The sequence below is a fragment of the Polistes fuscatus genome, unplaced genomic scaffold (genome assembly GCF_010416935.1).
Source record: "Polistes fuscatus isolate 324 unplaced genomic scaffold, CU_Pfus_HIC Scaffold9, whole genome shotgun sequence".
NCBI lineage: Eukaryota > Metazoa > Arthropoda > Insecta > Hymenoptera > Vespidae > Polistes > Polistes fuscatus.
Window position 1 is genome coordinate 7396265 of NW_025113173.1, and position 72089 is coordinate 7468353.

Genomic DNA, 72089 nt, shown 5'->3' on the forward strand with positions numbered 1-72089 from the left:
TTATATTTTATTTATTATTTTATTTATTTATTATATTTATTATTTTATTATATTATATTTTTTATTTATATTTTATTTATATTTTATTTATTTTTTATTTTAGATATTTATTATTTTATTTATATTTTATTTATATTTTATTTATTTTTTATTATTAGATATTTATTTTTTATTTATTATTTTTCTATATAAATTTAGATGGAAAGATTAAAAAAATTCAGAATGATTATTTTTAACATTTATTTTCGTGCATAATGTTAATACTTAAATATACATATGTGAAAAGATATATCTATGTGTTTACGTTAAATTGATATTTCTTATCTTACTTTCTCGATTTCACTGATGAAAAAAAAATAACACAAGAAACAAGAAAAGATAGAAAGATTTACTAATGATAACGAATCAATCTTACCATTTTTCCATGTTAAAATAGATAACAAGGAAAACGTCGCAATTTGTCTATTCTATTGAGTTGGCAAATAAGTGATTGCGGATTTTTTGATTAGCAACTAAGCGAGTATGATTACTTTAATAAAAACCTACAGGTCTTCGGGGTCTTCTCTTTCTCTCTCTTTCTTTTTATCTATTTATCTATATCTCTCTCTATCTTTTTGTATAAATAAGTAATTACGTAAATATATATATATAAAAAAAAAGAAATTATTATAAAATAAATTAAAAACTTATAATTTTATACAATTTTATAAATTTATAATTTTTATAATTTTATATAATAAAGAAATTATTATAAAATATATTTAAAATTATGAAGAAGAGAAAAAAAAAAAATTGTTAAAATAAATATTTAAAATTATGAAGGAGAGAAAAAAAAAGAAATTATTAAAATAAATATTTAAAATTATGAAGAAGAGAAAAAAAGCAAATTTTAAAATAATATTTAAAATATGAAGAAGAGCAAAAGAAATATAAAATTAATTTAAAATTATGAAGAAGCGAAAAAAGAATGATTAATAATATTAAAATTATGAAGAAGAGAAAAAAAAGAAATTATTAAAATAAAAATTAAAAACTTATAATTTTATACAATTTTATAAATTTATAATTTTTATAATTTTATATAATAAAGAAATGAGTAAAATAAATTTAAAATTAAAAAAGAAGAAAAAAAGAAATGATTAAAATAAATTGAAAACTTATAAATTTATAAGGATGGATGACTGATTTATATATTCGAATACGTGTGTAAATGTGATACGTGTGTTGTAACATTCGGTATTGACCGAAGTGTGTGACGCATCACAGATTTTATCGTTAATTGTAAGTTCGATAATAATTGCACGACTTTGCATTTTGCATAAGCTTGCTCGATAATAAGCTACCATTTATATACTTCTCGTATATTTGTGTGCAGGCACGTGTATGCGTATATCTGTGTAAATTCATTTACGAAGAAATATTAAAAACAGTTACGATATCGATTTCGGTTTTCGAACAAGTCACGTATACAGGAAAATTGTCATAACTGTTATATGGATATTAAAAATGATTCTACGTCTTGCGTTGGTTATTATATTTTATATGTTACTTACTTATTTTTCTTTTTTTTTTTTTTTGATAAAAATTATAAATAATAAAATACAGTAAACATTCCAACACTTATTTCTTTTCTCTTCCTATAAATTTTATTTCCTTTTAAATTAGAATTAAACGAAATCTTTTACTTTCCAAATTTCTATTAAAATATCATTCGAATTATACAAAAATATTTATATACAATTAAGCATTCGTTATTATGCTTAATACGAGAATAAACGATTGAAATCGTGCGAAATTATGCTACGTGACACACCCACACACACATACACACATACATGCACAACAGCTGTTACGAGTATGGTAATTGTGTCTTACAGCAACAACACTGTTTCATGGAATTAAATATAAAAAAAGAGAGGAAAAAAGAATAAGAAAAAGAAAAGTTGTTTTAATAGTATTGTCGAACTTTTGCAAAGCTACGTTTAAATACAAACCACCATGTATCGTGTTCTCGTGTATAAACACAACTTTCTTTGAGTTTTCTTCCCCTCCCCCTTCCTATCCCCCTCTCTCTTTTTTTTTCTAGTTTTATCCTTCGAGTAAGTAATGTATGCTTTGTGAGTTGAGAGTTTGTCGAACCTAAAAGTAGAGCAAAGGGAATGCATGAAATAAAAAGACTTTCGTAGTAACACTCGTATAAGTTGGATGACATGGGGTGCAATGACTGAACTCGGAACTATACACACATATATATCTTTTTTTTTTTTTTTATACTTTTGCCAGTAGAAAATATCACACCATAACGTAATGGAAAACCAAACGTAATAAATTCAATATGACCGTACGTTTGACTTTAGAATAATATATGCGTTCTCAGAATTACATATTTATTATTATTTTATTCGATCACACTTGTTTCCTCTCTCCTCCCCTCCCATCCCCCTCCCTCTCCTTCCCGCCCCTATAAATATTTTTATATTATTTGTCTAAAGTATCTATGAGCAATTATCAAAGTGATTTGAATTACAACAATTTAGAAATATTTCTTTGAAATTCTACACTTTTGATTTTCGTATACATTTATATATATATATACACACATACTATAATACATAGACAAATGAGTTAAAAATATTTTAAATGATTGATAATTAATAATAGAAAACAAATCAATTAAAGAGACATATGACCGTACGTTGATTTTAGAATAATATATGCGTTCTCAGAATTACATATTTATTATTATTTATTCGATCACACTCTTGTTTCCTCTCTCCTCCCCTCCCCCTCCTCCCACCTTTATAAATATTTTTATTATTATTTGTATAAAGTATCTATGAGCAATTATCAAAGTGATTTGAATTACAACAATTTAGAAATATTTCTTTTGAAATTCTACACTTTTGTTTTTCGTATACATTTATCTATATTTACACACACATACTACAATACATAGACCAATGAGTTAAATAATATTTAAATAATTGATAATTAATAATAGAAAACAAATCAATTAAAAGAGACAGACCGTAAGTTTGACTTTAGAATAATATGCGTTCTCAGAATTACATATTATATATTTTATTCGATCACACTCTTGTTTCCTCTCTCCTCCCCTCCCCCTCCTTCCACCTTCATAAATATTTTTTATTATTCGTATAAAGTATATATGAGCAATATCAAAGTGATTTGAATTACAACAATTTAAAAATATTTCTTTTAAATTCTACACTTTTGTTTTTCGTATACATTTATATATATTTACACACACCTACTATAATACATAGACAAATGAGTTAAATAATATTTTAAATGATTGATAATTAATAATAGAAAACAAAATCAATTAAAAGAGACATATGACCGTACGTTTGACTTTAGAATAATATATGCATTCTCAGAATTACATATTTATTATTATTTTATTCGATCACACTCTTGTTTCCTCTTTCCTCCCCTCCCCCTCCTTCCCACCTTTATAAATATTTTTATTATTATTTGTATAAAGTATATATGAGCAATTATCAAAGTGATTTGAATTACAACAATTTAGAAATATTTCTTTTGAAATTCTACACTTTTGTTTTTCGTATACATTTATATATATTTACACACACATACTATAATACATAGACGAATGAGTTAAATAATATTTTAGATGATCGATTAATAATAAAAACAAATCAATTAAAAGGGATTTACAACGACTGCATTACTGATTGTGAGACAAATCCAACGATAAAGTTTTAATTCCTGTGTGTATTCTTACGATACAAAAGAATATATATATATATAAAGAAATAATAATAATAATAATAATTATTATTATTATTGTTATTGTCTCAATCTGTTTCTCTTATTCAAGGCGAAGATAATAAGCAGGGAGCTGTTCTGTTAGATTACTTCCAGTTGGACGATCGGTCATAAATCCCAGCTCAATACGAACGAACGAGTGTAAAGCGTGTGCGTGCATGTGTGTGTGTTGTATGTATGTATGTATGTATGTGGGAGGGGTGGGAATGGAGAGGAGGAGGAGGAAGGGGAATCGGTCACGATTGCAATTCTAATCGTCACGGAGAGTCTAAAGGTGGACTTTGAAAATAAAGGAAGGAGATAGTCAACATATTGAGAAGGATATAATATCTAGTAAGAAAGAAAGAGACAGAAATAGAAAGAAATAAAGAAAGAAAGAGAGAGAGAAAGAGAGAGAGATAAGGAAACTAGTAATTATTACCTGTCCTCCAACTGTCTTTCGGAAATCACCGGATACTAATAGCCGGTGAATTCTCATAAATCAACTCAACTAAAGTTTAACGATTCTTTACACTAACATAATTTCTAAATGCAAATCTATGACCTAATGCAATATCGCTTGCATTTAAGCGCGTTTCTAAATTTATTTGTGATACTTAAATTTACATTTATATATATATAAACGAGACCTTACTCAAAATTTAATCTTTATTATATATATATATATATATATATATATATATATATATTTATCTTTATTATATATTTATATATGCATGTAAATAATAAATTTAAGTAAATAATATAATTTATATATGCATATAAACAAGACCTTACTCAAAATTTAATCTTTATTATATATTTATATATATTTATATATGCATGTGCATATAAACGTGACCTTACACAATTTAATCTTCATTTCCCCTTGACCCACCCCTCCCTCCTTCCCCTAATTAATATCATTCTTCTAAATATATGTGTGATACTTAAATTTACGTTTATATATATATAAACGAGACCTTACTCAAAATTTAATCTTTATTATATATTTATATATATATATATATATTTATCTTTATTATATATTTATATATGCATGTGCATATAAACGAGACCTTACTCAAAATTTAATCTTTATTATATATTTATATATATTTATATATGCATGTGCATATAAACGTGACCTTACTCAATTTAATCTTCATTTCCCCTTGACCCACCCCTCCCTCCTTCCCCTAATTAATATCATTCTTCTAAATATATGTGTGATACTTAAATTTACATTTATATATATATATAAACGAGACCTTACTCAAAATTTAATCTTTATTATATATTTATATATATTTATATATATATATTTATCTTTATTATATATTTAGATATATTTATACATGCATGTGCATATAAACGTGACCTTACTCAATTTAATCTTCATTTCCCCTTGGACCCCTCCTCCCTCCTTCCTCAATTAATATCATTCGAAATGTAACGGGCAAAAAGAGAAAGAGAGAGAGATTTGTAATTTCTAATGATAATAATATTATTTTTGTTCTCTCTTATTTATACAATTTAATTGATTTTAAATTCGTCATATTTTACGTTAATCACAATTATTATCAAACGATTTAATGTCCTATCTCGTTTTAATTGTTATTCGAAAAAAAGAAAAAAAAGACATACGAATTAGCTATTATATTTTCTATTCTAACTGTATCTAAAATAAATTAGTGAAAAAAGAAAAAAAGAAAAACAATATCATTAGTCGTTCGAGTAATAATTATATTAACGATTAATAGTATTAATAATTGTATTAGCAAAACGACCGTATTTTATCTCTCCTTTTTATTTTTACTTTTATTCGAATATATATATCCTCTACTACTCTTACGTCAATCTGAAACTTTAAACCTAATAATATTTATAAGAAATAATATTTATACAAACGAAAAAAAAAGAAAAACTGTAAAAAAATATTAATTCTTATCTTCAACTATAAACGTAAATCGTCGTCATTCGTTTCTAATCGGTCATAGTTCGTTCGTACGATTATGACGATTAAAATGAAAATCCTCTCGGAAGTAAAAAAGGAAAAAAATAGAAAAAAAAGGAGAGAGAGAAAAGAATAGAAGAAGAATCTACTTTTATCGCGTACGGTATATGAAGCACGAGAGAATTAGAAAGAATGAGAGAGATAGATAGATAGATAGTGTGTTATATAGTGACAAGGTTAAAGGAGAGAGAAAGAGAGAAAATTAATCGTTGGCCGTTGACCTCGCGTGGGAAGGGGGAAGGTGGAGTGGGGTGGGGGTAGGGTGGAGGTGGGGGACTCATGGAAAGATGGTGGAGAGGTGCTGATTGCAATGGTGTTGGTGTTGAATTTTGTGCTGGTATTAGTTGAATTGGTGTTGAATTTGTGCTGGCATTGGTTGAATTGGTGTTGAATTCTGTGCTGGTATTGGTTGAATTGGTGTTGGTAGTACTGGCATTGGTATTTATTGGTGAATAGTAGTAGTGATGATGATGATGATGGTGATGATGATGGTGTGGTAGATAGGAAGAAGTGTAGGGTTATGGGGAAGGGTGGGAAGAGGAGAAATCGCAGGGGGTGGGAGAGGGGGAACGAGGCCACTCGGAGTGGTGGGAATCATACGATTGATCAATGCACCGTGCGCGTTGGAATCGCGCAAACTGCTGCTGCTGCTGCTGTTGCTGTTTTACTGCACTCTAATTCTTCCTTCGAATTACATTCGATTTACTATGATTTATCGATCATCAATATCTATACGACAGTTTGTATATCGTAATTATTCGAAATTCAAATTGATCTGTGTTTTATGTTAAATGAAAAATTTGATGGAAAGTTATAATGGAAAGTTGATTATTTGTTGTATTTGTATTTCTTTTTTTTTTTTTTTAAATGGAGAGATCGAATTCTGCAAAAATGGTTTAAAAAAATGGAACTGTAAGATCATTTATCCATTTAAAATAATATAAATTAATATAATAGTTTTTTTGGATCATAAATTTGTTGTCTTTGGGAAAAATCTATGAATAGGGTGTGGGTGTTATCGTAAAATATAAAATAAAATAAAATAAAATAAAATAAAATAGGTTGAACGTGTAGAGATCGTACGTCGGATATTGTTTGAAGAAGAACTCGCTTCGTGTGTCAAATAAAAAATTTAATCTAATCGTTCTCTCTCTCTCTCTTCTTTTTTTCTTCAACTAGCTAGGCGCGTGCTTTCGTGACTTCGATCGAAACGAAGAACACCGAATGCGGTTGTATGTATGTTCTGCAACGTAGTGCATTATTATTTAGTTTTTCCTCGTTTCATTGTAAGAAACTTTGTATCATCGCTTCCGACAAAATAACAAATGATTTAATCTATCTTTATACTTATCTAATAAGTATTTAATTATATACATATATGTGTACACACGTATGCGTTATGTTACATCTAATTGCATGCGAAATATTAATTATTAAATATTAAAAAGAAAAAAAGAAATATATGTACACGTGAAATTATTGTCATATGTGTAATACACAATGTGTGCATTCGTAATTGTATATTATGACCATAAAATATTATCCAAAATATAAAAATATATATTAAAAATATATATAAAAAATATAAAAATACATATATATAAATTAAAATATATATCCATTGATACAACTTTAATTAAACAAAAAAGGAATAACTCAATCCCTATAATAATAAATATAAAAATAATGTTACCTATTAAATAAATTTTCTTTATCGAATAAGCACACGTATATATATATAATTCGAGATTAAGTTAATATGGTATAATAGTGATGAACGGGTAGGGTAACGGTGCAGACAGTTGTGGGGGTCAGGTTAAAGTGCACCAATGATCTGGCTTAGGTTCAGCGAAGTTTTCGTAACACAACTGTTGCAAATTATATAAATAATGGTATTCATCATACGCATGTCCCTTTTTTTCCTTTGGTCTATGTGTGTGTGTGTGTGTGCGCGTGTGTTTGTTTGTATGATTGTATTATGCGTGCTCGCGCGTGCAGCACGTGCATGCGTGCATGTGTTCTTACTCTCTTTCATCCAGGAATAGGTAAAAACGTGAAAACGACGTAATTCAAGAAGTAAAAGGATATAATATCTTCATTGAAAGGCAACAAAAGAAGCCGCTTCTCTCGTTCTGAGTCACGTTACTTTCAAAACACAATGTAAGCGATATTAATAGAACAATAATTCTAATCTAATGACCATTTACAAATATTTATAGATATATGTATATGTGTGTGTGTTGGCGTTTAATTATAGCTATTAATTATATATCTTGAAATAACTAAATATATTAAATACGAAATTAATATTTTAAATTAATAATATTTTAAATACGAAAGTTCAACTATTATAACAATTAATTATATCCTGAAACAACTAAACTGATTTATTTTAAATACGAAAGTTCAACTAGATAATATATAATTTTCAAATGGGCGAATAGTTAAAGTATAAAATTGTGATTTGATCCGTAAGATCAAATAAATAGAACTAACTATAATACTGATCCGCGTTTTAAATATGAAAGGTAATATTACATACTTCAACTAGTTAATATATATATGATACCATGAAAGACCGAAATAGGAGAATGTCGAGATTCTTCTCTTGGTCATTTGATGTATGTTAGAAATATTGATATACATGAATAAAATATTCGATATTTTTATTAATTAAATGAAAGAAAAGAATCTAACAAAATATGAAGTAAGAAAGAATATAAATGTAGGTTAAGCTTTTCTGATTCGAAGGAAATAATATTATACTATTCAGGTGTGCGAACTTTTTTCTCATAGGTAGTCGAGCAATCGATATATCGATAAGGTATATACATATGTGTATAGTTATATACCTTCCATAGATAAATATATACATACGTGTTCTTTAACCACGACTGACGTGGCCACAAGTTTTTCCATGCGTCACGCAATTCGATCTATCTTCGTCCTATCTTTTCGTCCATTTATCTGCATATCTATATACCTACATACATAGAAGCTATATAAATCTAAAAATATATATATAAATTAATAAAAATATATATTAACACACACACACACACATAATAATAATAATAGTAATTCCAACAATATAAATTATATCTGAAATAATTAAGAAAAAAAAAGGAAATGAAATATAAAATGAATAATAAAAGAGAAATATAAATTAATATGTAAATTATATTAAATATAAAAGTTAAATAATATATATTATATATTATTTTATATATTTTATATTTATATTATATTTTATTATAAAAAAAAAAGAAAGAAGAAGAAAAAAATTAAATTTTATTTTTTTTATTTTTTTATTTTTTATATATATTATATATATTTTAATAACTAAAACAGAAGAAATTATATAATTAATAAAATATCTTATCTGTTTAATAATTAATAAAATATCTTATATGTTTATGTATATTAAAATAAATGTTGGAGTAAAGATACTAATTAAAAAGAAAAAAAAAAGAAAAATTACAAGAAAATAATACATAACAGTAATTTTCCTATTCTTTTCTTATGTGCTACCAGCATTTTATTCAACAATATATATATGTATATACCTAATGCGATTTTCCCGAGTATGTAAGTATCGATAATGATTGTTAATAATTACCGATATTTAACGACTAATCTTTCTCTATATTCTACTGGTATGTGTAATTTACTAAAATAAGAGATACTTGAACACCGGTAATTTCCCATCTTTGAATAGAAAAACAACCGTTGTCAAGATGCATCATTGTTTTATCAATCGATGACCATGACCAACAATTACTACGAGTATAAATAAATTTTAGATGCATATTTACCTGTGTTGCGTAAAGAAAAATCATACACACAATATATAAATATCTTATACGATCCAAAAAAAGAAAAAAGAAAAAAAGGAAAAAAAACCAAATGTAAAATTAACGTGGCATTCGAGGTGTTAATTTATGAGAAAAAAAAAAAGACAAAATAATTGTATTAAAAATAAGCAAGATACTTTGGTTTTTCATACCACATATACAATACACACGTTTACATAGATTTATATAAAAAAATATGTACTTGACGAAGAGACAAGGCGAGAATAATCTCGAGGATCGCGCATTATCCGCGTAATCTCTCGATCTTTCATTTTCAATGATCTAAGAATTATAAAAAAAAGAAAAAAAAGAAAAAAAAGATAAAAAGAAAGAAAGACAGAAAAAAAAAATACATCACTCGACCTACATATTTTCTTCAGGGACCGTGAACACCCATAAAACTCTTTTATTCTTTTTTCATTATTATATCCAAGCAATAGATTTGATTTCGTTCGATAATTAAAACTCGTTTGGCAAGTATGGAAAAATCTTTCTATAAACAATTTTTCTTATTGTCCACATATCGATCTAACTTATGTAAATATATATATACATATACACAAACGTATACACTAATGTATACACATATGTAATCAACCAGTTTGTGTTAAACAGAAAACCATCCATCCTCCTACTTTTATTATATGGAATGCATTATGGTTATATCGTTATCGTTATCGTTTAATGTGATTCTGACTTCATCGAAATGTCGTATGTTACTTTCAACAAAAAATATAATACGCAAGCTATTATTCTATTTATATTATTCATATACACATACCGAGTGAATCAAAAGTACATTATCAATATTTGTAATTAGTAAAATTGATAATAAATGTTATTGTTAACAACGTTTAATGAAAAAAGAAAAGAAAATAAAAAGAAACGCTTGGTCGTTGAAATAATTTACACGCGAATTAATATTAAATGATAATAATATATATTTTTTTTTATTTAATTATCAATAAACATTCGTATCGTATGACTTAAAAAATAATGAATACGATATAACGAGTAATGTCAAGCTTATACTATTTATAAAAATTAATGTTCAATTAAAAAATGATTTTTGTGTGTATGTGTGTATGTTTGTCTGTGTGTGTGTGTGTGTGTGTGTTATAAAATAAATAAGAAAATCAATTTGTATTATTCGTCAAAATTTGTTCATCGTCGTAATCACTACGAGTATTATACGAGTATAAAACGCATAAAAATATATTTTTTAACTCACCCTATATTTATATAGAATATTTACGAGGTGAAAGAGTAAAGTGAAAGGTATTAACGATTCCTTCACCCCCCCACCCCTCCCACCCCACCCCGTTCATTTAAAGGTATACACGATCTATGTATTTGCTTATTTCTTACGTTTTAAAAACCTAAGAGCAAAGTGCAAGTTGCGCGTGCTACGACTGCATAACCGAATTTTAATTTCTGATTTCTTTTTTTCCTTTCCTTTCTTTTATTTTCTTTTCTTTCTTTCCTTGAATTTTTCTATCTTTATTAAATTCAATTGAGTAATAAGAAATAGAGAAATGCGAGAGAGATAGGTTTTAATTAAAAAAGAAGAAAAAAAAAATAAGTTTCTATCAATTTATCAGATTCGAATGAAGAAAAATTGTTTTATTTCTTTTTTTTTTTCTTTATTTTTGATCGTAATAATAAATTGAATTACTTATTATTGAATTTGATATATCTTTTAGATAAAAAATAAAATGTAAAAGAAAAATAAAACAAAATACAAGAAAAAGATAATAAGAAGTTTAATAACGTTACGAAGAATAAAGAATTAAGATATTTGATTTAAGTATCCTTTATTTTTCCATGACGTAAAGAATATTTGCATTTTCCTGTTTCACAAGCGTCGTCGCTAAATGCAACCTTGAATTTGAATTTACCAAAGATACACGTTGCACAATTTATCTCTTTTCTTCTTCCTCTTTTTATATTAATTTCATTTTCAAATTAATTAATATATATATATATATACACATATATCAATTAATAAAAAAATCTAAAACCAAATGTGTTACTCACTGATTTCTTCTATCATTTTTTTTTGAGGGTTTTCTATTATTTTGATTTTATTTTCAAATTTGAGAAAATATTAAATATTAATATTTAAAATTATTTAATATTATATAATATTTAAAATATTAAATATTAATATGAATAGAAAATATTAAATCAACCAACCGCAACACAGATTTTTTCTCTCCAAGAGAATTCTTATTTCATTCAATTCAATTGTCAATTTCATTTTTATATCATTTTTTATTTTCTTTATTTCTTTTTCATGTTCTTTCAAGATCTATCATGTTTCAGGATTAATTAATATATATATACACATATATCGATTAATAAAAAAATCTGAAACCAAATGTGTTACTCGCTGATTTCTTCTCCTATCATTTTTTTTTGAGGGTTTTCTATTATTTTGATTTTATTTTCAAATGGACGTTTCAATCTTTGAGAAAATATTAAAAATTATTATTTAATAAAATATTTTTAATAAAAAATTAAAAACTTAAAAAAAATTAAAAAAAATTAAAAAATATTAAAAATTATTATTTAATAAAATATTTTTAATATTTAATATATTTAATATTTAATAAATATTAAAAATATTATTATAAATCAACTAACCGCAACACAGATTTTCTCTCTCCAAAAGAATTATTATTTCATTCAATTCAATTGTCAATTTCATTTTTATATTATTTTTTATTTTCGTTATTTCTTTTTCATGTTCTTTCAAGATCTATCATGTTTCAGGAGCATGAAGTAATACGATTCCGGAAATCATCGTTACCAGGGGAGAATTTGCCGGACAACAACGACGACGACGACGACGACGACGACAACGACGAGGAGGAGAAAATACGCGTAAAACGAGAAGTAGAATTTGTGAAGCATATTGTTTCCGGTTACTTGGGTTCTTACATCCGGATACCAAAAATCGTACGTTACGATACCAAAGATGTGGCCGAACTTCTTCAAATTATTCACCCATTTCGTCCAGGTAAATTTAATACGAAAACGGACAATGAATTAATGAATAAAACATATTTCATTCGGATTATGCAACCTTTTTCTTCTTTTTTTTCTTCTTCTTATTCTTTTTCTTCAAACTTACCATATGCTACTGCAAAAGTATAATATTTTTCTTTATTTTCTTCCTAATTTAATTATTATTCCCAACACAGTGTGTGTGTGTGTGTGTGTAACGTGTATGTTCGACAGATGTTTTTTTAAATACAACATATAAATAGTTAAATTAAACAAAACAAAAGAATAAAGAAATTATGAGGGGGGGAGATATGTATATGGTGGGTTGAAAAGTTTTGAGCCTACCACGAAGAAAAACTATACAAAATTTTCATCTCAAACACGAGTATGGAAAAATAAATATCTCAGTTTGGATTGAGATCGTTAAATCCTATTATTAAAACAACATTTCTGCAAATCCAATTGAACCCTCCTATTAATAATATTATTTTTCTTTTTATAGAAAAGATAGAGAGGGGAAACAAAAGAATTACTAAAAAAATACGATTAAATATAAATAGAGACGATTAAAACCATTCCAATTTTGATTGACTGTTAAATTCTATTATCAAATAGAAATCTACATATGTACACATTTTCCCTATTTTTATTTCTTTTTTTCTTTAATTTTTTTTTCAATTTACGTGTACCATATCCGTGTCATCCGATAAAGAGTAATATCTTCGTTTAACGAGCAATTTCGAACGCGGAAAGATTTGTTATCGAGAAAGAAAGATAAAGACAGATATATAGAAGATAAAAAGAGAGAAAGAGAGAAAGAGAGTTTAATTAAAAGGTGTACCTGTTAAAAGTCGAATTATTCGTATCGAACAGGAACTCGTTATCTTTCTCTCTCTCTCTCTCTCTCTCTCTCTTTCTCTTTCTTTTTTACTTTTAATAAAAGTTAAATAAAAAAAATCAAAATTAAAAAAATAATAAAAATAACAAAAAATAATCAAATTAAATTAAAGTTAAAATAATTAAATAATTAAAGTTAAATCATTAAAAATCGAACGTGAAAATGAATTACTATAAATTAAATATATTTGACTCCTTGTCAAAATATAATACGCGATTTAGAAAATTTGTCATAAATCGGATCTTGTAAAATGTCCGATTTAAATTAACAAAAGAGAGAGAGAGAGAGAGAGAGAGAGACTCAATTAGTTCCAACATTTCCGATCTAAACTCTCCACCATACGAGAGAACGAGTCCATAATATCTTTGATAAACTTTCTCGATTTCATAGCTTACTTTCTCTTCGTGTGGAAATTTGTGTTTCTTGTGTCCACCTTTCCTTCTTCTTCTTCTCCTTCCTCCTCTTCCATCTCTTCTTCTTAATTTTTGTTTTCCCCGTTTAGTCACGATCTGCAGAGGCAGCTGTCAAGAAGATATAAAACTTCGATCCTTTTTACTTCAAATCAACCATCATCATCTTACTCTTTCTCTATTTCTGTCTGCCCCTTTTAACTTATGTTTGGATCGTTAATGGGGAAAGCAAGCAGGCAGATGGTAGGTTGTTGGTTTTATTAAACGATAAATAATGTTACACAACAACCGGTCGAATTAATGGCTCTTATAATTTTATATTACTTTTCTTTTCCTTTCTTTTCTTTTTCTCAATTTCAATTATTTTCAATTGTATTCATTTTAAGTTTCTTTAATTAATTAATTAATTAATTAAATAATTAAATACCAATTGCTAATTTTACATTACATTGTCATTGACTTTACTTTATAATAATAATAATAATAAATATAATCGTATTATATTATCTGAAATTTATATATTATCAACATTTCATTCTAAAAGACCTGTTGTTCCTTTGAACAATTTGGTTATAAATAAATGTACATAAATTGTCGGTAAATTTAATGTTAAAATGCACTCATTCATTCCCTCTCTCTTTCTCTTTCTCTTTCTCTTTCTTGTTCTTGTAAGAAAGCTCTCGCAATATTCTTCTGTGTTACCTGTTCCTCCTTGCACGCGTGGAATGTTTTTGAACGAACAAAGAAACGACCAACTACGACTCCCACTCGTCTTTACGAGTGCTACGAAGACCATCTGCTTCCTTTGGTTTAATGTTCTTCGAGAAAGGAAGAACACTGCGGTTATTTCCTTTCGGACACCCTTTGATGTTTCTTCTACCGTATTATGCTTACAAAATACTTTCAATGTTCAATACGCGTGACTTGTAAATAAATCGTGAAAACTCGAAAAGAAAAAAAACAAAACCTTTCTTTTTTTACCCAATCTCCCCACCCCACCCCTTTCTTCTTTCTCAAATTTTCTATAAAAATATATATATATATCATATTTTATTTTTTTTTTATATATTATATTATATATATTTTTTATATATTATATTTTATATATTTATATATTATTATTAATTATTTATTATATTATTTTTATATATATATATCATTATTTTATTTTTCTTTTGCATTCAAACATCATCATTGTAAATTTCTTCGACATGATTTATTTAACAAAATTATTATCAATGTAAATGAACCCTTTGCACTCGAGCGGCGCCGATACGGCGCCCGGCCTATTTCAAGTGTCAACTCAACCAAAAAACTAATTACAGAGTGTAGTATTTATCAAAGTTTGTTTCGTTCGACATATAAATGAATAAACTGATGATATTTGATTATTTCTATACGCTTGTTTGTTTATAAATGTTTTTAAAGTAAAATGTCTGCTGGTTCGCGCAAGCGAGAAAGGCCTCGAGTGCAAAGAGGTTAATAATAATAATAATAATAACAAATATTTGTTCTTGCGAGATAATGATTAATTATTTCATTTGAAAGAACGTTGAAAGAAGGAAAAGACTGTAAGTATGTATTAATACTTAAGTATATGTATATATCTATCTATGATGAAAGAGTACTTGTTACATAGACGTTAATTTCCTTGTAAACAAGTTTAAGTTTGGTATACATATAGCAAGCAAGACTAAACGTAAGATGATACGAACAGAGACGAAAGTATTTCAATGAATAATGTCCTCTTATCGCGTTATGTTCTTCACTCGTTACTTGACTCTTTCCAAGAAGAGTTTCGATAGAATACGAGACACCTTCTTATCACGATAGACACCCTCTTATAAATTGTTAATGTCTAAGGTAACTGTAAAAAAAGATGACGAAGATATTATTTCTAAAGTGTTCATAAGAATCTATTTAAGCACCATTACTTTTCTTAAAATAAATTTGAAAGATAAGCAAGTATGTGTATATATATGTGTGTGTTTGTGTATGTGTGTGATGATAAAAAGAGTTAAAATTAATGTTTTTATATTGAATAGAATAATTATAATTGAAATTATTATTCATTTTTAAACGATATTTATGAGGTATTTCATCGCAGGTGGTTATGTGTATATATATGTGTGTGTTTGTGTATGTGTGTGATGATAAAAAGAGTTAAAATTAATGTTTTTATATTGAATAGGATAATTATAATTGAAATTGTTATTCATTTTTAAACGATATTTATTAGGAGGTATTTCATTACAGGTGGTTTCCATTTACAAAGATATTGCTAAACATTCTCGACAAATCTTTCTCTAACACGAAAAGAAATTTCTAAAAGAAATATAAAGAAAGAGAAAGAAGAGAAGAGGAGGGGGGATGGATATTTGTTTCTTTTTAATCTCGAAGAAAATTTGCCAATCTTCTTTCTTATATTTTGTTTCCACCTGATCCCTTGTGTTCCTCGTACGAGATTATACCCCCCTCCCTCCCTCCTCCCACCCCCGATGAAATGAACTTTGGCTCGAAGGAGATCGTAATCTTCCATCTGCTGTGCATTCTAATCGTAAGATAGAGAAAGAGAATACCATTTGGATCATTGCACACGTGGGTCATGACCCCGAAAAACATTCACCGAGATTTTTCGAACTCAAATCGATGTAGAACATGACAATAAAGGAAATAACTATTTCCAATTTTTGTCTACAGGATGTTTCGGAAAAATCGTTTTATCAAGGTAAAAAAAAGTAAAGAGAATAAAATTTTTTTTTTTTTTTTATTCATTACAGAACATACAATCAATTCTCGACGAGAATTATAAGTACTTTAGGCTGGCGTGATGTAATAACATGAAATATAAATAAATAAGATTTACACAATGGTGAGTGTAGATATAATACATTAGACTCAAATAATATTACTATGTTTTAAATCATTCAAATCTTGTTTTAAGGTCAGAAGGGTAGAACCTTTTTAGTCTTCGTACTAGTTCATTTGCTTCCAGTAAATTTTTGCTAAAGGGTTGGGATGTTTGGCTAAACGGGAGTTGTAGCGTTCACTGAAGCTAACAATTTCTTCTTTTATTGTAGATATTCTTAAATCTTGATGAATTCTTTCGTTTGTAACGTACCATGGGGCATTGCAGATGTTTCGTAGAGTTTTTGATTGGAACCTCTGTAAAATCTCTATATTGGAGTTACTCGCAGTTCCCCATAGTTGGATTCCGTAAGTCCATATGGGTTTTAGAATAGCTTTATAGATAGCGAGCTTTTTTTCCAAATCTAACTTAGACGATCTACCAAACAGCCAATAAATTTTTCTTACTCGTTCTTTGAGGTGTTTTACTTTGGTTTGTATATGTTGCTTCCATGTCAGCCTTTTGTCTAGGATAATACCTAAATATTTGATCGAGTAAGAGAATAAAATAAAACATCGATGTGTTGATTAATTATTATAATTGCAATTATTTTCTTTTGAATTTGAATATATAAGAATTTCCGTTTATCCGTGTTGTTAACCAAAAATTATGAATTTACGGATAATTTGCATTGAAAATTTTCGCGAGAAAATATAAATTTATATTTTATTTAGCACTCGATAAAACGATATTTAGAACGACCTGTATATAATATCAGTTTTGAATAAAAAAGGTATGAATAAAAAAAAAATGATTTTATTAGAATTTCTTTCCTTATTTGTAAACGGTGCAACCATTAAAAAGAATAAAAATAAAAAGATAATGGAGAAAAAAAAAGAACGAACGAAAGACATTTTATTATCCCCATTGATAAAATTTATCTTAAGTTTGCATTGAACGTGCAACGTGTGATATACATACATGCATGCAATAGAAACGAGTGTCACGTAACGGTGCATTTACGTGGGGGGACAAGACCTCAAAGAAAGAAAGAAAGAAAGATTGCAAATTCCTGTTCTTTTTTTATTTTTTCTTTTAACATATTGCCCAGAAGAAATAGCGGACAACGCCCACGAAAAGCTAATTGTGAATCGAAACTTTGAATATTTTCTTCGACGAGTATTCCTCGGTGAAAAGGAAAAAAAGAAACAAAAAAAATGCATGCGTGCGGTTTTCACACGCACGTTTTAAACCTTCGGAGACTTCAACTAAACTTCGATAGAATGAAACAAATGTTTACATTTTATTTATTACATATACTACATTATATATTATACAGACTCAACTATTGAGTTGGCAAATAAGTGAGTGGAAGGTAGCCGAATTTTGCCAACTATCTTCGGCAAAATCTTTCAGATATATATGTTTGTCTCTTTTTAATATCGTCTCTTCATTTCCGTTTCATTGATTGCGTTTCATTGAATTTCAAATCACACGATTCTAAAGAAGTTTTCATTTCAAAGGAAAAAAGAAAAACACAGAAAAATAAGGAAATCCAAGAACCACATCGATGGTTATCCACAAACCACGAAACTAAAATATTCCTTTCTAAATCAACATTGTTACTTATTGTTAGAAGCAACTAGAAGAGGAAACGATTCGGAGATTAAAAGATAATAATGTTACCGGAAATATGGTAGTTTCGTGCACGGTCATAGTCATCTTAAATAAAAAAAAAAGGAAAAAATATATATGAGAATAAAAAAAAAGAAAAATATTAAATCTTAATTATTATAGAATAAATATCTTTTTTTTAATTAAATATATATATATATATATATATATATAAATAAATATTTAAATTTTATATATAATATTAAATATTTAAATTAAATATTTATTCATTGTTCAATTATAAACATTTAATAAATGTATATATCCCGATAAATAAATTAAAATATTACAGCAAAATATATCATTGTTATATTATATAAAATATAACATAATATATGTTATAATAACAATAATAAAATCATCCCTTGTGGGGATCGAACCCACGACCTTTGGATTAGAAGTCCAACGCGCTATCCTCTGCGCCAAAGGGACTTATGACATCGAGAATAATAGTAATAATACATTATTAAAATATATATATATATATATGACTTAATATTATATAATAAATTATTATTAATAAAATATAAAATATTAACAATTTACAATGATAAATATTTATTCCAAAATTACATGATAGAATGGAGAAACAGGAAACGTCTCGCAAATTTCATAACCGGTCTCTTTATCTCTCTCTTTCTCTTATATGCACACGTAAAGGGTCAACGCTTCCGCGTTTGCTTTCTTGTGGGCACGAATGTCGTGTCGCAACGAGGAGGAGAAGAAAAAAATAAATAAAACTGTATCGTACTTTATCTTTACATGGAAAACGTTACGTCTTCGGTCTTGCTATTTTATTTAAAAAATTCTTTCTTTAATTGTATCCTATCCCTATCTCTCTCTCTCTCTCTCTCCCTCTTTCTCTTATTTTATAGATAATATAAAAAAGAAATTTCATTTTTCTTTTCTATTCTTTTTACCTGGAACCATACTTGGCGATTACGTACCTTCCATTCATGTTATTTTCTTAATACGGTTCATTTCTAACATAAGCGTATATACGTGTATGTACATGTATGTCAATAGTTTACCCGTTATATCGTTAACGAGCTTTGTTAACATGTTGTTCCTCTATCCTTCTCCATTCTAGCTTTCACGTTTAATCCGTTCAATTTTGTTTCGCATTTGTGCGGATAAAAAGTGACACGTTGAACTTCATAGTAACATTTATTAAAAAAAAAAAAAAGAAAAAAATCTATATTATTATTCCTTACGAATGTTTAATGTTTCGATTGTAACTTTTGGTTGATAGTGTATGGATATGTATATAACGAACGATAGTAATCATGATTAGTTATCTTGATGAACATTTTCCCAGAGACCCTAGAAATCAGCCGACCATATATCCTGCCCCCCACCTCTTCTCCTTTTTTTTCTTTCAACTGTTTTGTTCTTTCAAAACAACCCTCATGCGCGAATGCACCGAGCCGCGAAGGAGACGAAAATACGTTATATAAGTAAAAATAGGTGTATATATTATAGATAAATACATACATACATATATATATATAGAAACATTGATAACGTTTTTCTTTATAGGTTGAACGTTATTTTATTTTTTGAATAAATTCTGAATCAAATTTATATTCTCTATGATATTATTAGATTTTGCTTAATCTCAACAATATTGCATTTTTATTTTTTATATATTTATTTATTATTCAATTTTTCAATATTTCTTTTAATACATATATGTATATATATACAATATTTATTGCATTTTCTTAGTCATCCCTTTATCTTGAAATGTTGTGTTATAAATATCCTCGATATTTTATTTTTATCTAAAAAAATATTTATGACGTTCTAACACGTTTACTCTGATAAACAATATATAAGTTATATATTTATTATAATCTACCCGTATGAATATACGTAAAAGTTCTAAAAATTAATATTTTAAATATATATATTTTCCCAACGTTTAAAAGTTTCCTTTGAAAACTTCAATAAAATTAGATGTCGACGTATAGTCAACGATAGTTTTATTTCGAAATGTATCGACGTCATATGACGAGGTTGATGGTAAACGTATTGATGACGTTGTCGTCATTGTCGTCATCGATTCCAAAGACTACGAAATACTTGTTCTAAGTCGCCTTGAACTGATTGTGAAAACTCATACACGCGTTACACACCATACGATGAATGCATAAAAACCTAAGTTTCGTGAAACCTAAATCAATTTCAATCTATCTCTACATTACCGATTTTTCATGGTTTATCCACTCGTACCAAAGTTTTTAACATCTAATCTTTTTTCTACATCGTTTCCTACATGTTATTTCTGATTCTGATCAACATAAATTGCAACATGTATCATTAAACTTAAGAATCAATGCATGCATTAACACCAAGGTTTCATCAAATCTACATGAATTTAAATTTGCTTACACATTAGCAATTTGTTTTTTTTTTGTCTACATTATTTTTCCGCAACTTATTTCTGATTTAAATGAATGTACGTATGCAACGTGTATCATTGTAATAATGAAAATATCAATAAATACAATTAACAACATCAAGGTTTCGTGAAGCCAGCATCAATTTTAATTTTTCTGCTAATTATCAATTCTTCTCATCAGTTGGTTATTCAAGTGAAACACGTGATATTTCTTCTTCTGCATCGTTTTCTACAAGTTATTTTTGATTCTGATCAACATATATTGCAACATGTATCATGAAACATAGGAATCGATGTCATGCATTGCAATATGTTCGAATGTGTATATATATAGAGGGGTCTTGAAAGTCCAAGCTCTCTCTCTAGCAACAAGTGGCAACCCTCCGTTTCCGCTTTCCTTTTTACCGACTCCTCTTCTCTTGATATCCCTCTCTTTCTATCTCTATCCTTGTCTCTCTTCTATCACTTTCTCCAAAGTACTTTGAAACGGAAAGGAGAACGCTCGTATCCAACAAAAGTAAAATTTAATACTTCAAGTCGACTACTCAATTTCAAAGAGAATCCGTTTGATAAGGAAAAAGAAAAAGAAAAGAACTGTGCTGATTCAAGATTAGTATTGTCATAATGATAAGTTAGTCTTTATTTTATGAAAGAATATGATACGCGATTATTAATCGTTGATTCATTAAAAGTTCACATAAGATATTGAAACGTTGATTTAGAAATAAAATTTTATTATCTTTTACTTTAATAGAAAGATCTAGAATTATCGATAAAGTTATTTTACTCAAATGAAATTTATTAAAGTGTATGGATTTTCCGTTATATTGTCGATTAAGAAATTTTCTAAAAATTCACAATACAATGTCAGATATTGTTTTCTTTCTATCTATCAAGCCTTGTTTAGACTATGTTATTTAAAAAAGACAGACTTACGTTAACGATATACGCTACTTGTATAAACTAAATTCCACTGGAATATTTCGTAACGATTTATTTCAGTTCTTCGAATTCTTGGAAATCTGAAAATATGTAAGATTGATTAGTGGAGTATAAAGTTAATTAAATGCTTTCATGCATAGATAATTTGTGTGTTTGTGTGTATGTGTGTACTTATACACGTAATACATAAAAATTATGAGCATATAAATCATGAAATATTATTATTTTTATTAAAAAGAATAATCACTTTTTTATAAACAAGATATATTTATTTAAGAGAATTTAAATAATATATAATTTGTGTAACTCGAAAAAATAAAATATTCGGTGCTATTCGGGATTCGTCGGGAATGTTCGGCTAAATTATAGAAGAAACTTTAAATGATATATTAAGCGGGAAAATAATGGTCTTTGAATATGAGAAAAAGAAAAGACTGACCTACATATCTGAACATGACTAACCTATATAAAATTGGCATACTGACCTATATATATATATATAATTTCTTAGAAAATACTTGATTTCAATGTCAAGGTAAACAACGAGAAAAATCTTTCTCGCTCGTTTCGACACAGATATACCCTAACATAAGCATACGAATGAATGCCTCGAATTGAAGAGACAAATGATTAAAAAAAAACCGTATAATATTCTCGAGACATAATTTTTTTTTAGACTCATATATATACAGATTATTATTTTTATTATTTCGGAAAGAAATAGAGACATTGAAAGGTAAAAATAAACTATGGACAATAATTTTCCAACCGGTCTATTCTACTACCGCGAGTTTTTATATCGCGAAATTATTAAACAAAATTGAATATATTTCAAACACGCGAAAGAGAATATCAAAACGTTTAATATTTAAAATATAAAACGAAACGATCGTAAATTTTCTGTTATAAAAATTATTCTATTTTAATTTCGAATAATTTGCATTATTTTAATCACGCTCATATCATAAAAAATATTTCCACTGACGTGTTTCAACTTGAAATTGTTTAATTAAATAATATCTAATAGATTGAAATTATAAATAATTCTCCTGAACTCCTTTCACAATGGTCGGATAAAATTCTTTCGAAATATTCTTTTTATGATTGTTTCGTTTCTATAAATAAAAATTTAAATAAAAGCAAGTTGAAATTATACTTATTATTTTTGTATGATCTTTCACATGTTATAATATAGCAACCGCTGAAGAGTATGAAAAATAAAGAGAGAGAGAGAGAAGGAGAACATCAACATTTCGTTGCTGTGAAACATTTTTTTTTTCCTTCTATTCATCGAGCGAGAATCAACGTGAAAGGCGGTGGTTACTCGTTAGAGTAACTTTAATGAGTCACCCTTCTTATATATCCTTAGAGGCTTTATGGGAATGGAAAGTGCAGAGATAATGAGTGATTATTTCGATTCAATGACTTCTCTCGTAACTCACAGTGATTTCAAATCATTCGAGATCATTGTGTGTAGATTAATAACTTTTAAGATTTTTCAAAGTTATTTTTAACTTCATTTTTTTCTCTCTTTTTTTATTATTTTTTCAATATAGTAAAATATAAATATTGTATATTAATATGATCAAATAACAACTGAATCACATTTTGCAGAAAAAAACCTAGCAATTAAAATATATAATTAACATACGTATGATTTTTTTGTTACAGATAAAAGAAGATGTAAGAAAAAAGTAAAGAAATATGCAATGAAAATGCCAGATTATGCTTTACTTCCATTGAAGTTTGCTAAACTCGATCCTGATGTATTTAGAAATAAATCGATATTTGCAGTAGAAATAAAACCGAAACAAGGATATCAACGTAAAGAGGAACAATTATTGCAATTGTGCCCGTATTGTCTTGCACAGTATTATAAGGTAATAAATCATTAACATTGTTTTTATTTATTATCTTCTAGGCCAATCATCTTTTTCTAACTATAAAATGAAATTGCTTTGTTTCAGTTAAAAAACAAAATGATTGATCATCGAAGCAGCTATTGCCCATTTGATCTTTTCTCTGGAGATGAAAAACGTATGAAAGAAGCGATCAAAGGGTTGTTAAGATCACCGCAAAACAATTTAAAAATCTTCAAGGATGGAACGATCATCTACGATCAAGAATTTTCAATGAATGATCTTGAAACAGTATTAAATGATTGTTATCAAAGCGTTGATGATGATGTTTGTACCAAAGAGAGCACCATCAACTTGTTTTGCAATTTGACCTGCACTGCACTTTTGCATTCTTTTCCTCAAAGCGAATGCTCAAAAGTAATAATGCAATCAACGCTTGAACGTAATCGTTTTTATCATATTTCTGAATGTGATTCTGAAGTTACTCGTGATACCAACAAAGAGTTCATTTCAAAAACAAGAAAACTGTTTTATCTTATAAAGGAAGTAAGGATTTCGTTTCTTGATATAAAATATTCTTCAGAATAAGTATTTAGTAGTACATAGTATAATATTATTTAACTTTTTGATCAAATATATTTATTAATTTATTTTTTATAGGAATGTAATCGTGAAACTAATGATTTACCTAAGGACTGTGTATTGGAACGAATACTTTCCATGCAGAGATTACCATACGTCGGTACAGAATATATCTATGATATCTACGATAAATATTCTACAGTGATAGACGATGAGATCATATACTCTCATTTAATAAATTCTTCTCGGAATTATACCAAAGAAATACATGAAGTTTCCAATGAAAATCATACCAGTAATTGGTTAACTACGGCTTCTAAAAATGAAGAGTTTACGGATAAAAGTAATAATGGAAAAAAAGATATCGAACATAATAGCCATAGGATATCTAATAACATAAATGAAAAAGATTTAATAGCGTTACAAAATTATCTTTTGTTTTCAACTGCAAGAGACTGTTCGATACTAATAACTTTTCAACAATTAAAACCGTAAGTTTTTATATATCGCATTAAATGTAATTTTCTTTCAAATTATACGAATTTAATGTTTTCTTCTTTGTTATTTTTACAGGGAAGCATTATTATCTGTTCCAAAAGAATATGTAATCAAAATATCTGAAGATCTTTGCTTCCTTACAAGTGTAAATGTTTCTGATGTCGATCCAAAAAGTATGAGCAGTATTCCAAGACATCGTCAAAGAGATATAAATATTCTTAACGCGGTAACATCTGCATTAAAAGAAAAATTATCTCTAAATGATCATTAATGAATATTTAATCATAGATATTTAAATATGTTTAATTATATTTTAACTTATTGATTATTTTAATTATTTTAATTACGTTTCCCATATTATTAACCTAAAATCGATTATTCTGTTTAAAATAATTTTATTATATCATGATATGAATATTTTGTTAAAGTGGAATAATCTGACTAAAAGAACATTATCGTTTCATTAATTATTTAATTTATAATAATTAGAAAACATTGTTAATAGTATATCAAAGAGGCTAAATAATTTTCATAAATTATTAAAATAACAAAAATATTACCAAATATCGATAAATATGCACCAAATTAAAAAAAAAGTGATACTTAAATCTTCTGTAAACTTTTTAAAACTTTAAACAAAAAATACAAAAGGTATCGGTCACTTTTATGTATTTATAAATTTAATAAGTATTTTAAAATTGACAAAATAATTAAATACATTAATTTTCTGTGATTTCATTTTTAAACTTTAACTATATCGATTATAATAGGTATCGTAGTTCAGTATATCGACTACGCATATAATGAGGCGCTTCGATCGCTTTGTTATTATGTATTCAATCCGCGGGGAAATTTGAATTGACTTAAATGTATTACAAAAATGGTATTATATGAATGATATAATTATCATATTTCTTTTAAACACACAAATTTTTGTATTTCATAAGACTGAATTAAAGATAATAACTATAGGGATAATATCATTTAAAATATAATTACTTAAATTATATTCACTTTTGTATTATACTTTTTTATTTGCATCTTATTTAAATTGATGTTAAAAATAATGCACAGAACAATGATCGTCTATGAAATTATTTAAGAAAAAAAATATAATTGTCAAATAAATTGCATTGTAAATATATTTTCTAAAGTGAATAAAACGTCAATGCATTATTGTATACATTTTGATTGGATCCTTAAACGCACTAGTATTATATATAACAATCTGTCATGACAGTGGTAAAGTAATCGAATTTTCATAGAATAGACTAAGGTGCAAGGCCGTTCAACAGTTATGAATGGCACGGTTGGAAAATGGGGAAAGTCAAACAACGTCAGGACCGAAACAAAAGAAGGTGCATAACAATGCACCCGTTTTATTGAAACTTCGTTATTTTCTTTTTATCTTATAATTAAATTCGAAAGTACATAAAAATTGTCTAAATCATATTCTACTACATAAACTATTATAAGGAACGTTTTTTAATTTAAAAAAAGGAATATAAAAAAAATTCAATGAATTCGATTCGTTAAATAATATTTTTAAACTAATAATCGACATAACCTAATAATTTTAAATACACAATAAAAGATCGATCGATATATACGCTAAAAAAAAGAAAAGGGAAGAAAAGAAACGGAAAAACAAAATTACATTAAAAATAAAAAAAAAAGAACAAAAAATAGAAATTCAGACGTAATAAACGTCATAATTTAACTAGACGCCCCCACGTTGCTTTATTAAAGTCACGTTATTCCAACGTTCGCATTTACTCGTATCTTCATGTAGAAAATGTGTGGGCGTGAGAGAGGAAAACCTTAATTACGGAATTAACGTCATCGTTGACAACCTATCCTTGTTTCATACATATAAATACTTTGCGCGAATATAATTTCAATTCTTACAATCTTTAAAATATAATATTTCTAGCTATAATAATAAAAAAGAAAATTAGAAAAGAAAAATTTAAAAGAATATCCTTAGAAGGTAAGAAAACAAATGTTAAAAGAAATTTCATTATGTTGCATTAACGAACAAGAGGGGCACTCGATATGACTAGATACAGTATTGAACGTAATCCAAACTCGTTCAATGATTGGTCAACAAGTACGAAGAGACATCGTGCGTCTTCGACTATCTTCGATTCTCAACGAAGCGAATGCATACGATGTATGAAACAGGATAGAGATAGAGCGCGCCCTTCGAGAGAAGTAAGTAATAATAATAATAGTGGTAATAGTATTAGTAGTAGGATAGTAGGCAGCACCAGTACTGGTACCACTACTAGAGCACCAGAGTACCAATAATAAGTAGAAAGGACATGAAAGCACAACTAGTAGAAGCAATAGTACCGGCAATGGTAGCGTGGCAGCAGCACTAGTATCAGCAGTAACACAGCCCTTTCTTCCCCCCTACCCGCCCCAGTGGTAATCCGGAGCCCGAGTTATTGCGCCCCTCCTTGGCGAGGCTGAGACGCAGGGCGCTCGTCAGTCGACGTTCGTAAATGGCTACGTATCGATGTCGAGTGCCCGTACCGAGCTCGTGAATCGTCCTACGTGATGACGGCTCGTCACTGAAACTCGGACGGCGATGGGCACGCAAAAGCCGGTAGAATGGGCCAATTCGCTAATTGCGCGTTTCGAGGAACAGGTACACACACATACACACACTCGGTCGCACCCCTAATTTTTATTTTATTATTTTCTTTATTTCTTTCCCTACATCCTTTATTATACCCTTTTTAGGCCTACCTCTGTCTCTGTCTCTTTCTACCTATCTTTCTATTTACCTATCTTTTTATCTATCTATCTATCTGTCTCTTTCTAACTTGACATATATACGTATTACATACGCACGCATACACGTAAAGCTGTTTTCTGCCTTCCGAACGGCAAGCCCATCTTCTTTCTCTTTTCCCAACCCTCTTCCGGTGTTCGACATTTCTCTCTCTCTCTCTATCTCTCTCTCTCTCTCTCTTTTTCTCTTACATTCTCTTTTCGCATACATTTTATTCACTTTACTCGTTCTATTCATTAGATTCTTTCGACGAATTTATTTGCGAACGATAAAAAGAGACGAGAACGAACCCGACTTTGTTCGTAGAAAACAGCACGTATGCACTTTGACAATACGTACCTATAGATATATATATCAAAATCAACAAACATAAAAAAAGAAACTCTAAAATAACACAAATAAATAAATGCAACAATTACACAAGGGATAACTTTCGAAAATATGCGACACGTATCTCTAAAAAAGGAACAAAAGAAAGAGGGAAAAAAAATAGAACATTTCTTTCTTTCAGTTTTCCTCTTTTTTTCAATTCATCCGATTGGTCTCTCTCTATCTATTTCTCTCTCTTTCTCTTTCTCTCTCTCTCTCTTTCCCTCTTTCTCTTTTTCTCTCGTGTACACGCCTCTTTCTTTTAATCGCCTTGCTCTTTTCCTCCCTTTCTCTCTTTCTCTTTCTCTCCCTCCTCCCACCCATCTCAACCTACTGATTCTTTTTCTCTCTTTCTCTCAACACGCGGTTGCTTGCAGTCACGGAAGTGTCAGACGGTGAACGATCGCCGATGGATTGTGATTAACGAAACGTTTTCAACCAACGGAATTGAACAGAATGAACGAATGAACGAAAGGGGCGGTTACTCTTTCTCTCTCCCTCTCTCTCTCTTTTCGAATCAGTAAATAATACGTTTCCCGAAACGTAGATAGAGAAATATCAATTAATCTTTTTCTCGATAATTTTCATTAAAATTTCCCTTTAGTACGTAAAAAGATAAAAAAAAGAAAAAAAGAAAATTGAGATGAAAGAGTAAAAATAAACGAACGAACGAACGAACGAACGAAACGAAACGAAAGGAAAGGGGAAAACAAAAACAGAAAAAGAAAGAAAAAAAAAACAGAGGCACTTGGTCGTGTCGTTCAATTCGCTCATTCATGGAAAGATGCTTCATCGCGCTCCCTTTCATCCCTCTTTCCTCCCCTTTCATGCTTTGACCTTCGCCCCCACCCCTCGCGCACACTCAACCCCTCTGTCTTCTTCCTCTTCCTCCTGCTCTCCTCCCCCTCCCCCCTCCTCTTCATCCAACGCGGGAGCTATTCAGTAAAGGTGTATATAGCCTGGCCCATCCCGTCCACTTTCAGCCCCTCCTTTTACTCACACAACGTTGTCCCCTTCGTGATGCCGATGCATGAATGAAAATTGTATTCGCTCGGCGCACGATTCATATCACATCATTATCGACTGGAAAAAGATAATATGCTATGATTGTTACCACCTTTGTCATATTTATTTAACTTTTTATACCTTTTTAATATGATTTCCTTCATTTTGGAAAGTGTTCTATTCCTTATCTTTCATCTCATATCTTTATTACTTTTATTTTTGCTATACTTTTCATTTAATTGTAAGATATATATAAGGTCTTAAAAAATAATTAGTCGAACTCTTCGATTCAATAATTCTATACTCGTCTAATCTCGGTCACGAGTACGAATAAATTTTTGTTTAAGCACGTACGTTCGTTCGTTCGTTCATTCGTTCGTCCATTCGTTCCTTCCTTCCCTGTTAGATAAAATTGATTTGGTTTTATTCATACACCGAAATTCGAAGCATTTGAAATGATTAATTGTTTTGATTTATTATTTGATTTCATTCATCTACAGCTGCCGTGCCGTACCGGTCCCCAAACTACCCATTCTCGGTTGAACGAAGAAAGAAACCAAAAATGTCTTATCAAAATTTCGCGATATCGTTTTTCTTTGGTAATATCCGGCCTTACGAAGATGCTACAACGCGTCAACGAAATGTCGCCTTCTATCGGAAATCCTCGTACCGATCGATGTTATGAATCTATCATTATAGTTTTGGATACATTAGAGAAATGCCTTGTTAATCAACCGAGAGATACTACGAAATATGACGAGGCTATGAATGTCAAATTATTGCTTAGAGAGATATGCCAATTTATAGGTGAGCATAGTTCCTCCTTTTTTATTCTTTTATTTTATGCATTTACTATTAATATATCAACCATTCACATGCCAAAGCAATTAATTCTAATTTAAGAATATTTTCAAATTTTATTATCAAAGCGCTTGATAGATATACTTAAATTTTTAATTTTAAAATAAATATCCTTAATTAATTTGGCATAGCACCACTTAAATGATTATTTTTATGCTCATCGAATAACAAACGTATTTAGCTTTATATAAATTGTTATTATTTTTTCTTTCGCTGAGTTAATTGAATTTGGCAAATGAGCGGCTTTTATAGAAATGTTGATATTAAGCATCGTTACGTGTTATTTTTGCAGACATACCAAATGATATCCTTCAAAATGGGCATCTTAAGAATTTGGCTAGCAAAGTACTTTTTGCCTTGAGCCTAAACTTTTTCAGTGCTGTTTTTAATAGAATATCCGCAAGATTGCAAGAATTATCTAATTGTGGCGATGAAAATCCAGATTATAGTGACATCGAATTAATTCAGCATATCAACATTGATGTCTATAGATTAACTAAAATTTTAAATGGTAGTATAATATATTTTTACTTTTCTAATTTTGTTTTAATATTAGATACGCTTTTAAGATCATTTTAAATGTAAAATGGTATTGATTTTTGTTTTACTTAGAAACTATACAAAAATTTAAACAACTCAAGAAATCGGCTCACCTGGTTCTTATGAATTCATTGGAAAAAGCTATTTGGAATTGGATGGATACTTATCCGAATGAATTTGCTGATATCCAAAAGAGACCTAATGAAGATTTAGCTAAAGCATGCGAAGAACTTTTTGATATTCTTGACGCATATGTCGATAATAAGAAAGGAAGAAACGCTGTTCTATGGCCATTGCAAATTATGTTGCTAGTATTATCGCCTAAAATATTGGAAGAGATTGTTAACACAGATGCTGGAGTACCTATTTCACAAAAGCATGAAAAAAAGAGACAATTTATAACTAGTGTTAAACAAGGTTTGGCAATTCATGGCAGCTCCAGCAGACATTTGGTAGAAGCTGCAGCAGTGACGTGCGTTAAGCTCTGTAAGGCATCTACGTATACAAATAATTTCGATTCCAATAATGTCATTTTTAAATTAGTACAACAAGTTATGAAGGATCTAATAGCACTGTTGTTTAACCCCAACAAGCAATTCTCACGTGGTCAAAATTATATCGCCCAAGATGTTGATTTAATGATAGATTGTTTTGTAAGCTGCTTCCGTATTAATCCAAATAATAATAAAGTACTTACATTTGATTTTCCATTGACATACCATTTCGTCTTGGTCAGTTCGTTATACAAGTAAGACTTTAAAATATATTCAAACAATATTTATTTATATTGCACTATTATATTTTATCTATAAAAAAACATTCATTTTTAATTTATATTATATTTCACAGAATCGTAACAGAACCAAGACTCCCATCGTGGCCTGAAATAGATAAGATATATTCACGAAGTACCGAACTTAGAAATAACTTTACCGATACATTGAACAAAGTAATGCAGAGCTATTCGCATACGCCATTACGAATGATACATAGCTTGACACTTAAAGGCAAAGAACAAAGTAAATGCAAGGATAGAGGAGAAGAAGTTTTTAGTTACAGAAATCTACTTTTATGTATGGTACGACTTATTCACGCAGATCCCATGTTAATGTTAAATGTGAGTTTAATCAAATTTATATGTAATAGAAATGGCCAATAAATCGATTGCGAAGCTTATCGATCGATTGTTGATCGATCATAATCGATAGGAAACGCGATTTCAACAAGCAAATACAACTGATTGTTAATAATGATACATAAAAACTAATTGTCGTAGTTTGTTTTAGAATCTGTTAAATGTCGAGATTTTAAGTAAGCAAATTGCGACATATTTTTAAGAAAAATAATCGATCATATATATTATAATGAAATTGGCCACTCCTGATATATTACACTGATATATGCTACTGATATATATTATATTAAATGTTTCTTAGAATCAAGGTAAAAGTGGACACGAAATGCGAAGCTCAACATTAGAATTGATCAACGGTCTTGTTACTTTGGTTCATCAAACAACGATGCTAGATATAGCAACCGAAGCAATGGAAGCATTGTTAGTATTACATCATCCTGACAAGATCAAAGCATGGAATCCTGAAACTCCGATGGAGACTTTTTGGGACATCAGTTCTCAAGCACTCTCTTCGATATCTGATAAACTTATTCAACATCAAATTCTCAACTATACCAGTATATTGAAGTGGCTTAGAGAAATTTTAATTTGTCGAAACGAGTTTCTTTCACAAAATAAAGATTATGCTAACGTGGGTAGCCAGATTACTACGTGTAAGCAAGCGCACATTAAACTTGAGGTTTGTTTTGTATATTTACACAAGTATGTTCTTTTTATTATTTTTTTTTAAATAGTAAAATTATAAATTATATAACAAAGTATGACATTTTTTCTTCTTATACAGGTTGTCCTCTTTATGTATTTATGGAGCATTGATATGGAAGCTGTCTTGGTATCTATGTCATGTTTTGCATTATTGTGCAAAGAAGCTGAGATTCGCTGTGGTAGCGATGAAGTAACTGTGACGTGCCTACTTCCCAATTATCATTTATATATTGAATTAGCTCAAGCTTCTACTATATTAACCACTGGTGAGTTTCACACTCAATGTAATTCCAACATTGTGCACAATTAGTTGAACAAGAAGGATTAGATACAAATACCAGAAAAAGAAAGTTAATGAAATATTAAAGAACTTATGTTTATAACAGCCAGCGGGGATAGTAGAATAAATTATCATGAACATAATCATGGTAAGTTTGCATATGAAGTTGTATGTAAGTCATCTTAGAGGAATAAGATATATATATATTATATACATTTTTTTACCATTATTTTTGTCTCTCATATATTGTTATATTTTTTTTTATATTTATTATTTAACGAAATAAGGGATTGACTTAGTATTCATTTTTAGGACGAGCTGCTTTACAGAAGAGGATTATGGCCTTATTAAGAAAAATTGAACATTGTGTAAATGGTGTTCAACCTGTATGTATTTTTATTTACCTTTTATTTCATTTCTTTTTAGAAAATATTCAAACGCGATGATTTTTATTAATGATATATTTGTTATTTGTGTTTTATACAGGCATGGGAAGAAACATATAAAAACTGGGATGCAATGTTACGACAGTTATCTAATTATCCGAAAACGAAGACAGAAGATAGTCAGGTTGAATCGTTTCATCGTAGTACTGCAAAGAGAAGACCTTCTCATCAAAATTCAGAACACGAATTAGACGAACAAATAAACGAATGGGCAAATATGACAGGGTTTCTTTGTGCATTAGGAGGGGTCTGTTTACAAAAACGTTGTTCTAATAGACTACTTTCTGGATTACCTCCAAATCCTGAACCTAAAAAGGGCTCAGCTAAGCAGTTAGAAACGATAGCTTGTTTATCGAACGTCAATCAGGATATACAATATTGTTTAGTTACACAATTTGTGTTCAATCTTCTCAGATTATTAACATATAATAATGAAAAGTTTGGTGCACAAATACAAAAACATGTTCAGGAATTAGTTGGTCACGAAATGAGCCCTGCTTTATATCCAATACTATTCGACCAAATAAAAAGTATAGTAGAAAAATTCTTTGATCAAGGCAGAGTTATTGTGTTAGACGTTAATACGCAATTTATCGAACATACGATATTTATAATGAAGAACGTTTTGGATTCTAAAACTGATCAACCGTCGGAATATCTTGGAATGACTAGTATAGAAGGAATGACATTAGCAATTGTTAAATACGTTAGACATTTGGATATGTCGGTACATTCCATTCATATTAAGACCAAATTGTGTCAACTTGTCGAAGCAATGATGAAACGACGCGATGATTTAGCATTTCGACAAGAAATGAAATTTCGAAATAAATTAGTGGAGTACCTGACCGATTGGTTAATGAATGCTACCCACCAAATAACTCCACCCAGTGGTGCTGATGTTACGATTATTGCAAGGTATGATATAATACTATTATAAAATATAAATTTTGAAATATATATTGATATTAATATAAAATTGAGATATTAATCATTAAAATAAAATTATGAAAATATAGTATAGATCCTATTTTTTACTTTAGTTTATACTCTAGGGATCTAGATCAAGCATGTATGGAAGCAGTAGGAGCATTATTACGTGGACTTCCTCTTCAACCAGAAGAATCCGATCGTGGTAATCCTATGGAAGCAAAGTCACAATTATTTCTTAAATATTTTTCACTTTTCATGAATTTGTTAAATGGATGTAATGATGGAACTGCTGACGAAAAAGATATAGTATCACAACAATCGCAGTTAACTATTGGCAAATTGTCTACGTTACGTAATGCTACGATCCAAGCAATGAGCAATCTTCTCAGCGCAAATATCGACAGCGGTTTGAGGCATTCTATAAGTAAATAGAATTTTTCTAAAGATATAACATTTGCAATATTATACATTTATTTTCTTTTTTTAATTTCAATTTAAATCTTTAGGTTTAGGCTACAATTCAGATCTTCAAACACGAGCTGCTTTTATGGAAGTATTGACAAAAATTCTACAACAAGGGACTGAATTTGATACTCTTGCTGAAACAGTATTGGCCGATAGATTTGAACAATTAGTTCAGTTAGTTACAATGATTAGCGATAAAGGAGAATTACCTATCGCAATGGCATTAGCTAATGTAGTAACAACGAATCAGATGGATGAGTTGGCACGCGTTTTTGTTACTCTGTTTGATGCTAAACATTTACTATCACCATTGTTATGGAATATGTTTTATCGAGAAGTTGAAGTTTCTGATTGTATGCAAACCCTTTTTCGTGGCAACAGCCTTGGTAGTAAAATTATGGCATTTTGTTTCAAGATTTATGGCGCTAGCTATTTACAAAGTTTATTAGAACCTTTGATTAGGCCTCTGCTTGATGACTGTAATACTGGATTTGAAGTTGATAGTGCAAGAATAGATGCGAATGAAGATATAGAACAAAATGGACGTAATTTAATTGCATTGACAGAAAAAGTATTTAATGCCATAGTATCCTCTGCTGACAGGTAGAATATCAATTTTTCTTACGAATAATTTAATATATTACATTGCTCTATATATTTATCAGATATTTTAATATTAATATTTTTCTTTTTTCAAGCTTTCCTCCACAATTACGCTCGATGTGTCACTGTTTATATCAAGTACTCAGTAAAAGATTTCCTCAGTGTCCACAAAATAACATTGGTGCTGTTGGAACAGTGATATTCTTACGTTTCATTAATCCAGCTATAGTTTCACCTCAAGAAATGGGAATAGTAAATAAACCAGTACCACCACAAATAAAACGTGGCCTCATGTTGATGTCAAAAATATTACAAAATATAGCTAATCACGTTGAATTTAGTAAAGAACAACATATGGTACCTTTTAATGATTTTCTACGAGCACATTTTGAAATAGGCAGAAGATTTTTCATACAAATAGCATCGGACTGTGAAACTGTTGATCAGACAAGCCATCCTATGTCCTTCGTATCTGATGCTAACGTTTTAGCTTTGCATAGACTGTTGTGGAATCATCAAGAACGAATTGGTGACTATCTCAGTAGCAGTCGGGACCACAAAGCTGTAGGTAGAAGACCTTTTGACAAAATGGCTACGTTATTGGCATACCTTGGTCCTCCAGAACATAAACCGGTTGATTCTCAGTGAGTAGATATATATTTATTATATATTTATTAATTAGTTTTATATACATATATTTATTCAATTTTCTTTAATTTTACTTTTTCAATAGTTTATTATTTTCATCTTATGCCCGATGGTCAAGTATTGATATGTCGTCGACTAATTTTGAAGAAATTATGGTGAAACATAACATGCATGAATTGGATGAGTTTAAGAGCATCAAAAGTTTGAATATTTTTTATCAAGCAGGAACAAGCAAGCAAGGCTATCCAGTATTTTATTATATTGCAAGACGTTACAAGTATGTACTTTTAATTATATGATTTATCTTAATATTTTATGTTATGACACTAAGAATCGTTATTTTTTTATAGGATTGGAGAAACTAATGGTGATTTATTGATATATCACGTGATTCTTACTTTAAAACCATTCTGTCATTCACCATTTGAATTAGTTATTGATTTTACTCACACATGTTCTGATAATAAATTTAGAACAGAATTCTTACAAAAATGGTTTTACGTACTACCTACAGTCGCCTATGAAAATATTCATGCTACATACATTTATAATTGTAATAGTTGGGTACGAGAATATACAAAATATCATGATAGAATCCTGGCACCTTTGAAGGGAAATCGTAAAGTAGTTTTCATTGATGGACCTGGTCGTTTAAATGACGTCATCGACATAGAGCACCAAAAATTACCTGGTGCAACTTTATCTCTTGACGAAGATTTGAAGGTTTTTACTGGTGCTTTGAAGTTATCCCATAAAGATACTAAAGTTTCTATAAAGGTTGGACCAACTGCTATACAAATTACCTCTGCCGAGAAATGTAAAGTATTGTCACATTCCGTTCTCTTAAATGATGTTTATTATGCATCAGAAATAGAAGTAGTTTCATTGGTAGATGACAATCAGTTTACCCTTACTATCTCCAATGAACCCGGTCCATTATCCTTTATTCACAATGACTGTGAAAGCATTGTGCAAGCTATAATTCACATAAGAAATAGATGGGAATTATCGCAACCAGATTCTATGTTAGTTCATCCTAAAATTCGACCTAAGGATGTGCCTGGTACATTACTAAATATGGCTCTATTAAATCTTGGCAGTTCTGATCCTAATTTACGAACAGCTGCATATAATCAATTGTGTGCGCTAACAGCAACGTTTGATTTAAAAATTGAAGGTCAATTATTGGAAACCTCCGGCTTATGCATACCATCGAATAATACAATTTTTATTAAACATCTTAGCGAGACTCTAGCTACAAATGATCCTCATTTAACCCTAGAGTTTTTGGAGGAATGCATTCAAGGATTTCGAATGTCCACCATCGAATTGAAACATTTATGTTTAGAATATATGACACCGTGGTTGAATAATTTAGTCAAGTTTTACAAACCGAACGACGAAGGTGGAAAACGTCAGAAACAAGTATCGCAGATAATAGAAACATTGATTATTTTAACGATCAAAGAGGTAGAAATGTATCCAAGTATTCAAGCTAAAATCTGGAGCACTATTGGAAGATTACCCGAATTAATAGACACAGTTCTTGATAATTTCATTCAATGCAGCGTTGGAAATGAATTAGGTTCGCCGAGAGTTGAAATAATAGCAGATACGGCTGTAGCTCTTGCTTCTGGAAATGTTCAATTGGTAGCGAAAAAAGTAATTGGAAGAATATGCAGAGTAGTGGATAAAACTTGCACCTCGCCAACGTCTTCTCTCGAGCAACACAAAATGTGGCACAGCATAGCTATTCTTGCTCGTTATTTATTAATGCTATCATTTAATAATTGTTTAGACGTGGGTAAAAATTTACCATATCTCTTTCACACAGTTACTTTTTTAGTATGTTGTGGAACTCTTAGTATGCGAGCCTCTACTCATGGTTTAGTTATTAATAGCATACACTCTCTATGTACCTGCAGTTCACCACAGTTTTCTGAGGATACGCACAGAATATTGAGAATGAGTCTGGATGAATTTTCTTTACCTAAATTTTATCTACTATTTGGTATTAGCAAAGTTAAGTCTGCGGCTGTAACAGCATTTAGAACTACTAATCGACATTGTAATGAGAAACGTTATGAAAACGAAAGAAACGTTAGTGGAACATCAGACAAAGAAAGATTATCTTTAACAAATTTGGAAGTAATTACTGACGCTCTTCTTGAAATTATGGAAGCTTGTATGAGAGATATTCCCAATTGCGATTGGCTTAAAACTTGGACATCTTTGGCTAAGAGTTTTGCATTTTGCTTTAATCCTGCTCTACAACCACGTGCTTTGATTGTTTTTGGTTGTATCAGTAAAAGTATTAATGATCAAGACATGAAACAATTGTTAAGGATATTAGTGAAAGCTTTGGAAAGTTTTAATGATATCACACTTTTAGAAGCAATTGTGATGTGTCTTACACGCTTACAACCACTTCTCAGGCCTGTAAGTATTACGTCATAAGTAGTATTATTATTGTTTTGTTATATAATGACTTAAATAATTTATTTTCTATGCTTCTTTTATATAGGAATCACCAATACACAGGTATTTATTCTGGGTGGCAACATCTGTTCTTCAATTGGACGAAGCATCTTTATATGCACCCGGTTTGGCTCTTCTCGAACAAAATTTACATACTCTTGATTCTCAGGGTACTTTTGATGAGAAGGTTTGAAATATTAATTATTTATTTATCAATTTAAGCTTATTCATTTTTTAATATTTTGTTCATTAATTTTGCAAGACTTTAGAACACGTAATGATGTCAACGCGCGAACCACTGGAAGGACATTTCAAACAATTGGACAATGCAGTAGGATTATCATTTAAATCTAACTTTCATTTTGCATTAGTTGGACACCTTTTAAAAGGATATAGACATCCCACTCTGACAACGGTTACAAGGACAGCTAGAGTATTAACTATGCTGTTAGCTATTGTAGCAAAACCCTACAGAAGAGATAAGTTTGAAGTATCGCCAGAAAGTGTGGCTTATTTAGCTGGTATGTTATCTACGATTTCTATGGAGAGGAAACAAAAAAGAAAGAACTTACTTAATTATTCTCTATATAATTATTTTTTTTTTTATATAGCTTTAGTATCCGTATCGGAGGAAGTTAGAAGTCGATGTCATATTAGACATTCCCTTAATAAAAATACTGCAGAATTTGGTAGTACGGATTTTCTTGATACTTCTGTATCTCATGTTACAGTAAGAAATATATTTATACATTTTAAACTTTCTTATAATATATAACTGTATTCTATCTTAATCTTTAAACTATTCCTAGGATGTGCCTGGTAACACTAGCAACCCAACTAATAGAAGACAAAAATCTTGGGATCTTCTTGATCAGTCTGCACTAACACAAGCGAAACAGCAGAAACAATATTCTGCTCATCAGGTATACACATAATTTGAATTTATTTATTAAAGCTTTCTATCACTTAAATGTCATACAAAGACCAACTGTTGTTTTGCCATCATTCAAAAGTACCGTATTATGTAATTGTATTAATGTATCACACCAAGATCAGTTTTATTTATCCCTCATGTTATAAATGATATACACGATCGTTTAATTCCCTCTAAAGTATTTCTCTGGCATACATAACAAATTATAATCATCGTGTGTGATAATAAGTTGCGTTGTTTATGAGATTGTATATTTGCATGCGTTTAATTAAAAATGTAATAGAGAGAGATCAGGCGGCATCGATGTTACACCAATATTTTTAATGTATTTATTTTTTGTAATATTTTTTCTGCAATGTTTACATAAATGCCAGAAATTGTCTATGGTCCAACAACGATCGCGATTGTTCCGATGTACCACCCACAATGTGTTTGGTGTTCCTTGATTTATCTTTGTTTATTCTCTCATTGTGTGTACCCGTGCCTGCCTATGTCCGGATTGCATAATACACCATGCAACTTATTACTAACGCGTGTCGCACTTCATCGAACGATGCGTCAAAATCAACGATGCACGTCTCACTAACAAGACTGGCCGAATTTTATTTAAAACGCAGCGATCATTCTCTGTACCAACCGCAAAGGAAGCCAAGCCGACTGATGATTCAGAACCAAAGGTACTTTTATCAATAACTATACATTTTTCTTTTATAACAAATATTTATACATTGATATCAATTATAATAGAATATTGTGTTATATGTTATTTATTATTATATACAATAGAATAAGATTATGTTATTTATAATATATTGTATTGTATATAATAATATATGTACATACAAAAAAATATTATCTTTTTAAAAGAATCGTAGTGCTAGGGTGAGCGTGAGTAATGAAAATAACGTCTTGCTTGATCCTGAACTATTAACGGATTTTCCTACACAAATCTTGGTTCTGACCGTTTTGGCAACTTTGGTCAAATATTCAACGGATGAAAATGAAACGCGAATTCTCTACGAGTACCTGGCTGAGGCATCGGTGGTCTTTTCTAAAGTTTTTCCTGTCATGTAAGATATAATATTCTTTATAATAATATATGGCAATAATACATCAGAATTAAAAATAATAATTACTTTTTCTAGACACAATCTACTCGATGCAAAAATTAATACTATATTGTCTTCCTGTCATGATCAAGCCATTTTAAACGCTGTACAAGCAATCATACAAAACATGATTGCTTGCGAGGATACCAGTCAACAACAGCTTCATTATTTACAAAGTTATGGTTTTGGTGGATTATGGAGATTTGCTGGACCATATTCGAACGTAAATAAATGTATATAATATATATATTTGTGTGTATATTTTATTGGAAATGACTAACATAATATTTGATCATTTTTAGTGCAATCGTACGGCAGAAAGTGCAGAGCTGTTCGTCAAATGTTTGGAAGCAATGGTTAAATCATGTCCACCGGTTGAAGAAAATGATCTTGCGAATAGCAGTGAAGCATCAGCTCAAAAAATGAAGCGTATTGTAAGCGATGGGCACAATACAGATAATATATCCAAATCTAAATCTATTAATTATGGAAGTGATCGTATGAATGTACGTACTTCCTCAGAGGATACTGATGATTTACGTGGAACTTCTTATATGCGCAGAGAGTAAGAAAAGTTTTAATATTATTTACTCATTATTTTTACTAAGTTCTAAATACATGACTATATATGTATATATGTATTGTTAAATATATATGAATAATTTTAGTCATAGTATAGAAAGTAAAAAAGGCATTTCCACGGATTCGATGAGTCAAGCAGAAAGTAGTAGTAACGGTGGTATACCTTCCTAACGATTAGTACGTCAGTATTGTAAAAAACATGGAAAATTACAAAGGAAAGGTCAATGCGTTCGAAATGTAAAAAGCCGGAATAGGTAAATTTAATACAAATATATATCAATATAAATGTAACGAAACAAAAGTAAAGTATTGAACAAAAGTATTGATATAGATTAAATTTTCCTACAGCATTCTCTGTACATCTGTAAAAAGTATAATAAAATAATTAAAAAAAAAAAAAAAGAAAATTAAACAAACAAAAAACACATAAAGGCCTATTTTTAAGTAAAAGTAATTCTTAATTATTAAAACCTTTTTGTTTTAATTTTGTATCCTACACCAATTTAATGTAAATATGTAGTTCTTATAATATATATTTAAATTTTATACTAGAGATATATTATGTAACAACAATGAAATTAAATAAAGAATTGTATTTCTATATAATAGATTTATGGAGAATATTATAGAAAATTTAAATCTTTGCCAATACTTTTGTTCGATACTGTATATATATGAATTATGAAATCTACTTAATTTAATTAGAAGTCTTAATGATGTTTATATATTATTATGAAGGTATTTGGCTCCAACATACCGCAGTAATATCTCCAGTCATTTTAATCCAATGCCGTCCACCTCACGCTAATGAGCATACAGGAACGGTGCCAACAACCAACCACCCAACCAACCCTATTGGTAGCTCTCCATTTATTTTCATTAGTAATATATACACCACACACACACACACACACACACACACATTTATTTGCGTACCTTTGCATTATTTTTAAAATCACATTTAAATTAATTATCGACAAATATACAGTTGATGTTAACAGTCTTATTGTAAATAATATTCATCAAACGTTATAAGGCTGTGCGCTAATAATGAACTAATGCCTAATATTATTATGAATGAATTGCGATAATTGAAATTTCTTCATTAGCTTGACACACGCATAAACACATAAACACACACAAAAAGAAAAATATATATACATGCATATATGCACATTTATACATTACTATCGATTATTATTCACATTAGTTTCTTATCGATTAGAACTATATTAAATTTGTTTATTTGTTTTTTCTTTTTCAATTGATTTCTTTTGTTATAATTTCTAATCAAGAAAAAACTATCGATCATACACAAAGTTATTATAAAAATAATATATATATATATAACAATAGTTTATATCCTCGTACAGTATATGACGAGTTTTAAACGAGCAAAAGGAAGTTCTGGACCATTGTCGTTCTTGGTATTCAAAATGCTTTTTGTCTCAAAGCGTTCAAAGCCTGAGGATGAATATCTTTAGAGTTCTTAAGTGAAAACACCAATTATTCTATTGTCTGATATTTATTAAAGTACAAAACGAGACCACGCGTTATTTACCCGCAGTTTGAAAACGAACGGGACATTTTAGAGTAATAGTAAATAATTAAAAAAAAAAAAAAAAAAAGAAAAAGAAAAGGAACGATCGTCAGACCGAAGAAAATTTAGGATTTATCCTATTGATCGTTTAACGCAACGACGATTATGGGATTATACATACGAAGTAGTATATAATAATAGCTTTCATTACAGCAATAGAATTTATATATATGTATATATATATATGTATATATTTATATACGTATACATATATATACGCATATATCTATAATATAAATGCGCACATGTGCGCGCGTTTGTACATAACAAATACGCGCATATATATATATATATATATATGTATTTATACGATTTACATATAATATATGTATGTAAAATGTATATCGCATAAATATGTATGTATATATGTCTGTATAGAGATGCAAGTTTTTAAGCAAATGTATTATATAATTAATTTCACGAGAGAATGGATCGTTTTTAAAGTTGAAGAGGAAGGATTTAAAAATAAATAATAGAAAACAAAAAGGGGAAGAAAAAGAGATTTAACAAAAAAAATATAATAATAATTAAAGAAAGAAAAAAAATTAAGAAATGTAAATTACAAGCGCGTAAGTTAATATTAATATTAATAATAATAATACTAATAATAATAATAATAATAATAATAATATGATATAATATAATATATATACATATATATATATATATATATAGGTTCTAACTAGCGTACTGGTACTTAGATATTTTTGAAATATCTTTAATGAAAATATGTTAGAAACAGAGAGCATTGTTGGAATAATTAAAGATTTATGTGTTATGTACCTCGTGCAACGATGTATATACATTACTAAGGAAGAAAAAAATGAAGGAAACAAAAAAATAAGAAGAAAAAGAAAAAGTACAATCGCATGAGAGACAGATTTGTCAGTGTTCTTCGTCATATATAATCTTGTTGAATCACTAATAGTGTTTGATTAAAAGATTATTTTTCTTTTCTCTTTTAGTTTCAAGTTTTGGACATAGCGATGTAATCTGATTGCTTTTTCTTTTGGTTTTCTATTAGTATTACTTTAAAATAAAATAAAGAACCAACACGAAGGAATTTATAAGTATTAACATCGCGTTAACAATTTTTTTTTATTGAATACTCGCAATAATTTTGTACTTATGTATGAGTCGATAATTACAAGGAACGGTCTAAGTTATCTAATTGTTAGATATTAAAAGATATGTTTTGTCACATACTGTTTTTAATGTTTTTTTTTTAATGACATCAAAGAATTTTAAACTCTGTACTTTTAAACTCTGTTTTTCTATAATAATTATTAATGGTATATTAATTAGAAGCTATAACATGCATCGGAAAAAGTTTTATTACATCGCCTATTTTATTAATTATCTCAAGTTTAATATCCATGAATTATTTTATACAAAAATATATGTATGGTACAAACATGACTAATTTTTTCTATTTTTTTTCGTTTTATTTTTATCAACGTAAGCAATTATTTTTGTTATAAACATCTGCAGTTACTATGTTTTTTTTGTATCATTGTGACGTACAATTTCTAAATGTCCACATATAATTATATTTCTTTTTTATTTTCGATATGTGCACTTGTTTCAACGCAAACTTTTATTCCCTAAATTCAGAAATCTCAAATACAATGGAACACTGCTACTGTCATGATGTAATGTTAACATACGCTAAAACGACTAAATATAATGGTTTCTAAAATAAATTAAGTAAATAAGTAAAATGATCTATGTAAATACATAATACGATTAGAAAAAAATCTTTGCAAAGGCCTACAATTTTGTGGTGAAAAGGTCTGCTTCTCTTTAAATGTGATGTATTTATTATAAGTTTAATAAGATGATGATTATTATATATAAATATACAATAGAGATTTATTATATATGTATAAATACACACATATAAGACATATACATTCAGATTATATACATATATGTGTATATAACAAATAAAAAAGATCTTTTGTATATATACATATGTATGTATTTACCTGGTATGTATATGTGTATATAGATATATATACATATATATAAAAGTTATACTTTATGAGTTATACTTAAGTTCTTAGAATATATTAAGTATTATCAATTAAAAATCGAACGCAAATCGAATTATTGTACAATACTAAAAATAAAAGCACCTATACTTAATATATTTTCAGCCTTCTTTTTCTCTGATACCATTTATTTTTCATTTAAACAAATTATTGAAAATTAACATAAACTATTAAAGCTATTGTTATTATTAAACATATTATGTATGATGTTGAAAAAGTATTATAGTGCTATAAAGGGAAAAAGAAAACAAAATAAGAATTAAAAATCGAAATTAAAATAAATGTCAAAAATTAAATAGATATGAATGCTTATACATTAATCGTTGAATAAATGTATCATAAAAATAAGTATTAACAAATATAAAAATTAACAAAATAAATAAATGATTAGTACTGTTAAAAAATTCGAAAATTATAATTAAAAATAATCAAATATGAAAAAAAATTACGTTATCCTTGAATTTATTTTTTAAATTAAAAATAAACATAATTAATATTAATGTACAAACTATTATATATATAAGCTAAGCAATATTTAATTAATTATTTTATTAAATTATTTAAAATTTTTATTATATAAAAGTGTGTGTGCCTTCAGAAATGCATTTATAAGTATATTTTAAAATGAAGCAATTTAAAACACATAAATAAAAAAGAATCCATAAGGTTTGATGATAAATCCAACGATGATCACCTGTAACAAGAAGAAAACTATATTAATCATACAATCAAGTGATACAATAGCCTGATATATAAATCGTCCAATTCGTAGATGCACTTTTCAATTGAATTCTATATTTATTTTGATCAAATCTCTATTTCACGTTGCAATGAAATTCAATTTAAACGCGTGATTTTACACACATTTACATAAAATATATAAAAATAAAAAGAAATAGGAAAAGTACAAATATTAAGTTACTACATAAAATATCTATTAATTATTATGAAATATTTGTAAACTAAATTATATAGGAAAGAAAAATTGCAAATATAATAAAACACGATCACAGAGAAAAATATTAAAGACGAAAAAAGAAAAGAGAAATTACTGTAATATTTACCGAACGTTATTTAAGCTTCAAAATTTAATATTACGAAAATTTTAATATTTTTGACTCTAACTAAGACATATGCATCTTATTGACGATTAAGACACGAATTTGGTGTCCCAAGGAGATGGAATGGTCCATCATCTCCGATTAAAACTACAAATTAATGACGAGCAAAAAAGTAATATAATAAAATATAAAATATGACTAGAGAGCTCTCTATTCTCGAAAAGTTCGAACTTGCTGTTGAACCTTTGAAAATAACTCAATAGTCTATGTAGTTGCCCTCTTCAGCCACAATTAAGTGGGGGCCTCTTCGGCATTTAGCATCTTCTTTCTTTATCCCTGAAAACTGCATTGGACATTTTCAACGAGCAAGAAAGATAAGATATCTCATATCTTTTTTTGCAAATTAACTTTTATTTCGTTATGATTCTAATATGGAATTATGTAAAAATTAATTTATATTTAATGTTAATTATATTCAAGCTCGTATAACCATGGATGAACTTAGAGTTCATTGCATAATAATACACGAGCACAATTAATCAAACGACCAAGCAGATAATTATAATCGATGACCTAATAACACGTCGCACTTTTAATATCAAATAACAAAATTCAATTGAAATTAAATAATGCAACACATGTAATGCATTTTCTTGCAATATTTTCATTTGATTCATTTGTTATATTGAACTATATCAAATATTTTTCATTATAAGAGAAAATCGCTATTGTGCGAGGTGCTAATCTCATAATACTTAAAACTAAGTATCAAATTCATCAAAGGATTTGCCAATTTGATTCGACTCTATCTCGTTCGAGATAGAATCGAAAAAGAAACGAATCTTCCAAATGGTTGCTAATGCCTCTATAAATTATGATACATAATCAAGATTACAGAAGAGTCACAAAATAAATTTACAAAACAAGCATAATAGAATAAGATGATAAAATTTTGCAACAATTCAGTATAAACCAGGAGGCGGAATTTCCATTCCGGAGTGTCACATTACGCCGAACCGAGCAGCCCACCGCACGAGAGAAAAATTATTTAAAATAGGAATTCTATGGGCATAAAGAACTCTAAAAAGGTTGACAATCTACAGACAAACCAAAATAAATAGGTAATATTTTCTAAAAGCTTAGGTTACAGGCGACTAGAAATAATTCTAAGATATTCGGTCCACTCAAGAACAAGGGTCTTATGCTCTGTTTCCCCTGATGTAAACCAGATGCAATTTTGAACGGGAAAAATTCCGAGAGCTGTGGAAGATACTCTCTCGCTAAGACGTTACAGGCGTTAAAAGAAAGAAATATCGATGACCAATAGGGAATCTGTGATTTAATAAGAAACGCCCTGTAGGAAAAAGAGAGTCCTTCCCCTCCCGCTATATGCGGAATATAAAAGACGGACACCAGACCGGAATAGGGGGCTTATTTGGAGAGTTACATAAAGAGTAATATACAAAGATAGATGCATAAGTACGAATAATTTGTAATAAGCCTGAAGTCAGTAAGTGTTTAAGTCTTAAGTGCGACTATATATATATATATATAAAGGAGTTTTTTTTCCTTGCATTTTGTTCTATTTTCTTGTGTTTTGTTAAAATATATGATTATATATTATATGAATATATGAATATATGGGAAACAGAGCATGAGACCCTTGCTCTTGAGTGGACCGAATATCTTAGAATTATTTCTATCGCTTTTAACCTAAGCTTTTTAGAAAATATTACCTATTTATTTCTGTTTATCTTTAGATTGTCAACACCTTTAGAATTCTTTGTGCCAATAGAATTCCTATATAAATAATTTTATCTTGTGCGGTGGGCTGCTCGGTTCGGCGTAATGTGACAAGTAATATACGAGTATATCAAAGTTTCCACAAATAAATGCGGTAACTCTACTATGCAAAACGACATTTGGAAAAAAAAAATTCGTCTCATACACGTGACTCTACAATTTATTTTTACTTACTAACTTTGAAAAATGCGCGGTATTACGTATCGCGAAACGATGTACAATGCACACACCTAAACGCACACACAGGTGCAACGTACACCGTGCAATCACTAGCACAATGACAGCCACCAATAGGGGGAAAAACTTAAAACTAAACCTATACTAACCGTTTCTCACCTATACGAGTAGCACCTGGGCACAGGAATAGATGAGAATGCAGAAATTATAGGGGGGAGAAACGGGAGATTAGTATATTAGAAGCTGAAAATCCTGATCTAAAAAATATGATTGAAAACACATATATACATAAGACATAAATACATTTTTATAGAAATTTATCTAAGCGGCTAAGGACTCTACAATTTATATGATAAATATTAACTTTTAATATCTTTTAATATCTTTTAATATATTTTAATATATTTAAAAACCTCGGACGACTCCTTTCATTAAGTTGGCTGTTCTAATAAAAGAACTGGGCTTTGAGCCACCACTTAACTGCTAGAATCTATCCGTCGCGAATGAGTTTGTTTTCTTGCTCATTTATTTGTAATATCGAAGTATCGATATATCAAAATTAATCGCGATTAGATAAACTAAGTACGAAGCAATGCATGTAAGACATTTATTACATGCTTTTCTGGACGAAAACGAGTAAATTAATGCTCGGTTTCGCCACTACTAACCACGAACAAAACACGTAATAAAAAAGAAAGTACATTAATTAGTTGCATTATTAATTAAATGAATTTAACCGGTGAGACAAGAAAACCTATCCTGAACTAATATAAAATATACAATACAATATACAATTTTCATGAGTAACTCCTAGAAAGGAATTACTCATGTGCTCGTCATTAATTTTTTGGAATAATTACAACCGGTAACTCGTGCCGATTAGGACCTTTCATCCTCGACATGATTGAGCACCGGAGGACTTTAAATTTTTTGACTCACTGCGTAAGAAGTTCTACGATGGCTCCAAAACACTCCTACTTCGAAGCAAGTGTTGTAGTCTGACGATGGAAGTGTTCCTCGATTTGGTATTGCAGGAGATCCACCGAAGATCCATCGAAGATCCATCGAAGATCCATCGAAGATCCATCGAAGATCCATCGATGATCCATCGAAGAATTCATCCCACATCTTTGATAAGGTAGAAAGTCCGTCGTCATATCTGTAAAATAAAATAAAACAAAACGATAAGTTATTTATAATATAATACAAAATTGTATAAAAAATAAATCAAATAAAAAGTAAATTAAAATGAATACTTACAATGCATTCCAATGGGATGAAATTCAATTGCACCATGGCGATGCACCTCGCGTGAATCTAAAAACGCGGTATAAACGAAAATAAGAAACTATAGATGAGTTTCTTATCGCGAAACCGAAATTTTATTATACGGCGAACAACACTGATTCTAATTCGCGTATGATTTTAATTTATTATACGCCCGATCACTGATTATACACAACTAATTCAAAGATTGCTTTGCACACAGTCAATGCAAGTAGAAAAATCTTCATTGATGCACTGATTCTAATACGCGAACAGTCTGTGCGACTGTTTAAAGATAAAAATACAACTTTACTCGAACAAACTCTAATGCAATTACTGCCTTGGTCGCAGTTAATTTAATATATAAATTGCAAAAATAGTTCACGAACGCGACGGAATTGAAATTAACGAACGAACGTGCTTCTAATCCATGATTTTAATTATATTCAATCGATACAACACTCCCGTATATTGCTTCGCGCACGATTGCAATCTGAAACAGAAATAAAAAACAATACTATTAATATCATTACTATTACTGAAAACAATTAAAATGTTTATTGAATTATTAAATACAAAAATATACTCACTTTGTATCTCCATCGATGAATGCACGATGGGTCTCCTACCCTTAGGATGACGATGAGGATGCACTAACACTGATTCTACAACTGCATTACATGCAGTTAATTCAATTAACACTAGATTAATGGACTAACAATAAACCAATTTGACTCATATCAAATTTCTTTGCTACATATGCTACATATATATAAAATTTTAATATTATTTTTTTAAAATATATGTTGATTTTTAATACCATAATGAAATATATGTAAATATTAATTCCTCCCCTCTACCCATTTCTTCATGCAAACAATTTTTGTAAGTTTTTAAAAAATAGTAAATGAAACAATAATGAAAAAATCTAGTGTTAAACGAATTTCCAAATGAATTTAATTAATAAATTGTAACACTATTCCAACGATGATCTGAAACAAAAATAAAAACAAGATTATATAGACAATTGATATAAAAACATTATTATAATTATTGAGAAAATGTTTTATATAAAATTGACTTACATTTATTCTTCTGTGATGAATGCACGATGGGTATCCTACCCTTAGGATGACGATGAGCACACGTTTAAACCGAATAAAAGAAACTTACGGAGTTTCTTAACCGAGCAAACGAAACTTTTACATACGGCGTACAACACTGACTTTACTTTCCGATTCTTTTATATTTTATTTTATCGATGCAACACACGAGTACCTCATTGCTTACGCGCTCGATTGCAATGATGTTCTGAAACAGAAAAAGAAAAAGAACAATTAATGTCATCGTCGTAATAAAAAACCATTGAAGTTAATATAGAAATTTTTGATAGAAAAATATACTTACTTTTAGTCTTCATTGATGACTGCAGGATGGGTATCCTACCTTTAGGATGACGATGAATAAAATAAAATTAAAGAAAAACTCTGAAAAAACCTGAAACATACTAAAAAGATTATAGAACAATATATCCTGTCAATCATTTCTGAAAGCCATACACATTAAAAGATATTTTATCATAAACAACCAATGTAAAATATAAAAAGAAAATGTAATAATCTATTAAAATTGACATAATTAAAAGTAAATAATTAAAAGATTTAAGAAATGTACCAAAGTACGCTTTAATTCTTTTGGTAATGCTTGCTTTGTATTTTTATATACAAATTCAAGCAATATTAATTGCCTTTTTATCTCACTACTTGTATAAAATTACATATAAAGTATGTAATATCAGTAAAAATTGTTAATCAAAATCGATAACGTTATATATATATGTATAACTTTTTAATATTACTCTCAATATTTCGGTAAGGTGTCCGTCACTTATACCCCGCACATAGTGGGAGGGGAAGGACTCTCTTTATCCTACAGGGCGTTTCTTATTAAATCACAGATTCCCTATTGGTCATCGATATTTCTTTCTTTTAACGCCTGTAACGCCTTAGCGAGAGAGTATCTTTCACAGCTATCGGAATTTTACCCGTTTAAACTTGCATTTGTTTACATAAGGGGGAACAAGCATGAGACTCTTGCTCTTGAGTGGACCGAATATCTTAGAATTATTTCTATCGCCTGTAACCTAAGCTTTTAGAAAATATTACCTATTTATTTTGGTTTTTCTTTAGATTATCAACACCTTTAGAATTCTTTATTCCCATAGAATTCCTATACAAATAATTTCTATTTCGTGCTATAGGCTGCTCGGTTCGGCGTAATGTGACATTCCATGTACATATAGGCTTATTTGGAGAGTTACATAAAGAGTGATATACAGAGATAGATGCATAAGTACGAATAATTTATAATAAGCCTGAAGTCAGTAAGTGTTTAAACCTTAAGTGCGACGATATATATAAAGGGAGTTTTTTACTTGTATTTTGTTCTATTTTTCTTGTGTTTTGTTAAAATATATGATCCATATTTTGTACTACTTCGTCTCAACTGTTATTCACCCCGACCTTTAATCGAACATTACTAGTATGCATATATACTAGTGTATACTTGTATTTTTGCTGTAGTTTTTTTATGCAATAATCACTAGCCTTGGCAGTCGATTACAGCATTGGTACGTACTCCTATAAGTTTAGAAAACACGCGTTTGAACTAGGGTGTCGGAGGTGCCCCGGGGCATGCTCTCTAGTTTAGGCTTTTGCACCCTGGTGGTATGTGAGAGAATCGTGGAGTGAGTGGGTGGGTACGTATGTGTATTTGCTCTTTTTAAATATGGGTAATTGGCAGGCAGGTAGCATACTTCTTTGAGCGAATGTGAAAACTTTTTTAAGTAGGTAGGACCCAGGAAAGGCACTAGTCTTACTTTTACTCCGGAATGGAAATTCCGCCTCCTGGTTTATACAGAATTGTTGCAAAATTTTATCATCTTATTCTATTATGCTTGTTTTGTAAATTTATTTTGTGACTCTTCTGTAATCTTGATTATGTATCATAATTTATAGAGGCATTAGCAACCATTTGGAAGATTCGTTTCTTTTTCGATTCTATCTCGAACGAGATAGAGTCGAATCAAATTGGCAAAGCCTTTGATGAATTTGATACTTAGTTTTAAGTATTATGAGATTAGCACTTCGCACAATAGCGATTTTCTCTTATAATGAAAAATATTTGATATAGTTCAATATAACAAATGAATCAAATGAAAATATTGCAAGAAAATGCATTACATTTGTTGCATTATTTAATTTCAATTGAATTTTGTTATTTGATATTAAAAGTGCGACGTGTTATTAGGTCATCGATTATAATTATCTGCTTGGACGTTTGATTAATTGTGCTCGTGTATTATTATGCAATGAACTCTAAGTTCATCCATGGTTATACTAGCTTGAATATAATTAACATTAAATATAAATTAATTTTTACATAATTCCATATTAGAAACCATAATAAAAGTTAATTTGCAAAAAAAGATATGAGATATGTTATCTTTCTTGCACGTTGAAAATGTCCAATGCAGTTTTCAGGGATGAAGAAAGAAGAGGCTAAATGCCGAAGAGGCTAATGCCGAAGAGGCCCCCACTTAATTGTGGCTGAAGAGGGCAACTACATAGACTATTGAGTTATTTTCAAAGGTTCAACAGCAAGTTCGAACTTTTCGAGAATAGAGAGCTCTCTAGTCATATTTTATATTTTATTATATTACTTTTTTGCTCGTCATTAATTTGTAGTTTTAATCGGAGATGATGGACCATTCCATCTCCTTGGGACACCAAATTCGTGTCTTAATCGTCAATAAGATGCATATGTCTTAGTTAGAGTCAAAAATATTAAAATTTTCGTAATATTAAATTTTGAAGCTTAAATAACGTTCGGTAAATATTACAGTAATTTCTCTTTTCTTTTTTCGTCTTTAATATTTTTCTCTGTGATCGTGTTTTATTATATTTGCAATTTTTCTTTCCTATATAATTTAGTTTACAAGTATTTCATAATAATTAATAGATATTTTATGTAGTAACTTAATATTTGTACTTTTCCTATTTCTTTTTATTTTTATATATTTTATGTAAATGTGTGTGTGTAAAATCACGCGTTTAAATTGAATTTCATTGCAACGTGAAATAGAGATTTGATCAAAATAAATATAGAATTCAATTGAAAAGTGCATCTACGAATTGGACGATTTATATATCAGGCTATTCTATCACTTGATTGTATGATTAATATAGTTTTCTTCTTGTTACAGGTGATCATCGTTGGATTTATCATCTACTCGTTTTGATTTTCTTCTACTTTTTAAAATATATATATATATAAAATGCATTTCTGAAGGCACACACGTATTTAAACACTAAGAATTAAATATATTTATTTTAAATTTTCTTAGAATATAATTATACTGTATATACTATCAAAGGATATTGTATTCTTTTTTGATATTGTGCAGTCTTCGCGTTAAGTACCTACTATCGTCCACTGGTGTTCCCAATAGTAACTAAAATGAAACTGGGTAGATAAAATAGGGAACTTGTGAGTTTCTATGTACTTCTGTATTTTTTTGCAGAACAACAGGGTCAACACGACCAAGTACTGTTATAAACTGGCTGTTTTCCTATCAAGAAGAGGTAAGTCAACGATGAGCAACGTTTGTATTGTCTACATTTACTCTCAATAACGAATTCCCACTTTACGAACAATACAATCTGCAGTATGAATTATATAGAACATTTTTTGAGGTATTATTGAACAATATTATTTTTTTAATTACTCTTATTATTGATTCTTTATTTATCATTTTTTTTTCGCGCGTGTTCGATATTTTTCTCACGGAGCGCGCTGCATGCAACATCGATACAAGTTATTTCAAAAATCATATTTAATGTTTCTCTTTTATATCGAATTGTTTTATTTGTTTTTATTATTTTAATTTTTAATTGTCTTATTTGCTTTTAAATTATAATTAAAATACATCTTTCGATTTCGCGCGTTTTCGATATTTGTTTCCCAGAGTGCGCTGTAGTATCAATACGAATTTTTTCATTGGTAATAATTTGTTTCTTTTCTATATATTACTATATTTTTTTATTACATAGGATATAATTTACGATCTACACTTTATATAATTTATAAACAATGGAATATGTTGTGATCGATTCGATAATTTTTCTTACGACAAAATGGCTCCCGTATCGTTAAAAGGCACAAGAAAGACCTATAGTTTCGAGGAACGAAAAATTTTAATAAGTTTGATTAACAAATACGAAGATATCGAGGATAGAAAATCGGATCCGATATCGATGAGTAAAAGAAAATCGGCTTGGTCGTTATTAGTCGAGGAATATAATTCGATAGTTGGTCCACAAAGTGCGCGTTCGGCTGTACAATTAAGACGTTGTTGGGAAAATATGAAAGCTTGTAAAAGAAATCGCGAGGAGAAAAAAACGCGGTAATTAAAATATATTCTACATGCTTATAAAATGTATTAATTATAAAAGAAACAAAGAAACTAAATAGAGATAAATTTTGTTCTCCGAATAATCTCCATCTAACCTAAAATTAAATTTTTTAATTAAAACATCCGTAGAAACAATTCGAAAAGTTTTTGCCAATTATCAAAGGATTATACCCAATCGTCGATTTCTTCTTGGGAAAACGGAAGTATCTACGAAAAACATAAACCAGAATTAACAGCGACAAACGGAAATGGTTGCTTACCACCTAACGTAGTCTTTGAACCAAAAGATTCGGAACCTTTTACTTTGCAGAGTGTAAATGCGACGAAACCTATGAATATGTGCTTGAAAAAAGAACCTGACAATAGTGGCAACGAGTCTAACGGTATAAATCAAATATTTATTTTTATTCATATATATATATTCTCGTTATTTTCATTTGAAATTGCCAATTATCATATATTCGTAGCAGATAATACATTGAAACATATTTCTGATATTCAAGATACAATTGTTAATAAACAAACGGTTAGCATGATTCAATCGCAAGAAATAATCTCGAATGACAATCGTCAGGAATTAAATGATCTACCGATCATGGATCATAGATCAACGGACGAAGAAGAATCGATTGAACCTAATCAGTTAGCTTATAAATCTGATAGAACTCAAAAGTTTGTTTTATCTTCTCCTTTACGAGTAAATGATTCGCATGTTAGTCGTAAAACGAAAATATCGTTGCAAAAAGAAGACGAATTGCAACTTCTTGCATTATCAGAAGCTCAGATTAAGGTCGACGTAGCAGCAATGTTAAAAGAGGAAGCTAGAATCAAACTGGAGGAGGCTCATTATCGAAAAGAAGAGGCTAGACTCAGAGTGCTTTTCTATACTTACAAGCTTGAGAGGATAAAGGAGGATTGAGAATATATTAGAAACGTCTTTTCGAAATTTTTCTTATTTCTACATTTCGTTCTTTCGTTCGTTATTTTTCCTTTTTTTTTTTAATAAATAATATAGTTGTTTGTTGATTATATTGTATATGTAATATTTATCTATTTAATAGTCATAAATGCGATTGCATTAATAATTATTAATATATGTATTTATAGCAAGTATCACATTGCATTACAATTGCATGCATATTACAACACATTGCATGTGTTCATGTTTGTTTAATGAAAAAGTTAGGATTTCTGATTTTGTATAATCTCGTAAAAGTATTCATAGGTTTTAGGTTTAATTTTTTTTTTTTTAAATAATATTATAATGTAATATTATTATTATGGTAGAAATTAAAAAACAAAAAAGAGAAAAGGATTTAGGTTAAAAATTATTTAGAGCTCACTTCAACGTTGTTTTATAGACTATATTAATTGATTGATAAAATCGTATATAATATTAATTTATTGTAATAATTATCAATGCGATTATGGTATAAACTTAATAAATATACGTTTATGTTTTTTTAATAAACAAATCATTCTTTTTTTTTTATATTGTAGAATTTAGCGAACAATCGTAAGAGTATTCATAGGTTTTGGAATCGAAGTATAATGTAATATTATTATTATTGTAGAAATAAAAAAAAAGTATTTTCAAATTGGGAAGAGGGTCGAGAACAATACATTACATACTTAAAAATAAATATACAATTTATCGATTTCTATAAATTGAATTAGTAAAAAATGTCTAGGCGTGTATGTAAAAATATTTCTTAATAATTATCGAGAAAAATTAATGAAATATTAAGTACATAAAATAAATTTGTTTTATAGTGATTCTGTTTAATGAATATTTGGCAGTGATTAATCGGTATTAACAGTTTTGATCTTGACTAGCAGAGTAAATTTTTAGTAAGCAGTTCACAAAAAATATTTAAAGTTTACATTTTGTTACGTATCATCTATTCGTACGTAAATTGAGTTTGATCATCGTTTAAATACATTTTGTTTGTTAACGTTTTCAAAAAATTATTATCAAATTCTTCAAAACGTGTAAATGACGCGAATGTTTTTTTCTCTTGAGAATTGATAAAATCTTTTTTTCTTCTTTTTACATAAGATGAAAATTATCATTTAAAGCTTGTTTTGACATAGTCTGTGAGCAACGATTCACTTCGAATAGGGAAGGATCGGTATAAATTGGCTCGCTGGGATCAAATCCTGATCTTCTAGGTGTTGACAAACCAACGGCACCTTCGAGAGCCGTCGAAGATGAACTCATACGTTGTCCAATGATATTGCTCATCGATCTTGATATAGATCTATAAATTACGACGATCGAAACAAACGAAATTAATTTTTTTTTTAAATTTAACGTAATTTAACAAGAAATTTATTTAAATGTATCCTACGTGGATTGAAATGGTTTTTGTAATCCACTTCTCATAAACGAAAAGTTGTTAACTCGACTACTGTAAGTTGCATCATCAGAATGGTTGCTACGACTGCCGGCTTTGTCAACTTTTCGATTTTTCATGATCACAGAATATGCATGTTTCCTATCATAATTATTGTTATAATATAATAATAATAATAATATTAGATAATTAAATAATTTAGTAAAAATTACTGTGATTGGTTGACTTACCTGTAAACCAACATTGAAAGTAGCACTACAGAAGCCAATAATACTACCAGAACACCAACTGCAGTAACTAGACCATAATATTCATTTGGGGCTATACAAACTGTCTCAAGAACTGCACTCTGTTTTTCAACCATAGTTTCTTCTTCTTCTATATCCATTCTTGAATCTAATACCTAGACAAAAATATTAAACAAAGTGGTTCAATAATTATACAATGTGTTAATCCAAATTTTATTATCACAATTATTGGATCCCTTACCCAGTGTATTAATATTTGCTTACCTCGATCATTTCTCTGACATGTTCTTCCTCAGATTCCTCATTTTCTTCTTCTTCTTCTTCATTACCATCATTTAATCGAGTACCCATAACATAGGTCGAATTTGACGTAACAGTAACGTTATTATCATTCTCAATAATTGCAGCTTCAGCTAAATTATCTTCCACTAGGGCTGTATCATTGCTTAAATCTCTTCGTTTTCTTCCAAAAGATGGTTCGCTTCTTCCACTACCACCTGAACAATATGCAGGTTGACATCCATCCCTACAGGTTCTAACTGTTGCCTCGAATACCAAGAAATTCGATTCTGGTATTTTAAATGCATTGAAACGAGCTTCTAAACTGTCACCATCTCGGAGACGATCCAATCCAGGAAAAACGTAATTATCCACTGGACAACTATTTTTTTTAGAGTGGAGGGGGATAATTATTAGTGAGGTCATTCAAAAAAATAATATTATCTTTTTCTTTTTTCATCATTTATTTTTGAAGACTCACCCGTATCTGTCGATAAGTTGAACACTTCTTCCCGAGTATGGATCCCTAGCTATGACGTTGGTAGCGAATATGTCAGTTACGTAATTGTATCTACAATTATAAAATTGATCAAAATGAATAGATGAACTAGCACAACGATAGTATGGAGAATCGATTATAAATGAAAATGTTTTCATTAAACTTACCCTTCTTGTGCTTCCAATCTAAAAGTAAGAGGATCACCAACTGCTATAGTAGTCGTTGGTCTACCTTGATATAGAATCAACAGACGCACGCGAGAACTCAAAGTATTTTCTGCTGGGAGATATTCAATTGGGATAGGAGAACCTGATCTGTTGAAACGTATAAAAGCTTTCCATTAGCTAAATTAAACTTCCTATTCAAATATATGAAAAGATTATTGCCGTCCCAATGATTTAATAATATCAAGCCCACTCATTTACCAAATCGATTAATTCCGCAAATAAAAAAAGAATTCGGATAAATTCGTGCTTGCGTACGTTATCACATTTATTATTCCGATGACCTTTCAAATGAATATCATTTAATAATATTAATGTCGAATTTTATATATTCGAGAGATTTATTTGAAACTTAAAATTTTGAATTATGAATTATTCGTCGATTATTTCACGAAAAAAAAAAAATATAATTTCAAACGCGTCAGAGTTAATCGTTTTGGTTTGTAAACTATTCATATTAACGATGACTACTTAATTGTAATATATCAAGGTCCAATTAAATTGCCTTTTAAAAATTATTAGATCATAATTAAGATCTGTTCTCTTTTTTTCTTTTTTTTTATTACTCATTCTTAAGGAAAACTATTATATATATATGAAATGTATTTAACTGAGATAATGATCTGTGAGATTCCAGGAACGTGTGTTGTACCGTGCTAACTTTCTTATGTAATATTCTATTAAAGACAATGTGCTTTGCATTAATCGCTCGCATGAATTAGATAATGCATTAGCTTTTTCCGGTGCAATACACGATCTTTCGATCGATATGACCTGGCATACCCGGCACCGATGTAGCCGGACGTGACGACAGCTTCACCAGGGCCTCGAAACAGACATGTAAGATTGAAACGTTTATCTCTTCCTGTTTGAACATAATCCGAGAACTGGACCACTACGATATTCGTCATCGTGTCGCCGTACTAAAAACAACAATTCGTTTAATATTATTTTCTTATTCATTTTCATATATCTGTGCGATGTGAAAACATTTTAAATTAAGTTTAAGATCAAAATAATGTGCATGATTGTGTTCTTACACGTTGGGTACCGCATTCAGGATAACCTTGGGGTCCACTGATTCGAAGTACATTCACTGTTCCACCGTTTCCACGGAAAAAACATCGATCGTAGTAACCATACGTGTAAATCCTACCGATGAATCCTTCCGGTGTTCTTAAAGTAAATTCCATTCCGTCTTCGCTACAAACTTGACTCACTGAAAAAATTAATTAATTGTGTAACGTCGTCTTCTTCTAACAATAATAAAATTGATATATCGACACACATATATGTACGAATTGGTTGATAAGTAGAAAAAATACTTTATTATCAGATAGAATTTAAACATATTATACAATAAATGAATTATATCAATTAGATTGCAAGATTCCTCATCATTGAAAGTGTTTAGTTGTTTGTGATAATGTGAAATATCGAAATATCAAACGGTGATCCATTGTTCTGTATTTCTTCGTGTTGGTAATTATTCTAATTAATTGGATGATTATTATTAGAATTATTTATTAATAAATTTTACCATCGAGACATTCCCCATCGGCACCTTGTCTTCCATTATTTCTTTCATAAAAATCATAATCAGATCCGGTATCATAATAAATTGGATTTCCCATATCCATGTCTCTGGAGTCACGATCGCTTAGTTCACAGTTATCTCTTTCGGCTCCGTAAGGTGCAGCGTAAGGACGATAATTGAAAGATCTGCATACGAAATCTCTAGCATCCGCACATTCCCTCTCGCACTGTGCTAAGGATGAAGCTGTCGTGTATCTTCTAACGAACGGTTTTCGTACTCTTGTATGCGGTCCAACTTGTCGAAAATTATCCTGTTCGTCGCATCTTGAGATTAAGGGTGGTCGTCCTATTATTGGTCCTCCACTTGTACCAAATGGTCTAGTATTGTAAACACCACCTTCTCCTATGTAACCACCACCGATTATACCACCAGAATCGCTACCATATCCATTGTATCCACCTGGTCGTGTTGGTCCGTAATGTGGACGCTCGGCTGGATGACTTTGGGGACCTCGTACGTCATCGATGAACCCATGCGCATAAACACCATGTCCGTTTCCTGGATATCTACTTAAATATAATTTATCAAGAAAATAAGATAATAATATATGTGTGTATGAGTATATGTATATATGTATATTTAACCAAATTTTTATTTTATAATAATATAAATAATTTTTGTATTTTTGTGTTTAATAATTAATATTTATTTGTATATGTTTATTTATATATTTTTATTTATTAATATAATTAATATATATGTATATACATAGTGCATATTAAAATATCTTATGATTTATCAACTGACCTACTAGGATAATCCTTATCAGGATATCTATCACCTACAGGATATCTGTCTCCAGTAGGTCTAGACACACTAGAAGGATATCTATCCAACGGATCTTCGGGAACGGGATAACGATCTATTGCAGTTGGATAACGTTCCCCATCCGTTGGATAACGTCCTGGAGCGACTGGATATCTGCCAGTTGGCGCAGTAGGATATCTTCCTCCACCAATTGGATATCTTTCTGGAATAACTGGTTCTGGAACAGGATATCTGTCGCTTCCTATAGGTCGACGATCTCCTCCTCTAATTGGATACCGATCTGGGTATCTATCGTTAATGGGATAACGATCACTGATTGGATACCGATCACTTATTGGGTAACGATCGTTTATAGGATATCGATCACTAGTAGGATAACGATCTCCTGTTGGATAACGATCGTTAATAGGATACCGGTCACTCGTAGGATAACGATCTCCCATTGGATAGCGATCATTTATTGGAAAACGATCAGCCGATCCTGGATATTGGTCATTTATTCCTGGTGTACCTATCGGGTATTTTGTATCTGGGTATCTTTCGGTTTGGGTTGGAAAACGATCCGGAAAACGATCTGGAAAACGATCTGGGTAACGATCAGGATATCGGTCGGGAAAACGATCAGGATATCGGTCGGGAAAACGGTCAGGATATCGGTCCGGATAACGATCAGGATAATTATCTGGATAACGATCTGGGTAACGATCTGGATGACGATCTGGAAAACGATCGGGATAACGATCTGGTTTTGCAGTACCTGCATAACCTTTGTCGTAATCGTCCGGATATCCTGTGAATAAAAATTGACTGTTAATATCGCGCGTCGAACAAAAGAAATATTCATTATTTTATTTGAAAGAAAATGATTCTAGGAATAATTCTGACCTGGTCTACCCAATGAAGGTCGACCAAAATTTGTATCTTGTCCTAAAGGATCTGGCCTGTATCCAGGATTATCACGATCTCCATCCAAGTATTGATCTGTTCAAATATAACCGGAAAAAAAAGAATATATATATATGTATAAGAATTTATTTTCATAGATTAGATGATCGATCAATCTAACGAATGATCAAACTTACGCATAAGATTCTCGTAATAATCATAATCGGCATCGTAAATGATTCTATGTCCATCGCGTTGATTGAATCTACTCAATCTACAAGTATGATAATGTTCGGAGTATACGGCACTTCTACATTGAAAACTTGTTTGTCTTAGACATTCATCGAGACATTCGCTTAGACTACGGCCAGTTATTTCCGAATGAAATTCACCGCTTAAACGGGAATTTCTATAACGTTGGAATGCTGTGTCTGGTCTTCTTCCATCAGAGAAAAGGTGTGACGTTGAACTGCTATCCGGATATTCGGAGCCACGTGCTATGGACGGATCTACGTTTCAGTAGAGTAGGCATTGGTATGATAAGTGATAAGAATCTCTTATGATACTTTCATCCAATGAAATCTGAGCCCTTATTACTTTCTTACTTCATATATATATTAAATTATATATTATATATTATAATATAATATATAATTCATTTATTAACGTATTATATTTTGAATGAAAATATGAATAAATCCAAGAAAAATCTTAAATACTTACGATTGTCTAAGCAAACCAAGTCATAAAAATGATGACTTGGACTACTACTTATTCCAATGTCATCTTTTTGTGAAACAGAATCTTCCTCGGAGATAACACATTGACGTGTTTGTTCGTCAAATTCGACGCTACGGCAAAAATATTTTTCAGCTCGAAGACAAAGTGCCTGACACTCGTCGAGAGTGAGATTCGTATAAATGTCTACTTCAAAGGGACCTCGAAGTCGTTTGTTCTCTTCTTTTACGAACACTGCTAAACCGTCGCAACGACGTTCGGCTAAAATTAATTAAAAGGGAAAAACAAAGAAAGAAAATTAGAAACAATTGTCTTTTAAATCATTTTTATTATTTTTCTTTTTGTTTGTTTAAATATTCGTACCGTTCAGACAAGTGTTCTCCAAGTAATCGGAATTAGGATCGTCTTCTAACAATTCGGGATGAGTCCTTCTAGTGAAACGACTCAACGAACAACTTCTTAACGCGGTATCGTATGTCGCTGATCGACACACGAAACTGAACTCGTTCAAACATCTGACGAGATAAATATTAATTAAAAAAAAAAAGAAAGAAAAATTAAACGTTCAAAATAAGAAATAAAAATGATTATTAACGATACCTATCTTCGCATTCAGTTCTATTAGCAGCACTAACTTCCTTTAAATCGGTCAAAGGAAGTTTCAGTTTTTTTCTTGGATGTCTTTCGAAAACGTACCGACGATTCGGACATTCTCTTTCTATTCTGTTTGCTAAATTTTAAACGAGCTTTTTATTATTTATTTAATAACTTTAATTAAAACAGGAAAAGAGAAAGAAAGAGAAATAGAAATAGGAACGAAATGATATTTTTATGTAAATATGTACTTACATGTTAGGCAAACTTCCGTAAAATGAACACTGTTTGGAACCAACATGAGATTTCCAATGCCTTCAGGCTGTGCTTGCTCTCTTGTCAGGTAACAGGTACTCTCTTCATACTCAGCAGCTCCACTGAAGGAGGCTATTCTGCTACCAGGTTGAAAGTCGAAGCTAGTACACGCTCTTACCAAGTTATTGGTAGCTGTTCTATCTCGCAAGCAGAGCTCTTGACATTTTTCTAACACTCTGAAGGGTGGTGCTGAGTCCCTGACCTGTTGAAAATAGAAACGAGTTGATAAATACATAACGCATTTATACATACTAGTATTTACTGAGTTTCATGAAAAGTTCCCGGACGAGATTCATATATAACTATTTTTAATATTCAAATATATTTCATTTGTTTCTCAAATCGGGACGAACTTTTGTCGTGCAATCCAACAACTATTATTAATGAAATAATCGTACCACGTCATCGTCGAATCCCTGAAGTTGTTGATCGGGCAATCTTTCGTAAACAACTCTGCCGACGCCTCCGTTGCACGTAGTTTGTGCTGAAAAATAATTTGGATGAGTCAGTAATGATTAATTATCATTCTCACTTCTTTGTTATCTTTCTTTTTGTTCTTGCAAAAATAAAGAAAAACTAAAAAAGAAAAAAGAAAATAACAAAAAAGCAGAATTTATTCAGGTTATATTTCCTCCCAAGTAAATTGTAGATCACAAATGTGAATTCCGATTTTATCTTTGACCATATTTTCGAGCCATAAGTGGTACGGACGGTAGCACAATGGACGAAACAATTTCGCAAGCATACGTGACATCATTTGATCCATATCCACGAGCTGTGCGTCCTGCCGTCGGATTCGGAACGTTCGCTATTCGTTCACGCATACACATAACTATGCAATCGAATCGCCAATTCCAAATTCAAAAAGAAATACCGACGTTATATTCGACGACGCGTGTTATATCCGAGAATTCATATGGGGATTCTTTGGTTATTCGTTTTTTCTCTCATCGTAAATTCTCCCCGAGAGAGAGAGAGAGATTCTATCTTTTTTTTTTCTTATTGATCTAAAAATATGTGTCCTTTGTATTTGCGAAACTCACCGTTTATTACATTCGATATAATCCATGGGATGATTAAGATGATTCTTAACACGTTGCTCATAATCATCTTGAATTGTTTTTTCTTTTTTTATTAGCGAATAAATTTGAATATCAAGTTGTCATTCCATCAGCGAATAAGTTCTAGAAAAAATACGTAAAAATAATGATATTATTTGAAAGGAACATTTCATTTTTATTTAGTTGAAACGAATATTCGTCCTGTTTTCCTCCACCTTGAACAATTCAACAAAATTCTTTTCAAAATATAGAAATTATCTTAAAACATTATTTTGTTTGTATTTTTTCGAATGAAGAAAACGTTAGGAGAATATTTCATTATCTAATATATATATATTTATATATATATATTTAAATAATTTCAAAGTTTACAAGTAAATTTGTTTTTGTGACATTAGTAAAGAAAATCAAGGAAGATAATGGGCAGCTAATAATGTAATGTAATGGCTGAAAGTTGGAAGCACGCTTCGATGCCTTTACGGGCGTATTCTGGTCCCTTTTTAAATCAGTATTGCGTAGGAATATGTGTACCATGTATCGATACACACTAGGAAAAGTATATAATCCAATAGGAGAGATGTACGAGTGTCTATGAAATGTTCAGGGTGAGTGCTTTTTAGGAATTTTTATAAAATACTCTTACGTTAGGATGTTTTTGTATGAAATTTTCCGAGTACCGAAACGATTGATACTCCTCTGATACAGTTTATTTTAAGGTATTTTATACTTTTGTTGAAAATAAAATTGTTTAGGTAAAATAGTTATTGATTTACGGTAGAGTTTATCTCAATAAATTCGATATTACTATTTAGTAATTAGAAACATAATGGAAGTTATACTTTGAAATATAAGTAATGTGTATTAGTAAATTGAGAAAAGATAATTATATCATGCTACGTGAGAATATCCCATCCATCCATCCACCAATTTAATCCACCAACGACGGAGGCGTTGGATGATGACGGTGCTCGTTAACAACGTTATGGTTTATCGCCTTTGTGATCACATAGGTGTCCCACGTAAAAGTACGAGACTACTTCTCTCTCTCTCTCTCTCTCTCTTTTTCATTTTAAAGAATTAAATTAAAATAAACCTTTGCATTGAATATATTCATTGTTATTATTTAACGTAGGCATGAAAAGAAGAGTTGTTACGGTAACTACGAATATTTTTTGAAAAAAGAAATAAAAATAAAAGTAAGTTGCACGTTTCGTTTGCGCGTAAATTTTCAATGGCAGCAATTGCATGAATTTTCATTTCTTTTGAATGGAGGACTTTTTGAAAGAGTCAAAATCGGGTATAAAAGCTTCGAGTGCGTGAACATACTTCTGTACCACATGGTTACGATATATATATATATAATACATTTGAAAAAAGAAAGAAAATCTCGAGCGAAAAAAAAGAACGCAAGTGAGATTGCAATTTTTGCGAGAGCTTTTGTTGTTGAAGTGGTACAACGAAGCTTACCTCGTAAAAGGAGTTCTATTGTTACAGTGCTTTGAACTCTATCATACTACGTGAGTAGTATTGTTACGCGTATACCCGTGTCGAATCAGAAACGAATTCGATTATTATTATTATTGTGTTGGTGTGTATATATCTGTCGCTGATGTTAATGGGATATTCGCATGCAACGATGAATTATAATGGTTCGTCCTGCGATATTAATTCGCATATGGAATTAATTTCATTATCATTACGTAAGTGAAGCACTAAAATGTTTAAAAAGATCAATTGATATTTCGATATTTGAAAATATTCAAAGTAAGCTTTCGTAAATCTTGACTTTGAAAGAAGTCTCTAATTAAAAGACTAGGGTAGATATATGAAGTATATAAAAAATGAAAAGTAGAAGAGTAAATAAATTTTTGAAAAAAAAGTTAACACAATAATTCCTCTTACCTTTCCAACTAATCTCTACGAAGTAATGTTATTTCTTTTATAAAAGAAAATTAATAAAAAACGGAGTGCCTTTGGAGCCACTCCAAATACCGAGGGATGTTCTCGTCGTTGTTGCTTTCGAACGTATGCGTGGAAGGTGTGAAAACGAAATGATAGGTCTGCTCTTTAACGTCCAACTCGACTAGCACCTGTAATCAAACTGACGGTCAAAAACAGTGCGAACGGTGGAAATAATGGAAGTACGGTAGGAGGGAATGGGGGGAGAGGAAATACACATCGTCCCGATGAATGGTCACGGAGACGAACCGTAGGGGGCAGAGCAATGATGTCGAGAGACACCGCAGAAAAGTAACGAACGAACGAACGAACGAATCAACGAACGAATCAACGAACTAACAGGTATGGTTATTCTCGAGATAGATAACGTTTGAAAACAGGCGCGGTGTGGGGCCCCCCACGTCCGAGTTCTGGCCTTGTGCTCAACGGAAGTATCTCCATTGTGTCCGGTTTCCGTGGGGCCATCCGGGAAAATATACTGACTCTTGTAAAGGACATGACGTACTACTACAGTATGCTGTGTCCTGTTCTCGATGATGCCGATGAACGCTGACTCGACTCTCTATGACTCGTTAGGCGGAATCATGGATTAGAGATTTTCAGCCGAGGTCAACCTACCTCGACGATCGAGGACCACCGCCACCACCACCACCACCACCACCACCATTACCTCCTCCTCTACCATCCTGGTCTACCATCATCATCTACGTGTTGCTTCGCTCCATCGCTTTCAACCCCTTTGATCTTTTCGGAATTGTCAGGAGAATGGGGTCTGCGCTTGTGGTCTTCGGGCAATTATGTTGCGGCTAGAACGTTTGATCTATGATATTTTGTATAATTGATTAACATCTCTATTCTAATTGTTCGCGTTTCTCTCTCTCTCTCTCTCTTTTTCATCAATTAATTATTATTCGCACGAGGGAAATCATTTGTAATGCTGAATTTATTATTCCACGACGTAGACCTTTACATTCTGTTCGACGATTTACATTTATTTCAATGTTAATCTATTCTATTTTGTCAATTTGACTTTGAATTCTGGTTTTGTCGAAGTATTATATTATTTCTTGTTATATATAGCTGGCTCGAAAGAACTTATGGAACAACCTAATATATTTATGTATTATAATGAGATTTTTCTACCATGACAAATGAGAATCGAATTTTTCCTTATTTATTTTAGATTATACGATTTTTTTCTATCTACGTTTAGTTATGTTATTTTAAAGTATTTCAAGAATATTGGAAGCTACGGAAATTATGGATTATTCAGGTTTCTGCCAGAGCTCGGTTCGGACAATCGTATTGATTTCGACAAAAGCAGAATACGTTCTATTTCGTTGATTTATAGTTATATTCGTATTCATTTTTTTTTACTTTTAAGTAATATATTTTCAAAATCATTTGATTACAATTGATAACATTAACTCGAACATTTCGAAGAACATTCTTTAAAAGAATCTGCTCGATTTCGAAGAAATATTTCCATATATCTCGGATTTACATATGTATATTAAATGGACATTTGAATTCTTTACAAAAGAAAAATAGAAAAATAAACGGAAAAAAGTTAAAAAATAAGAAATGGTCGATTTGTTACGAGGCTTCTGCGCATTTGATATGCGCGCGCATTTCGTTTATATGCAGCCATCTTGAAGGAATATTAGTTGGGTGTTAGTAAGACGGTATTGAAAGGTGTATCCCGATAATAATTGAACAACAAAAAGAAAATAAAGTAAGTTGTCATTATATATTTTATTAATCGATAATGCATAATTAATAGTAAATATCGTTGAGTAGCTTCCCTTTTCCTCACACAAAACTTATGTGGCACAGAATGTCGTCTCGTTCCTGATACTCGTCCAAGCACCGTTTTTCATTATTTTTCTAAAGTAGACAAGGAAAATAGTGAAGGTATTATTCATTTATTATTATCCAATTAGATTTGATTCATTATTTTCTTATTACGAATCTTATTTCATCTGAATGATTATATAAGCAATTGAATTTGCGCGCCATTAGCGCATGTGCACTATCCCCACTCCATGATACGAGTTGTTAAGCGTTGAACGTCGAGACGCCTTGGATCCTGTCAGCTGATATGCATCAAGATGCAATTACAGTTTCGTAGTGAGCTTTGACGTTATATTTTGTTTGTGTAATATATATATATATATTATCATCACTCGAAAAATCTTATTGTTTATTCTGTATGTTTCTTTTATTGTCGGTGTATACTGTGTAGTAAAGTGTTTTTTTAATAAAGTTATTAGGTAAGAGATACTTATCGATTTTATGTAAATAGTTTTACATTAGTTTCGCATAAACGGTTATCGATTTGCCATTCAACTAGTTTAGTCCTTACTTTTATGGGTGTCAGCATGAGATTATACGTTATCGTGATTAAATTCATTTCATTAAAATAATTATGTTGTCAATGTATTCGAGTTGTGTAATCGTGTCTTTTAGTTTGTTTCGTTATTTTGAGGTTAAGAATGTAGAGTATTCTTAGGAATGTTATTCTTTTTCCTCATTCGTTTATTTTTTAATGACAGTTTTTTGTATCATATTTTTATAGAGTTGGATCAATAAGGATTTTGTACAAGCTTGAACAGTTTATAAAACAAGAGAGCTAAGATGTCGTTAAGCGCAGGTAAGAATTGTATTTTTATATTCTATATTTTAATTAAACCCTTTTGGAATGAATGCATTATCGTATTACCTACAATGTACACAACCATATTCATAATTTTAGATATATCCACGGCCCTTCACTTGCTCGAGCATATTCAAGAGCGCGTAGAGGATTGCGATGATCCTAAATTGCGAATGTATACCACCCAAGATCTCCAATCGATGATATCCTTATTGGAGGATCCTGTATTCCGAAGTATAGTTACAATACAAGATTCTTTGCTCGAATTAAATAGTCAGCTAGGAGAACATCCTTCCATTCTTCCTGGAGATTTTGATATTAATATCAGTGGGCATTTAGAACTTTCGGTTCCAAATACTCCTGTGCAACCCTTAGGACCAATTACGTATCAAGATTTATATCCGGATAGTAGTGAATTGGACGATCAAAGAGTCCCTATTGCTCCATTGTTACATAGCAGCAGCGAAGACACCAGCGCACAGGTAGGTTAACACTCACCCCCTTTCAGCTTAATGTACTCGTGCTATTCCTGCATGGCATGTACTTTGTTACAGGTTACAAGTCCTAGTCTGGTTTCAGAAGTTATGGGAATGCCACCTATAACGACCCCAACCTATGCCAAAGAGTTCAAAAAGGTGATAGAGGCTGCGGCGAGAGGACGTCAGATATGCACAGTGCAGGTAAGATATTTAACAAACAAAAAAATATATTTTATTTAAAAATATATATTACATTGAACGCTGATATTATTCATTGTAATAACATTTTGTATTTCTATATTTTCAGTTATACAAACCGGAAGGCACTAGTTTAGGATTCAGCGTGGTTGGTTTACGCAGCAAAGACAAGGGCGAGCTTGGTATATTTTTACAAGAAATTCAACCAAACGGTATTGCAGGGTGGTGAGTGCAAAAGCATTTAATTTTCACTCTCATATTGTAGTTCGTACTTGCAGAACTACCTAATCGTTTACTAACGAATTTGTATTTAATAGTGATTTAGGATAGCACTTTTTTACATTTATGAGCCATTAAGTTTTAACGCGTTTATACACGAACAATGTTGATATCTCTCTCCCTCTCTATTTCTTTCTTTATTTAAATATAAAATTTCTTTCTTAAAAAAGATCATTTAAACGATATCATCTAAATATTTGCGAAAAAAAACTTATCTCAGATTGAAAGTTATGCTCGCAGAGAATGCGTAGAATCATATCATTAATTAGATATTCAAAGAATTTGTTTTTCATTACCATAACTATCAACGCACGACATCTACGAATTTTACCTGCATTCTCTCTTTGTCGATATTTCTTTTTATACACATTTTCTGAATTAAAAGAAATATAAGAATAAAACCGTCTAGGTCCCACCTTGAAATATTCATGGCGGTGGACTGTTAGTCTGAAAAGATTGTTACCGTAGAAAATCACGAATAAATGAGGTGCGTTATTAAATCTTAATGTAACATCGTTGAAAAAAAAAAAGCCAATTCTCAACAGAAGATTCTTTCTCTTTCTCTCTTCCTCTCTTGGAGGGAAAAAATATGAAGAAAAAGAAGAAGAAGAAGAAAAGAAGCCTGGGGGGTATTCCAAAAATACTATGAAACATACCCCGTTTTGCTATAAAGGTCGCATAATCGTTCATCTCTCTCTCTCCCTCTCTTTTCTCTCTCCTCTCTCTTTCTTTCCTCGACTGGTTAGTACACTCCCATTAGAACTCCCACCCTAGTTTAACATGTTACTCGTGCGTCGGATCACGCATGCCCGTTACCCTCGTCCGGAAGCTTCGTCAACGGACTTGGGAAAAAGCAGAGGAGGTAGTAGTGGTGGAGGATGAGGGGTGGAGAGAGAAAGAGAAAGAGGATAGGAATAGGAGGAGAAGAGGAGTTACGAAAAGGTGCCTCCCGTCCTACGATGACTACTACACTATTACTATTACTACTACTACTACTACTATTACTACACTGTGGCGATGAGAATGATGGTGTAGGAAAAGGTGTAGAGGAGGTAGAGGTAGAGGTAGAGATGGAGAAAGAGGAAGAAGAGGTAGTGGAGGAGGAGGAGGAGGAGTTTGCGAGGAGGATCGGTCAGTTTTCCACGGGCCTTCGTGCGACGAAGGTCGCGGCACTCCCTTCTCGTATAGCCTTTGACACGTTTCGTGAATGTCCTGTCGAACCGCGTGAACTTTTATGTCGTTCCCTTTATTTTCTTTTGACACAATTATTTTCAACAAGCAACTAGACTGTGCGTAAAAAATACAAGGAGAAAAAGAATAAGAAAATTCAAATGTTTTCCATAACATTTTCTCTCTCGTACATTGAACTTTTTTTTCTGCCAAATAATATTTTATCATTATCATCATTATCGTCATGTTGTGTTAATCGACAGGTAGTAGCATGTCAACGATCTCGTAGAATAGATCCTTCGTGATCTTTTTCTTTTTTTTTTTTTTCTTTTGAGAACTCTTAATAATTTATCTCGTCGTTACTTAATATAACGAAAGATGATGAATAGAAAGATTATGATGATGATGATGATGACGATGACGATGAATATGATGATGCTCACCCTTCTACCCTTTGGACGAATTAATCGTTCTTCGAGGGTTATGTCTTCGTCATCCTCAAGGACACGATTCTCAATCATCTCGATCGCTTCGATCTTATCCTCGACAGCAAACTATTACTCCTACTACTACTACTGCTATTAGATCATCAACCCTTAAACGTCGTTCATTGGACGAAAAAATCTGTCGGATCATCCCCTAAATGTTGAGTAAGTTATTCTAAGAAACTAATTCCATTAATTATCTATATATCATTTTTAATCGTATTTATCGATACTTCTCAAACATTTCTATCTGTGTTTATGTTCCATTGAAACTAAAGTTATACAAATACATTGCATATAATACTTGTACATAGGTGCATACAATAAATATACAATATATATATACATTAGTTTACTCAAAAAGTTCGCGTCAATTAATATTTGAAATATATTAATAGAAATTTGAATAAAAATCTTGTTCATGCAATCTAACGTATAATTGCTACGCTTTTGTATTATTGTAATAACAATGTATATTAAAAATATTTCATTCTTTTCATGAAACCTAATGCAATAATACATATGTACATATACATATATGATAAATAAAAAATATTTGTACATATGTGTAGACAATATGGATATGTAATATGTATAGATAATATTTGTAGATTATTATGTATACACGATTCTATAGATGTATGAAAGATCTCTCGTATTGGCCAGTCCAATGCTCGCACGAAATTGCTTTTTTATCGACTCGTCGCCGGCCACGTCCGAGGGAAACTTACGACTCGAGTCATGACTCGTATGTGCTAGCAGAAACTGGGTTAGATCGCCGACGGGAGCAAGCGTCATCGATCCTCGTCAGTGCGATTCGAATTTAAACACGTTTAAATTATACCCTGTTATCCCCGTTTCTCCTTCGCACTTAAAAAAAAAAAAACAAATAAAACAGACAAACTGACAAACAAACGTAAAGAAGTAGTAGTAGTAGTAGTAGTAACTAGAGGAAGAAATATTTTTACTTGTTCTTTCATAAAACGTTTGCTTTCTTTCTTTCTTTCTTTCTTTCTTTTTTTTTCTTCTTCTTCTTCTTCTTCCTTTTTATTGTGTATGCACTTCGATCGTTTTTCTTCCTTCACTCTTTTTCTCTATCCAACTGTCTATCTCTTTCCGACGAAGTAAGTTGTTCACGAAACGGCACGTTGTTGAAGCTTATTGGCTCTCTCGGCGAGGAGGGT

At 30.2% G+C, this 72089-nt stretch overlaps 5 protein-coding genes and 1 non-coding gene across 14 annotated transcripts in view; 4 read left to right on the top strand and 2 right to left on the bottom strand.

The window, feature by feature from the left end:
• The first annotated feature begins 12419 nt into the window (after positions 1 to 12419).
• On the top strand, positions 12420 to 25061 carry LOC122525500 (inositol-pentakisphosphate 2-kinase). Its single transcript, XM_043648331.1, has 5 exons — positions 12420 to 12685; positions 23520 to 23728; positions 23816 to 24253; positions 24368 to 24780; positions 24863 to 25061. The coding sequence occupies exons 1-5, from the start codon at positions 12430 to 12432 to the stop codon at positions 25056 to 25058; spliced, it is 1512 nt and encodes a 503-aa protein (XP_043504266.1). The 5' UTR covers positions 12420 to 12429; the 3' UTR covers positions 25059 to 25061.
• Trnar-ucu lies at positions 18862 to 18934 on the bottom strand. The gene has a single exon. It is a non-coding gene; the product is annotated as a tRNA-Arg (tRNA).
• Positions 25062 to 27092: 2031 nt separating the features above from the next.
• Positions 27093 to 42766, top strand: LOC122525380 (neurofibromin). 8 transcript variants are annotated; one of them, XM_043648132.1, is made up of 26 exons: positions 27103 to 27440; positions 29462 to 29768; positions 30115 to 30333; positions 30435 to 31110; positions 31212 to 31479; positions 31799 to 32176; positions 32282 to 32468; positions 32589 to 32630; positions 32795 to 32868; positions 32969 to 33846; positions 33972 to 34285; positions 34368 to 34929; positions 35025 to 35573; positions 35663 to 35854; positions 35928 to 38016; positions 38102 to 38242; positions 38318 to 38576; positions 38667 to 38785; positions 38865 to 38978; positions 39580 to 39666; positions 39857 to 40059; positions 40135 to 40321; positions 40401 to 40663; positions 40767 to 40934; positions 41419 to 41538; positions 42054 to 42766. In XM_043648132.1, exons 1-24 carry the CDS (start codon positions 27381 to 27383, stop codon positions 40849 to 40851), a joined length of 8253 nt encoding a protein of 2750 aa, XP_043504067.1. In that variant the 5' UTR covers positions 27103 to 27380; the 3' UTR covers positions 40852 to 40934; positions 41419 to 41538; positions 42054 to 42766. The 8 variants fall into 8 exon arrangements, with proteins under 8 accessions (XP_043504072.1, XP_043504071.1, XP_043504067.1 ...); XM_043648136.1 differs by having other exon boundaries at positions 27102 to 27440; positions 39607 to 39666; positions 41419 to 42766; XM_043648131.1 differs by having other exon boundaries at positions 41419 to 42766.
• Positions 42767 to 53765: 10999 nt separating this feature from the next.
• On the top strand, positions 53766 to 55049 carry LOC122525416 (myb/SANT-like DNA-binding domain-containing protein 3). Of its 2 annotated transcripts, none has more exons than XM_043648203.1 (3): positions 53766 to 54105; positions 54244 to 54497; positions 54585 to 55049. In XM_043648203.1, the coding sequence occupies exons 1-3, from the start codon at positions 53837 to 53839 to the stop codon at positions 55031 to 55033; spliced, it is 972 nt and encodes a 323-aa protein (XP_043504138.1). In that variant the 5' UTR covers positions 53766 to 53836; the 3' UTR covers positions 55034 to 55049. The 2 variants fall into 2 exon arrangements, with proteins under 2 accessions (XP_043504138.1, XP_043504139.1); XM_043648204.1 differs by having other exon boundaries at positions 54618 to 55049.
• Positions 55050 to 56120: 1071 nt separating this feature from the next.
• LOC122525394 lies at positions 56121 to 63734 on the bottom strand. Its single transcript, XM_043648166.1, has 19 exons — positions 63662 to 63734; positions 63017 to 63102; positions 62559 to 62820; positions 62310 to 62439; positions 62073 to 62224; positions 61695 to 61970; positions 61169 to 61480; positions 60972 to 61067; positions 60598 to 60876; positions 60066 to 60567; positions 59262 to 59827; positions 58762 to 58940; positions 58496 to 58644; positions 57665 to 57811; positions 57480 to 57569; positions 56984 to 57380; positions 56702 to 56874; positions 56466 to 56612; positions 56121 to 56375 (listed from the first exon to the last, which is right to left on the bottom strand). Exons 1-19 carry the CDS (start codon positions 63726 to 63728, stop codon positions 56165 to 56167), a joined length of 4221 nt encoding a protein of 1406 aa, XP_043504101.1. The 5' UTR covers positions 63729 to 63734; the 3' UTR covers positions 56121 to 56164.
• Positions 63735 to 67721: 3987 nt separating this feature from the next.
• The window catches only part of LOC122525516, a 91678-nt gene continuing 87310 nt past the window's right edge, over positions 67722 to 72089 (top strand). The window contains exons 1-5 of the mRNA XM_043648362.1: positions 67722 to 67911; positions 68217 to 68291; positions 68394 to 68776; positions 68849 to 68974; positions 69081 to 69196. Of these exons, the coding sequence (XP_043504297.1) occupies positions 68276 to 68291; positions 68394 to 68776; positions 68849 to 68974; positions 69081 to 69196 (641 nt within the window). The 5' untranslated portion in view covers positions 67722 to 67911; positions 68217 to 68275. The remainder of the gene's footprint in view (positions 67912 to 68216; positions 68292 to 68393; positions 68777 to 68848; positions 68975 to 69080; positions 69197 to 72089) is intronic.

Excerpts from the sequence above, each read along its gene's own strand:
- LOC122525416 (XM_043648203.1), top strand. The coding sequence starts at position 53,837 with ATGGCTCCCGTATCGTTAAAAGGCACAAGAAAGACCTATAGTTTCGAG. Across the intron at positions 54,106-54,243 it reads CGCGAGGAGAAAAAAACGCG|AAACAATTCGAAAAGTTTTT; the intron begins GTAATTAAAATA and ends AAACATCCGTAG. Across the intron at positions 54,498-54,584 it reads TAGTGGCAACGAGTCTAACG|ATAATACATTGAAACATATT; the intron begins GTATAAATCAAA and ends TATTCGTAGCAG.
- LOC122525500 (XM_043648331.1), top strand. The coding sequence starts at position 12,430 with ATGTTTCAGGAGCATGAAGTAATACGATTCCGGAAATCATCGTTACCA. Across the intron at positions 24,254-24,367 it reads TGTTTTATCTTATAAAGGAA|GAATGTAATCGTGAAACTAA; the intron begins GTAAGGATTTCG and ends TATTTTTTATAG. Across the intron at positions 24,781-24,862 it reads ACTTTTCAACAATTAAAACC|GGAAGCATTATTATCTGTTC; the intron begins GTAAGTTTTTAT and ends TTATTTTTACAG.
- LOC122525394 (XM_043648166.1), bottom strand. The coding sequence starts at position 63,728 with ATGATTATGAGCAACGTGTTAAGAATCATCTTAATCATCCCATGGATT. Across the intron at positions 62,821-63,016 it reads AGGGATTCGACGATGACGTG|GTCAGGGACTCAGCACCACC; the intron begins GTACGATTATTT and ends TATTTTCAACAG. Across the intron at positions 57,570-57,664 it reads AGATTGGAAGCACAAGAAGG|ATACAATTACGTAACTGACA; the intron begins GTAAGTTTAATG and ends TTATAATTGTAG.
- LOC122525380 (XM_043648131.1), top strand. The coding sequence starts at position 27,381 with ATGGGCACGCAAAAGCCGGTAGAATGGGCCAATTCGCTAATTGCGCGT. Across the intron at positions 34,930-35,024 it reads ATAGTATCCTCTGCTGACAG|CTTTCCTCCACAATTACGCT; the intron begins GTAGAATATCAA and ends TCTTTTTTCAAG. Across the intron at positions 38,786-38,864 it reads CTTCTGTATCTCATGTTACA|GATGTGCCTGGTAACACTAG; the intron begins GTAAGAAATATA and ends AACTATTCCTAG.